Source organism: Liolophura sinensis, unplaced genomic scaffold, assembly GCF_032854445.1.
Source record: "Liolophura sinensis isolate JHLJ2023 unplaced genomic scaffold, CUHK_Ljap_v2 scaffold_14, whole genome shotgun sequence".
NCBI lineage: Eukaryota > Metazoa > Mollusca > Polyplacophora > Chitonida > Chitonidae > Liolophura > Liolophura sinensis.
The window spans coordinates 45013-105960 of record NW_027017953.1 but is presented as its reverse complement, the minus strand read 5'-3'; the positions used below and the strand labels follow the sequence as shown (position 1 = coordinate 105960).

The following is a 60948-nucleotide window of genomic DNA, read 5'->3' as shown; positions in this document are numbered from 1 at the left end:
ACTGTACCTTTCATTCTGTATCTTACATACCTTACGCACTGTACCTGTACCTTTCATACTGTGCCTTCATACTGTACCTTACACACCGTACCTGTACCTTACATACTGTACCCTACATTCTGTACCTTACAAACTATAGCTGTACCTTACATGCTGTGCATTACACACTGTTCCTAACATACCTTACACACTGTACCTGTACCTTACGTACTTTACCTTACACATTGTATCTGTACCTTATATACAGTACTTTACATACCTTACACATTGTACCTTACATTCTGTACCTTACATACCTTACACAGTGTACCTGTACCTTACCTACCGTACCTTTTACACTATACCTGTACCTTACATACTGTACCTTACCCACTGTGCCTTACATACCTTACACACTGTACATACTGTACCTTATGCTCATAAAACGATGTGCATTACATGGAACGGTATTTAGAACGGCCAGGCTATACGTACAAACCATGTACAGCATGTGGTACGATATCTAGAGCCGTCTGGCCATGCACACAAAACCATGCACAATATGTAGTACTATACCTAGAACGGTATGGCTATGCACACAAAAGCATGTACAGTATGTAGTACGGTATGTAGAGCGGTCTGACCATGCACACAAAACCGTGTACAGTATGAAATACAGTATCTAGTACGGTCTGCACATGCGTGCAAAACCATGCAGAGTATGTAGTGCGGTATTTAGAACAGTCTGGCCATGCGTACAAAACCGTGTACAGTATGTAGTATGGCACCTAGAACGGCCTTCCATGCGTACAGAACCATGTACAGTATGTTTTACGGTATCTAGAACTGCCAGCCCATGGACACAAAACCATGTACAGTATGTGGTGCAGTATCTAGAACGGTCTGGTCATGCGTACAAAACCATGTACAGTATGTGGTGCAGTATCTAGAACGGTCTGGTCATGCGTACAAAACCATGTACACTATGTGGTACGGTATCTAGAACGGTCTGGCCATGCACACACAACCATGTTCAGTATGTATTACAATACCTACAACTGCCTGGCCATGCACACAAAACCATGTACAGTATGTGGTGCAGTATCTAGAACGGTCTGGTCATGCGTACAAAACCATGTACACTATGTGGTACGGTATCTAGAACGGTCTGGCCATGCACACACAACCATGTTCAGTATGTGGCCATGCGTACAAAACCATGTACATGTAATGCGGTGTCTAGAGCGCACAGAAAATATGCACAAAACCATGTATATAGTATAATAAGGTCTCTAGAACTATATGTAGTACGGGACCTAATATGCCATTGAATATAGTGCAAGTAAAAATGAATACTAAATGAGAATGATATGTTTGGTCCTAAACTATATCTTCGCAGATGGGCCTATTGCAATAAGTGAAAAACCAGTTATGTGTCTCCAAAGGTAACCAAAAGCTCCTTGATTTGGTAACAGTGGCCATGTACGATTTCTTATTGACGAACAGCGTTAATTGGTAAAGTAATTTAAATTTTTCTTGATTTCTTTCACAAAGGATGAGCACAGAATCACCCGAATTCCCCGAGAGCATGCTCCAAGTAGGGGAGGTAATTAAGCCAAGCCTGTCGGAATCTACTGCAAGGGAAATAACTCATCGTGTTTATGGCCTTGATGTTATCACCATGAAAGAACTTAACAGCTATGATGACCGGAATTACTTCATCACCGTCAAACAAGAACATTCCAATCCACACATGGACACCCCTTCACCTGATGGTTACGTATTGAAAATCCTCAACTCCATGGACTCCAAAAACCTTGACTATGTCGGTAAGTTAGTTACTTATAAGATGGCAATTATCTCCAAGAAACAGATGGTGTATCCTGTTTTGACAGTTGCAGTTAATAAAAATTTGAATATTTCCTGAAAACACTGTAATTTCACTTCCCCAAACTATTTGACAATGCGCGTGTTCGTTTGATGTAGATAGTTTATTCTGAATGCTACATTCCATATTTTGGAAGCATTCCATATACGTCTGAGCACTGGAAGACACAGTGGACACATTTTGTGTGAAAGATCTCGCAACATTTCTCACAACAGTAAACGTGGTTGTACGCCTGGGGCATCGTCTGTCACAAGCTGATATTTAAATCTGCTGGCACATTCTCTCTAACTCATAAAAACCTTTAGGGGACAAGTAAAACGAAGATCATGCAACTCATATTACAGATAATTCGGTAATGAGGTAATGAAAGGGGGAGGGAGGGGGTTAGGGGTCTTTTGCGGCCTTTTCCAAAAAATCACAATATGTCAGGTAAGCCAACTGGTAGGTGAATCTGTACAGAAAGCACATCGTCGGAAGTACGCACAGCTTTGTACCCTAACTCTAACGTCGAATGTACAGTGTCCTCCTGACTTAAAACTTCAATCACAAATCAAACTATTACTATCTCTACCTTTGTTCTGTGCTCAGGAAACATTCATTTAGCCCATTAAATAAGATGTCCTACCGGTAAATAAAATGTCCTACCGGTAAATAAAATGTCCTACCGGTAAATAAAATGTCCAACCGGTAAATAAAATCTCCTACCGGTAAATAAAATGTCTCACCGGTAAATAAGATCTCCAACCGGTAAATAAAATGTCTCACCGGTAAATAAAATGTCCAACCGGTAAATAAGACCTCCAACCGGTAAATAAAATGTCCGACCGGTAAATAAAATCTCCTACCGGTAAATAAAATGTCCGACCGGTAAATAAGATCTCCAACGGGTAAATAAAATGTCTCACCGGTAAATAAAATGTCCAACCGGTAAATAAGACCTCCAACCGGTAAATAAAATGTCCGACCGGTAAATAAGACCTCCAACGGGTAAATAAAATGTCCGACCGGTAAATAAGATCTCCGACCCGCTCCACGCATGGACATGTCGCCAACAAGTGACCTATTTTCGACCCCTCGATAACACGTATTTGGTTACACATGCCAAAACTAATCTGTACTAATGTGTTTACTTAAAAAGTTTTAAAGCTGACAAAACTTCGAAACTGAACGAAAGCAAGAATTCGATTGCCCGGACTACCAGATCCGACTTACGTGCAGGTGGTGTGACTTCACGTCTATTTGACGACAAGCCAGTACAGGGAGTGACTATCAGATCTGACTCAAGTACGGCTGGTGTGACTTCACGTCTATTTGACAACAAGCCAGTACAGGGAGTGACTACCAGATCTGACTCAAGTACGGCTGGTGTGACTTCACATCTATTTGACGACAGGCCAAGACAGGGAGTGACTGGCAGATTTGACTTAAGTGACACTGGTGTTACTTCAGATCTATTTGATTTTTTTTTTTTTTTTTTGATTGGTGTTTTACGCCGTACTCAAGAATATTTCACTTATACGACGGCGGCCAGCATTATGGTGGGTGGAAACCGGGCAGAGCCCGGGGGAAACCCACGACCATCCGCAGGTTGCTGGCAGACCTTCTCACGTACGGCCGGAGAGGAAGCCAGCATGAGCTGGACTTGAACTCACAGCGACCGCATTGGTGAGAGACTCCTGGGTCATTACGCTGCGCTAGCGCTTTAACCGACTGAGCCACGGAGGCCCCCAGATCTATTTGACGACAAGCCAATACAAGGAGAGAACTTACGGCTCTGGTTGGAATGAAGTTGAGTAATACAACAGCATATTCACTGTTTTGTTATTTAGTACTAACGATCTAACAGCCTGGCGACAGTTCATTCAAGTATCAGCCATGCAACTGTTGATAAAAAAAAATTGTTAAAGAGAATTTGTTTTGTAAAATTAAAAACATTCAGAAAGCAATATCGTATTACATGCCTGTCTTTTTTAACTATTATTTATTTTCTTGCAATGTGTAATGTAAATCGGAAGTGTCAGACGGAGTTTTGAGAAAACCGGGCAGACCCCAGAGGGAACAGGACGGAGCCCAGATAAAGCATGACAAAGCCCAGAGAAAAGTGAACAGAGCCTAGAGAAAACCGGACAGAACCCGGGGGAAACGTGACAGACTCGGACAAAACCCAGCAGAGCTCACAGAGAGCAGGACGTAGCCTAGAGGAAACCGGACACAATCTAGAAAAAAACTTGACAGAACAGTGAAAAAAACATGGCAGAGCCCAGAAAAATCGGACAAACCCAAAGGAAATCGGACAGAGCCCAGAGAAACACGAGAAAGTCCATAGAAAATTACTTGCTAGCTTGTTCATGATATATTGCAAGTGTAGCGTTAAACCTCCACTTATTCACTGCGTCCGGCCGTACGTGGAAAGGTCTTGCAGCAACCTGCTGATGGTCGTGGGTTTCGCCGGGGGTCTGCCCAGTTTTCTCCCACCATAATGCTGGCCACCGTCGTATAAGTAAAATATTCTTAAGTACGGCGTAAAACACCAATCAAATGAATAAATAAATAAATGACTCACCGCGTATCAGTACTGTGGCGCATTAGTGTCATTCGAAATTTTAAGCATTTTCTATTGATTTACAATGTCTCAAAGGACATTCTAATGAAAGTTATCATTATGAGCAAAGGATTTGAGCTATATGGAAAGGCAAATTTTAGGCTAAGGCACAAAGATTTTACACTTGATACAACTTGATAAATCCAACTATAAATAAGAAAGAAAAGCGTTTTTCCGAAGAGAAAAAGTTTACCTCGTGGAGAAAACCTTTCCATCGCGATGAAAACCTTTCTACTACGGAGAAAAAGGTTTACATCGCGGTGAAAACCTTTACTTCACGGAGAAAACCTCAGTAGTGCGGAGAAAAGGCTAACTCTGCGGAGAAAAGGTGTACTCCGCAAAGAAAAGGGTTGTACCGCGGAGAAAACCTTTTCACCTGGGAGAAAAGTTTTTCGATGTTTTACGAAGTTTATGGCCGTATCTTTTTTGTATCTTTTGCTTTTGTGTCTCATTTTTGTGCACAAGTTCTTACGAACTCTTTAACGTTTGTCACTAATTTACAATGATTCATAAGTTTTAGTATTCAAAACTTGATATAAAAAGACTATACTATAATTATACCCGGTAGCCTTTCACCAATGTGGTTGCTGTGAATTCAAGTCCAGCTCATGCTGGCTATGTGGGAAGACATTCAACAACATGCGGATCGTCGAGGGTTGTCTCCGGGTTCCCCCTGGTTTCCGCACCATAATGCTAACCGCCGTCGTATAAGTTAAATATTCTTGAGTTCGGTGTACAGCACAAATCAAATACATAAATAGAAGTATACATAACGAACTAACGCAGACTCAGAAACTAAATACATGTAGACAAAATAGATAACTACATGCATAAGCTTTGAAAAACAATGAAACGTTTTATTGCAGTGCAAAGGTTGTCTCGACGGTGTAAACCTTTTCTCCACTATTGAACGGTTTTTTCCACGGTGTAAGCCTTTTCTCCGCGAAGAACACCTTTCCACCGATGGGAAAAATTTCCGCCTTTTTTCATAACTGAATTTATGTTGTGTAATATAGTTTGGTTTCACAAATTATTTAAATTCTTTGCAAGTTATGATAAATGTTTACTACATGAAATCCTTTCACTCATTGTATAAATCAGTATAAAACGTTAAAAATTACGAATGGCACAAACCTTCTACCATATATCAGTCATGTAAGGCGAAATCACGGTTTAAAGAGGGATTTGCAGGATAGGTTTGTTTTCATGTGCCAGTCTTATCATTTTGAATGGAAATCATGTTTAGAAGCGAAATGTCACATGACATGAATTATATCCGGTATTTAGCCTTTTAGTCACTCTCGGCACGATGGCTGAAATATAGAAAATGTATCCAAGCAATATGACCATCCAAGTTATGGTCATATAAATTATATCCCTATAGACTGGCGATTTGGGGTAACAATCACCGCTCTTGGACGACTTCCCACTTGACAGCCTTATGTAGATGCTGTCAGTGACAACAATAATGTCATACCTGGTCATTCATCACTGCATGTTTTTATTACTATGGTGCTAGAGGCATGGTGTTAGTGGCATTTTTCTTAATCCACTTAAGCATTAACAGGAACAGAAAGAATAAAACCTTAACTGAGATAAATCGACAAGTGTGACCATTTGCCAGTTGTCACACTGTCGTCGCTGCTCTCGTTTTACTCTCTATGATGAAGTATTGTATAAATACGTAAACATCTCATAACATGTAAGATATATTCTCTGTTGCTGGTTTTGTAGCTTAAATTCTCTAACCCTAACGACTGCACTGTATCTCATGGTATCTCTTGGTATCTCGGTCTTTACCTGACGTAAATATCTCAGTTAATACAAGAACATTCATTTATACGACAGCCACAGTTGACTGTTAAATAGTCAGATTCACTGCTGTATATTTGAGATATAATGGTTTTAATGTGCTTAAGCAAACTTGTTAAAAATCCAGCGGGATATTTGGGAATTGTCTCCCAGCATTTTCGTGGCCTCCGTGGTTCAGCTGGTTAGATCTAGCGCAGCGTAATGACCAAGAAGTCTCTCACCAATGCAGTTAAACTGTTGAGTGAGAGGATGTTAAACTGTTGAGTGAGCGGATGTTAAACTGTTGAGTGAGCGGATGTTAAACTGTTGAGTGAGAGGATGTTAAACTGTTGAGTGAGCGGATGTTAAACTGTTGAGTGAGCGAATGTTAAACTGTTGAGTGAGAGGATGTTAAACTGTTGAGTGAGCGGATGTTAAACTGTTGAGTGAGCGGATGTTAAACTGTTGAGTGAGAGGATGTTAAACTGTTGAGTGAGAGGGTGTTACACTGTTGAGTGAGTGGATGTTAAACTGTTGAGTGAGCGGATGTTAAACTGTTAATTGAAAGGATGTTAAACTGTTGAGTGAGCGGACATTAAACTGTTAATTGAAAGGAGGTTAAACTGTTGAGTGAGTGCATATTAAACTGTTGGGTGAGCAGATGTTTAACTGTTAAATGAACGGATGTTAAGCTGTTGATTGAACGGATGTTAATGTGTTGATTGAACGCTTTCAGGCTGAGTCGATGTGACTGATGCTTTCAGCTATTGCACAAATTTATGCTTTATTTTTTATTATTAAAAGAGGCCTTTGGATAATAAGATATCCTGCTGTGCCTTTTTTGTGACTGTATGTATATGTCTACTTACCCTTACATAATCTGCAAAACATTGTACCAATGATATTTTACATTGTGCTTGTCATTTATTCTTTTACCAACTGTATAGATAGTGTGTAGCTGAAATATTGCTAACGTGGCGTCAGACCATAATTATTCATTTATGCTCCATCTTCATGGCATGACAGAAAATTACCGATATGGCGTCAAGCAAGAATTATACATTATACTCCCCTCTAGGAAATGGGGGCTTCATTCTGGTATCACCCTGTCTGTTCGTCTGACTGTTGACAAGATTTTATCTCCTCCCAAACTAATGCGCCGATTTCGACGAAACTTACCATACATCTTGCTTATCAACTATACATCTTGAATGCTGAAGTTGAATGGCAATCAGATTACAATTCAAACTGTGAGTACCCGTAGTTTAATCAGTGCACATCACGAACGGCCCATGAAACAATCTGTATCAAACCATTACTAAATAACATGACGTTTTGTCATTTGTTTTCAGGTTTTCTTAGTTTTCTTTCTTTCCGGAAATGTTGGGGAAGAGAAGGGTGTATTTCAGACTTTTGTTTCTAGTTCACTCCCCATCTTTATGGCATGGCAGAAATACTACCGATGTAGCATCAAGCCAGAATATATCATTCATACTGAAATGTTGCAGAAGCCATGCAGTCACTCATCCTACATGCCTGGGAAAACGATATACAAACCACCCGTCCTGTCCTGTCTGTGTCTGGAAAACTGATGCATGTAGAGGAGATTCCAGTGGAGGGCTCCGGAAAGGAAGGTATTGTATGGTCTGACATTACTTATTTGTGGTGTGAGTATACTTACATAGTGTGAAAGGCCATGTCAGATGTGAGTATACTTACATGGTGCGAAAGGCCATGTCAGATGTGAATATACTTACATAGTGTGAAAGGCCATGTCAGATGTGAGTATACTTACATGGTGTGGAAGGCCATGTCAGATGTGAGTATACTTACATAGTGTGAAAGGCCATGTCAGATGTGAGTATACTTACATGGTGTCAAAGGCCATGTCAGACGTGAATATACTTACATGGTGTAAAAGGCCATGTCAGATGTGAGTATACTTACATGGTGTGAAAGGCCATGTCAGATGTGAGTATACTTACATAGTGTGAAAGGCCATGTCAGACGTGAATACACTAACATAGTGTAAAAGGCCATGTCAGACGTGAATATACTTACATAGTGTGAAAGGCCATGCCAGACGTGAATATACTTACATAGTGTGAAAGGCCATGCCAGACGTGAATATACTTACATAGTGTGAAAGGCCATGTCAGATGTGAGTATACTTACATAGTGTGAAAGGCCATGTCAGATGTGAGTATACTTACATGGTGTGAAAGGCCATGTAAGACGTGAATATACTTACATGGTGTAAAAGGCCATGTCAGATGTGAGTATACTTACATGGTGGGAAAGGCCATGTCAGATGTGAGTATACTTACATAGTGTGAAAGGCCATGTCAGACGTGAATATACTAACATAGTGTAAAAGGCCATGTCAGACGTGAATATACTTACATGGTGTGAAAGGCCATGCCAGACGTGAATATACTTACATAGTGTGAAAGGCCATGCCAGACGTGAATATACTTACATAGTGTGAAAGGCCATGTCAGATGTGAGTATACTTACATGGTGTCAAAGGCCATGTCAGACGTAAATATACTTACATGGTGTGAAAGGCCATGTCAGACGTGAATATACTTACATAGTGTGAAAGGCCATGTCAGACGTGAATATACTTACATAGTGTGAAAGGCCATGTCAGATGTGAATATACTTACATAGTGTGAAAGGCCATGTCAGATGTGAGTATACTTACATTTTGTGAAAGGCCATGCCAGACGAGAATATACTTACATAGTGTGAAAGGTCATGTCAGATGTGAACATACTTACATAGTGTCAAAGGCCATGTCAGATGTGAGCATACATACATAGTGTGAAAGGCCATGTCAGACGTGAATATACTTACATGGTGTGAAAGGCCATGTCAGATGTGAGTATACTTACATAGTGTAAAAGGCCATGTCAGATGTGAGCATACTTACATAGTGTAAAAGGCCATGTCAGATGTGAATACACTAACATAGTGTGAAAGGCCATGTCAGATGTGAGCATACTTACATAGTGTAAAAGGCCATGTCAGATGTGAGTATACTTACATGGTGTGAAAGGCCATGTCAGATGTTAGTATACTTACATAGTGTAAAAGGCCATGTCAGATGTTAGCATACTTACATAGTGTGAAAGGCCATGTCAGATGTGAATACACTAACATAGTGTAAAAGGCCATGTCAGATGTGAGCATACTTACATGGTGTAAAAGGCCATGTCAGATGTGAGTATACTTACATAGTGTAAAAGGCCACGGCATGTGTCAGCATACTATCGCCGTGTCGAAGTCATGTCAGGTGTCAGCATACTTTCTCAGTGTCAAAGTCATGCCACTTGTCAGCACACTATATCTGTGTCGAAGTCATGTCAGGTGTCAGCATACTTTCTCTGTGGCGAAGTCATGTCAGGTGTCAGCATATTTTCTCTGTGTCGAGGTCATATCAGGTGTCAGCATACTTTCTCCGTGTCGAAGTCATGTCAGGTGACAACATACTTTCTCTGTGTGGAAGTCATATCAGGTGTCAGCATACTTTCTCTGTGTCAAAGTCATGTCAGATGTCAGCATACTTTCTCTGTGTCGAAGTCATGTCAGTTGTCAGCACACTCTCTCTGTGTAGAAGTCATGTCAGGTGACAGCATACTTTCTCTGTGTAGAAGTCATGTCAGGTGACCGCATACTTTCTCTGTGTCAAAGTCATGTCAGGTATCAGCATACTTTCTCTGTGTCGAAGTCACGTCAGGTGACAGCATACTTTCTCTGTGTCAAAGTCATGTCAGGTGACAGCATACTTTCTCTGTGTCAAAGTCATGTCAGGTGTCAGCATACCTTCTCTGTGTCAAAGTCATGTGAGGTGTCAGCATACTTTCTGTGTGTAGAAGTCATGTCAGGTGACCACATACTTTCTCTGTGTCAAAGTCATGTCAGGTGTCAGCATACTTTCTCTGTGTCGAAGTCATGTTAGATGTCAGCATACTTTCTCTGTGTAGAAGTCATGTCAGGTGTCAGCATACTTTCTCTGTGTAAAAGTCATGTCAGGCGATCGCATACTTTCTCTGTGTAGAAGTCATGTCAGGTGTCAGCATACTTTCTCTGTTTCGAAGTCATGTCAGGTGTCAGCATACTTTTTCTGTGTCAAAGTCATGTCAGGTGACAGCATACTTTCTCTGTGTAGAAGTCATGTCAGGTGACAGCATACTTTCTCTGTGTCGAAGTCATGTCAGTTGTCAGCATACTTTCTCTGTGTAGAAGTCATGTCAGGTGTCAGCATACTTTCTCTGTGTAGAAGTCATGTCAGTTGTCAGCATACTTTCTCTGTGTCAAAGTCATGTCAGTTGTCAGCATACTTTCTCTGTGTCGAAGTCATGTCAGGTGTCGGCACACTATCTCTGAGTAGAAGTCTTGTCAGTTGTCAGCATGCTTTCTCTGTGTAGAAGTCATGTCAAGTGTCAGCATACTTTCTCTGTGTCAAAGTCATGTCAGTTGTCAGCATACTTTCTCTGTGTCAAAGTCATGTCAGGTATCAGCATACTTTCTCTGTGTCAAAGTCATGTCAGTTGTCAGCATACTTTCTCTGTGTAGAAGTCATGTTAGGTGACAGCATACTTTCTCTGTGTAGAAGCCATGTCAGGTGACCGCATACTTTCTCTGTGTAGAAGTCATGTCAGGTGTCAGCATACTTTCTCTGTGTCAAAGTCATGTCAGGTGTCAGCACACTATCTCTGTGTCAAAGTCATGTCAGGTGTCAGCATACTTTCTCTGTGTCGAAGTCATGTCAGGTATCAGCATACTTTCTCTGTGTCAAAGTCATGTCAGGTGACATCATACTTTCTCTGTGTCAAAGTCATGTCAGGTGACATCATACTTTCTCTGTGTCGAAGTCATGTCAGGTGTCAGCATACTTTTTCTGTGTAGAAGTCATGTCAGGTGACAACATACTTTCTCTGTGTGTAGAAGCCATGTCAGGTGACAGCATACTTTCTCTGTGTCAAAGTCATGTCAGGTGTCAGCATACTTTCTCTGTGTCGAAGTCATGTCAGTTGTCAGCATACTTTCTGTATGTAGAAGTCATGTCAGGTGTCAGCATACTTTCTCTGTGTAGAAGTCATGTCAGGTGTCAGCATACTTTCTCTGTGTCAAAGTCATGTCAGGTGTCAGCATACTTTCTCTGTGTCGAAGTCATGTCAGGTGTCAGCATACTTTTTCTGTGTCAAAGTCATGTCAGGTGACAGCATACTTTCTCTGTGTAGAAGTCATGTCAGGTGACAACATACTTTCTCTGTGTAGAAGTCATGTCAGTTGTCAGCATACTTTCTGTATGTAGAAGTCATGTCAGGTGTCAGCATACTTTCTCTGTGTAGAAGTCATGTCAGGTGACAGCATACTTTCTCTGTGTCAAAGTCATGTCAGGTGTCAGCATACTTTTTCTGTGTCAAAGTCATGTCAGGTGTCAGCATACTTTCTCTGTGTCGAAGTCATGTCAGGTGTCAGCACACTATCTCTGTGTCAAAGTCATGTCAGGTGTCAGCATACTTTCTCTGTGTACAAGTCATGTCAGGTGTCAGCACACTATCTCTGTGTCGAAGTCATGTCAGGTGTCAGCATACTTTCTATGTGTCGAAGTCATGTCAGTTGTCAGCATACTTTCTCTGTGTAGAAGTCATGTCAGGTGTCAGCATACTTTCTCTGTGTAGAAGTCATGTCAGGTGTCAGCATACTTTCTCTGTGTCGAAGTCATGTCAGTTGTCAGCATACTTTCTCTGTGTAGAAGTCATGTCAGGTGACAGCATACTTTCTCTGTGTAGAAGTCATGTCAGGTGACAGCATACTTTTTCTGTGTAGAAGTCATGTCAGGTGACCGCATACTTTGTGTAGAAGTCATGTCAGGTGTCAGCATACTTTCTCTGTGCCGAAGTCATGTCAGTTGTCAGCATACTTTCTCTGTGTAGAAGTCATGTCAGGTGTCAGCATACTTTCTTTGTGTAGAAGTCATGTCAGGTGACAGCATACTTTCTCTGTATCAAAGTCATGTCAGGTGTCAGCATACTTTTTCTGTGTCAAAGCCATGTCAGGTGTCAGCATACTTTCTCTGTGTACAAGTCATGTCAGGTGTCAGCACAGTATTTCTGTGTCGAAGTCATGTCAGGTGTCAGCATACTTTCTCTGTGTAGAAGTCATGTCAGGTGTCAGCATACTTTCTATGTGTCGAAGTCATGTCAGGTGTCAGCACACTATCTCTGTGTCAAAGTCATGTCAGGTGTCAGCATACTTTCTCTGTGTACAAGTCATGTCAGGTGTCAGCACACTATCTCTGTGTCGAAGTCATGTCAGGTGTCAGCATACTTTCTCCGTGTCGAAGTCATATCAGTTGTCAGCATACTTTCTCTGTGTAGAAGTCATGTCAGGTGTCAGCATACTTTCTCTGTGTAGAAGTCATGTCAGGTGTCAGCATACTTTCTCTGTGTCGAAGTCATGTCAGTTGTCAGCATACTTTCTCTGTGTAAAAGTCATGTCAGGTGTCAGCATACTTTCTCTGTGTAGAAGTCATGTCAGGTGACAGCATACTTTTTCTGTGTAGAAGTCATGTCAGGTGACCGCATACTTTGTGTAGAAGTCATGTCAGGTGTCAGCATACTTTCTCTGTGCCGAAGTCATGTCAGTTGTCAGCATACTTTCTCTGTGTAGAAGTCATGTCAGGTGACAGCATACTTTCTCTGTGTAGAAGTCATGTCCGGTGACAGCATACTTTCTGTATGTAGAAGTCATGTCATGTGTTAGCACACTATCTCTGTGTAGAAGTCATGTCAGATATCAGCATAGTTTCTCTGTGTAGAAGTCATGTCAGGTGTCAGCATACTTTCTCTGTGTAGAAGTCATGTCAGGTGTCAGCATACTTTGTCTGTGTAGAAGTCATGTCAGGTGACAGCATACTTTCTCTGTGTCGAAGTCATGTCAGGTGACCACATACTTTCTCAGTGTAGAAGTCATGTCCGTTGACAGCATACTTTCTGTATGTAGAAGTCATGTCAGGTGTCAGCACACTATCTCTGTGTAGAAGTCATGTCAGGTGACAACATACTTTTTCTGTGTCAAAGTCATGTCAGGTGACAGCATACTTTCTCTGTGTAGAAGTCATGTCAGATATCAGCATACTTTCTCTGTGTAGAAGTCATGTCAGGTGTCAGCATACTTTCTCTGTGTAGAAGTCATGTCAGGTGTCAGCATACTTTCTCTGTGTAGAAGTCATGTCAGGTGACAACATACTTTCTCTGTGTCAAAGTCATGTCAGGTGACCACATAGTTTCTCAGTGTAGAAGTCATGTCCGGTGACAGCATACTTTCTGTATGTAGAAGTCATGTCAGGTGTCAGCACACTATCTCTGTGTGGAAGTCATGTCAGGTGACAACATACTTTTTCTGTGTAGAAGTCATGTCAGGTGACAGCATACTTTCTCTGTGTAGAAGTCATGTCAGGTGACAGCATACTTTCCCTGTGTCAAAGTCATGTCAGATATCAGCATACTTTCTCTGTGTCAAAGTCATGTCAGGTGTGAGCATACTTTCTCTGTGTAGAAGTCATGTCAGGTGTCAGCATACTTTCTCTGTGTAGAAGTCATGTCAGGTGACAGCATACTTTCTCTGTGTCAAAGTCATGTCAGGTGTCAGCATACTTTCTCAGTGTAGAAGTCATGTCAGGTGTCAGCATACTTTCTCTGTGTAGAAGTCATGTCAAGTATCAGCATATATTCTCTGTGTAGAAGTCATGTCAGGTGTCAGCATATATTCTCTGTGTAGAAGTCATGTTAGGTGTCAGCATACTTTCTCTGTGTCAAAGTCATGTTAGGTGTCAGCATACTTTCTGTGTGTAGAAGTCATGTCAAGTATCAGCATACTTTCTCTGTGTCGAAGTCCTGTCAGGTGTTACCACACTTTTCAGTGACGAGAGTCATGTGTCAGAATACATATCATGTGTCAGAATACTTCTACTAGAATGAGAGATTTTCTGGTTACATTAACCTTGCAGTTCTTCTTTAGTTACACTGTCCGCACAGATTTTCTATCGTTACACTGACATTACAGTTTTTCTCTTGCTACACTGGTGTTACATTTCTTCTGTTGTTGCACTGACAATGTTCTGTATTCGAATGCCTGTTTCCACTGATAAATTAACAATGGCTTTACAGATCTCCTATCGTAACGCTGGCCTCCTAGTTCTTCTGAAGTTAGAATGGCTTTACACTTATTCTGTCGTTACACTGACCTCCCAGTTCTTCTGCCCTTAGACATACCGTATAAGGATACATTTACGTGGAATTTCACCACTCTCTATACTACGATTCCTCACACGGATTTAATGGATGGAATTTCACCACTCTCTATACTACGATTCCTCACACGGATTTAATGGATGGAATTTCACCACTCTCTATACTACGATTCCTCACACGGATTTAATGGATGGAATTTCACCACTCTCTATACTACGATTCCTCACACGGATTTAATGGATGGAATTTCACCACTCTCTATACTACGATTCCTCACACGGATTTAATGGATGGAATTTCACCACTCTCTATACTACGATTCCTCACACGGATTTAATGGATGGAATTTCACCACTCTCTATACTACGATTCCTCACACGGATTTAATGGATGGAATTTCACCACTCTCTATACTACGATTCCTCACACGGATTTAATGGATGGAATTTCACCACTCTCTATACTACGATTCCTCACACGGATTTAATGGATGGAATTTCATCACTGATGATTTCAATGTTTTATAAAACCGGTCACCGCTACATTAACGTCATAGGCAACGCAGTCTTCTTCAGTTCCACGACATACAAGGGTTACCATTCAAGGGATGTTTCCATGTTCATTAAGTTGCTGGAATTTCTCATTAATAACATCTATGTGAAATTCGGGGAAACCACATATCAAAAGTGTATAAGTATTCCAATGGGTATTTATTGTGTACTCTGCTTCATAATTGTGTCTGATTCCGCTTAACCTGGGGCTAGGGACCGTGTGTTCATCGTGTTAAATTAGATCGCCACGTTGGATACATGAACAGTAACAAATCAAAAACTGAGATACATATTTTGTTATCGACAACTGATATTCAAGCATGGTACACAATTTGAATATCGATTTGCGCCTTTTCAACATCAATGAAAACTGTTGACTATTTCTCTTTGCATGATTCCGCCCTATATTCCCACTTTATGTACTTTCTTATTTCCGTGGTGGTTTGTATTATACGTCGTTTATGGAAATTGACCTTGCGATTGACCTGGGATTGGTTGACGGCTGGTATACGAATGTCTATTTCGACGCATAGATTCCTTAGTTATACAGGCCTTACATTTTATCTGTCGTTGCAATGGATTTACAATTATTCTGTCGTTATGGTAGTCTCAGTTCTTCTGTTGTAACACTGACCCCACTGGAACCAGACTTTATAATAAACTGTGACGACCACTGTGCGTCACACTAGGGAAAGTTCGTCAGTCTCTGGGTCACCTTTATATGAGTGAAATATTCTAAAACAAAGCGTTAAACACATGACACAGCCCTACGTTTTGTGTGTTAGACCAGAATTGAATAAAGTACTAACAGTTCATTACCCGTTATTACTCAGAAGTTTGACAGTGGGGGGCAAAGACAGTAGGCCTTCAGATCTGAAGGTAAATGGATTTATGACGTGGTGGCGGACGCCTGCGGGCTATTGATCAAATGTTTGATGGTTCCCGGCTTATAGAGTGACATGTATTGATATACCTTTCACAATGAATTGTTAAAGAAAGTAGAACCAGACACGGAAAAACCCAGCGACACGTGATATCCTTGCTAAGGCTCTGAACACCAATTTCTCCCCAATGAAACAAAAGATTAAAGTCGTGGGCAACGACCACACACGTAATTGTTCCGGTCTATACTCACTTAAAGACCTTCAACGCCTTACTTTAGTTTTCACCTACAGAATTCAAAGAAAGTATTCCCTCTGGCATTTTATCATTGTTATTGATTTATCTTCAGATTCCCCAGTAAAGACAAAGAAGCACATCGTGCGTCTGTTTACGTATATTCCCGGGGACATACTGGTCAAGGCTCCTTACACCGCCAGCCTCTGCTACACAGTGGGGAAATACGCCGGTGGACTGGACAGAAAACTAAAGGTATCCATACTCAATAATGGCTTCTCATTCGGCTCACGTCTCCCACGTACATGTAAACATCTGAGTGGCTGATAGACAAAGATAGAATTGGCCGCCAGGTTCTGAAAGTTTCATTTAGATCTCCATCAGGATCAGCCCTCATAGCATGTCCTTTAGTTACATTCAGTGTGTATTGAGAAAAAAAATCAGCTAGGGTAAAAGGTCTCCCCGCCATGCAGGCAGCTGTCGGTGAGCCGAAACTGATCTACAAGATTGATTTCTTCTCTTACTTTGATTGAACATGTAATCAAATTAAAGCAAGACAAAGTTCATGCCCCATGTGTTGGCTGGGAGTCCGGAATCGTAACTAATTTAAGCTGTCGTTCATTAGCCAGCTGGTCTGATTGGGTTTTTATACTTGCCGTGTCATGGTTTAAGAAATGTTTTTCCTGCTGTCAGGCTATACAATAGTTTTACTAAGGAAACAATTTCTATGGAGTGCCCCCTCACAGCTCCTCAGCATTTCACTACCTCCCCCCCACCCCACCCGCACCAATCATTGTAAGTAGCACACAGCCTGTACATCTAACATACATGCAAGCAAAACCATTCTCTCTGTGCAGTAAGAGTTGAAGCATACATAATCACTCGTTTAAGTTTGAATAGAAATGTAATTGATCGCAAACGCGGCTATCATATGTTAATATGAAACGTGTTCAGAAAGGGGTAACATTCGTAGGTAGAGATCTGCCTTAAACGTTGAAATCAGACATCTCTCATTGTGGACACTGGTCCCAGGCGAGATGTTTCTGTGACGTAATGACGTCACTATTGCTTTCACCGGTAATGAAATGAAAAATAAAGTTCTTATTAAAAGGTTGATGGGACATTTGGCGTGCGGCAACCATCAAATTATTTTACCAACGAAAACAACGTTTTATTCCTTTTGTATAAGAGGGCTCGTCCAATTTACGTTTTGGGTTGTAGAATGTCAAGCAATGGTTTTCATGCATAGTTTATTGATTGTTCTTTAACGCCATACTCTTTTCCTTTTATGTACGCATGTAGCTAATATCATGCTGGAATGCTGGAGTGCTTGAGTACACCAGCCAAGTCTGTCAGTAGCTGGTGAAGGCGATTCAGGCACCATTAGCACTCTCATGTTCTGATTTAGACGCCGCTGACTAGATTAAACTTGAGCCTTGGCCGCAAGTGAAAGCCTGCTCGTCAGTTATTTGTCAAATGCCGGTGGTTTAATCTGACCACACCGATTTTCTCCATCTATAAAACCAACCACTGTCGAGTGATTGTGATAGTCGCATTGTTAAACACGGCAATCAACACCAGTCAGTAAATATTAGCATTTGGTGACATGGAAATGTCATCATCGTTCAGTTAAGGGCTGAAAATTTATAATTAATTGTGCTTGTGTGAAGTGTGTGTTATGTTTTATAAATGAATTGGTAGACATGGCCTGGTGATGGTATTGGCTGTGTTTATCATAGTTACTACATAGATCCAAATGACAGCATGCCATCACCATGAGGACAAACAGCACGCCATCACCACGAGGGCAAACAGCACCCCATCACCGTGAGGGCAGACAGTACAATATAGCCGTGAGGACAAACAGCACATCATCACCACGAGGACAAACAGCACCCCATCACGGTGAGGACAAACAGCACCCCATCGCCGCGAAGACAAACAGCACGCCTTTACCGTGAGGACACACAGCACGTCAACACCAAGAGGACAACCAGCACGTCATCACCACAAGGACAAACAGCACCCCATCACTGTGAGGACAAACAGCATGCCATCGCCGTGATGACAAACAGCACGACATCGCCGCGAGGACAAACAGCATGCCATCGCCATAAGGACAAACAACACCCCATCACCGTAAAGGCAAACAGCACGACATCGCCTCGAGGACAAACAGTATTTAATAACCGTGAGGACAAACAGCACGCCATCACCACCAGGATAAACAGCACCCCATCACCACCAGGACAAACAGTCCTGGCCATTGCCACGAGGACAAACAGCATTCCATAACCGTGAGGACAAACAGTACCCCATCACCACGAGGACAAACAGCACCCCATAAGGGTGGAGACAAACAGCACGCCATCTTTGTGATAACAAACAGCACCCCATCACCGTGATGACAAACAGCACCCCATTACCACTAGGACAAACAGCACCCCATCACCACGAGGACAAACAGCACCTCATCACCGTGAGGACAAACTGAAGGCCACTGCCGCGAGGACAAACAGCATTCCATAACCGTGAGGACAAACAGCACTCCATCATCACGAGGACAAACAGCACCCCATAAGGGTGGAGACAAACAGCACGCCATCTTTGTGAGGACAAACAGCACCCCATCACCGTGAAGACAAACGGCACGCCATCGGCGCGAGGACAAGCAGTACTCCGTCACCGTGAAAACAAACAGCACGCTATCGCCGCGAGGAAAAACAGCACTCCATAACCGGAAGGACAAACAGCACCCCATCACCGTGAGGACAAACAGCACCTCACCACCACGAGGACAAACAGCACGCCATCGCCGTGAGGACAAACAGCACGCCATCGCAGCGAGGACAAACAACACCCCATCACCACGAGAGCAAACAGTACGCCATTACCGTGAGGACAAACAGCACGCCATCGCCGTGAGGACAAATAGCACCACATCACCGTTAGGACAAACAGTGCGCCATCACTGTGAGGACAAACAGCACCCCATCACCACGAGGACAAACAGCACCCCATCACCACGAGGGCAAACAGCACGCCATCATCGTGAGGACAAACAGCACCCCATCACCGTGAGGACAAACATCACCCCATCACCCTGAGGACAAACAGCACGCCATAACCGTGAGGACAAACAGCACGCCATCACCACGAGGACAAACAGCACCCCATTACCCTGAGGAAAAATAGCACCCCATCACCCTGAGGACAAACAGCACCCCATCACCCTGAGGACAAACAGCACCCTGTCACGTCGCCTATATCGGCATTATTTCCATGTCGCGTTAGTTAAACAACTATGCAAGATCTATATCTTGGCTTTTGTCTTTTTTGTTGTTAAAAATATATTGCTTTTGTTATACACTTAAGAAAGAGTATAAAGTGAATAGCGCAGCGTAATGACTAAGAAGCCTCTCACCAATGCGGTCGCTGTGAGTTCAAGTCCAGCTGATGCTTACTTCCTCTCCGGCCGCACGTGGGAAAGTGTCAGCAACCTGCAGATGGTCGTGGGTTTCCTCCCACTAATTCCGTCGTATAAGTGAAATATTCTTGAGTACGGCGTATAACACCAATCAAATAAAAAAAAAAGAATATACACTGCATTTGGTATGCAACACATATACACTGCACTTGTTGTGCAGCACATATACATTGCACTTAGTCTGCAACACATACACACTGCATTTGGTCTGCAACACATGTACACACTGCATTTGGTATACAGCACATATACACTGCATTTCGCATGCAACCCATACACACTGCATTGGTCTGCAACACATATACACTGCACATCGTATGCAACAAATACACACAACACTCGGTATCCAACACATATACACTGCATTTGGTATGCAGCACATATACACTGCACTTGGTATGCAACACATATACAAGCACTTGGTGCACAGCACATATACACTGCCTTTGGTATGCAGCACATATACACTGCATTTGGTATGCAGCACATATACATCAGCAATAAACATTCTTGAATAAGGAAAGAAAGCGCTTTGCCTAAGAACAGAACGCAGGTCCCACAAATGAGCGAAGTATCGGGCCACATGGAACATGAAGGTACAGCTGACCGAAGTATCGGGCCACATGGAACGTGAAAGTACAGCTGACCGAAGTATCCGGCCACATGGAACGTGAAGGTACAGCTGACCGAAGTATCGGGCCAGAGGAATCAGAAAGCACCGGGCCAAATGGGGCAGTAAGGCACAGTTGACCAAAGTTCCGCGCCCTTAGGAAACAGTAAGGCACAGCTGACGGAAATACCTGGCCATAGGGAATAGGAAAGCACAGCTGACCGAAATACCTGGCCATAGGGAACAGGAAAGCACAGCTGACCGAAATACCTGGCCATAGGGAACAGGAAAGCACAGCTGACCGAAGTACCAGGTCACAGAGGACAGTAAGGCAGAGCTGACTGAATTACAGGGTCACAGGGAAGGGTAAGGCAGAGCTGACCGAAGTCCTGAGCCATAGGGAATAAGGCGCAGCTGACCAAAGTACCGGACGATATGGAACAGAAGGGCGTAACTGACCGAATACCAGGCCTCAGGGGGGTGTAAGACACAGCTGGCCGAAGTATTAGATGGGAGGGAAAGCAGAGGTGACCGAAATTCAAGGTCAGAGGGAACAGTAAGGCATAGCGGAACGAAGTATCGAGCCACAGGGGACAGTAAGGCACAGGTGACCAAAGTTCCGGGTCACAGGGGACAGCAGGGCACAGCTGACTGAAGTAACGGGCCTCAGGAGAGAATAAGGCACAGGTGACAGAAGTACCAGGCCCCAGGGAACAGAAATACACAGCTGGCCGAAGTACCGGGCGACAACGGACAATAAGACACTGCTGAGCGAAGTACCGGGCCTTACAGAACAGGAATGTACAGCCAACCAAAATACCGGGCCATAGTGAACAGTAAGGCACAGCTGACCGAACTACCGCGCCTCAAGAAACAGGAAGGCACAAGTGACTGAAGTACTAGGCCATAGGGACACAGCTGACCGAATTACCGGGCCTCAGGGAACGAAAAGTCACAAGCTGAAGTATTGGGCCACAGGGGATAGTAACGCACAGCTGGCCAAAGTACCGGGCCTCACGAAACAGGAAAGTACAGCCGACCAACGTACCGGGCCTCACGGAACAGGAAGGTTCAGCTGACCGATGTAGCGGGCCTCACGAAACAGGAGGGCACAGTTGACTGAATTACCGGGCTTCACGAATCAGGAAGGCACAGCTGGCCGAAGTAGAAGAGCAAAAGGGACAACGAGGCACAGCGGAGTGAAGTGCAGGCCCTCACGTAAAAATAAGACAGTTGAACTACCGGGCCTCACGGAACAGTAAAGCACAGCTGACTTAAGTGTCAGTTCCTCACGGAACAGGAAGGTACAGCTGACTGACTTACCGGGCCTCACGGAACAGGAATGCACAGTTGACCTAGGTACCGGGCCTCACGGGACAGTAAGGTACAGCTGACTTAAGTACCGGACTTCACGGAACAGGAAGGTACAGCTGACGAAGTACCAGGCCACAGGGAACAGGGATGTGACATGGACATCACAGCCCATACAAAGAACGGAAACAAACCCGCATTTAAGGAAAAGACCTCTAAAAACAGAAGTAGGCATTATTTAATAGGCCACTTAAAACTAGGTCTTTAAAGATTTTTTAGATTTTTGTGAAGAGGCGTTCAAACATTTAAATTCTAAGGCGGACTTAATTAACCGTACTAGGGTTTCCATCTTTAATCACGACACTGAATGTTGGAATAGATCTTTTTATCCATGAGTAAATTGTTATTGAAATACGGTTCTCAAAAATTCATTCTTTCTGGTAAACTTCACGAAGAGTGATGTGATGTCGGGGTTCCTAGATACCGTCAGTGTGGCTCATGAAAGCCAACATAGAATTCAAATATTTGAATATCTATTACGACTCTCCACAAAATCTGAAAAAAATAATGAAAGTATTTTTCCGCATAGATTTCAGTTGTCTTTATGATGAACCTTTCCTCTTAGTTTAGCTTTCTTCTACTTTAACACAAGTTTTGTACACATACGAAAGCATACAATTTATTTATTTATTTGATTGGTGTTTTACGCCGTACTCAAGAATATTTCACTTATATGACGGCGGTCAGTATTATGGTGGGTGGAAACCGGGCACAGCCCGGGGGAAACCCACGACTCTCCGCAGGTTGCTGGCAGACCTTCCCACGTGCGGCCGGAGAGGAAGCCAGCATGAGCTGGACTTGAACTCACAGCGCCCACATTGGTGAGAGACTGCTTGTTCATCACGCTGCCCTAGCGCGCTAACCAACTGAACCACGAAGGCCCCGGTACGAAAGCATACAATGAATTGACAGCTGAAGACAGCTGTGGAGCACGTGGAAGCATAAACGTGATGTGCAACATGCCTGAAGTTTGTATGAACCTCACCAAGTGACATGGCACACAACGTGATTGGCAGTCAATGAATCGGTGGATTTATCAGGCCACGAATCGGCACCACGTCATGACTAAAATATCGTCTAGATGTTCTCCCGAATTATATATGTCAGAATGTTGTTATCTTAAATTGTGTTCCAACCTACAAAGGTTACGCGGCACAAGATTTTAAAATCTTATAGCTTTTAACACGTTGTATAACTTAACTCGTGAAAAATATTGACATGGATACACTGAATAATTCTGCCACGTGTTTGAACTGCACGATGGAATGGAGATCAAACATGGAATAATTCTGCCATGTGTCAAAACTGCACACTAAAACGGGGATCACACGTGGAATATTCTGGCCTGGGTCAGAACTGCACGATGAGTTGGAGATCAAGCATGGAATAATTCTGCCGTGTGTCAGAACTGCAGACTAGGATGGGGATCATACATGGAATAATTCTGCCGTATGTCAGAACTGTAGACTAGGATGGGGATTTCACGTGGAATACTTCTGCACGTGTCAGAACTGCAGACTAGGATGGGGATCACATATGGAGTAATTCTGCTGTGTGTCAAAACTGCAGACTAGGATGGGGATCACACATGGAATACTTCTGTCGTGTGTCAGAACTGCACACTATGGTGGAACGATTAGGGTTTGAACGATTGTTTGACACTGAATTCCCAAAGCAAACATTTAACTGTTTCCAAATGTAGACATGCCAATTGTCTTACATGTCCATCACTTGATACACCCACCACTTTTATTTCTTCACTTCTTTATTTTCTATTCTCTTCATCCCTACGTTAACTTAAGTTGTATTGCCTCCAACTGTATTTACTTGGTAACATGCAAGAAGTGTGGTCAGCTGTATGTTGGGAAGACCACCCGGAAACTATATCTACGGTGAACGGTCACTGTAAGTCCGTGCGCGAGAAACAATTGCTAATAGGCAGGCATTTCTCTGCCTCCGACCGTGACTGGGACCATTTCAGCTTAAAATAACAGAATCGGTTTATCCGTCAGCAAATGAGACAGATGTCGAATTTGAACGTAAAATCCGTGACCGTGAACTTTTCTGGATGCTAGAGATTTGTTCAGTCTTCCCGTATGGGTTGAATGATAACGTTATGGGAATCGGCAATGTAACATCCAGCCAATCGCATGACTCCATCATAACAAATTTATTCAAATACCATAAATGTAGACCTCACAGTCATTGTAGGAGGAAGTTCAACAGAAACATGATTCACAAACACGTTACAGTTAGCTATTTAGGAGGATTGTCGTATGACACCAATAGCATGCATGCTCTACGCACAGTATTATATGCACTGCCATTGAACTTGCTAAAACAGGTTGTTCAAGGCGTATCCAATAACATGCACAATCTTAATGTTCCACCTCACCGTGTACGTCTGTGTCAAGACATATCGTATTTTCGATTGTACCGCCCTATAACTACAACTGAAACTCAACACGATCGGCTCTTTCTGAAGATAAAGTATTTAGACAGAGGCCTTGACTTAATTAACCTACCACGCATCTTTAAAGAACCTGATGTTCGTAGTGCTGTGCCTAATTATTTTAATATCCAAGAGCCCCCATGCATATCCTATGAGTATGCAAAGACTATCGCTTCCAAAATTTTCAATTATTCCCAGGCCATCAAGGACTTCGATTTGGCGACGTACACTTCTGGCGGATATAACTGTGATTGTGAATCCTCAGTTTTTACCTACGACAACTGTAAACATGTCCTGACTGGTGACCTTAATATTATTAAGAATCATGATCTAAGGAATCTCTTTTTGAGAGGTCCTAAGTATAGAGAAAAGAGAAATGTCAACACTAGATCTAACACAAAAAATATCATCTCGGCGCTTTAGGAATATGTTATAAATGGTCAAAACGGAAGAAAGTTCTTCGGTACTTAACCATTGGCTTGAGATTGTCAAAAAGAAGGTTAGTTTAGCTATACACCATATAGACATTGATGCTCTTCCTTAAGTTAAACAATTTCTGCAGGATCCCACTGTGCAAGAAACACAAAACAAGGTTCCTAATAATGTCATCTTTATTTGAATTATCATTATCAAATTTTTGTTCAAGAGCTATATGCATCTATAACAACGTCCACGTATTCTGCTACTACAAGTACTCTGGAGGAACCATTTAATAAACACAAAACCTTTCTTAAAGAAAGGTGCATAAATATACCTACCCGCCACACAGAAAAACAACTCTACTGGATTCCGAAAATACATAGTTCGCCATACAAAGCTTAATTTATTGCGGGTTCAAGAAGCTGTACCACCAAACTCTTGTCAACCCTACTTACAAGAAGTAAGTATTGGAATAAGTATTGTTGTGCCATAACAAAAAATTCAGGTGTCAACTGCATGTGGATTTTTAACAACTCCAAACGTCTTACAGAAGAACTTAATGCTCATATGCATATACCGTACAAAGACGTATCCACATGGAATTTCTCTACTCTCTATACTACATTTCCTCACAAAGATCTTATTGAAAGAATATCGTCGTTAATTGTCTCGGTATTGACTAAAACACCGTTACATTAACGTCAAAAGCAATAAGGCTTTCTTTAGTTCTACTCTTTATAAAGGTTACCACTCATGGGATATTACATTATTTATTGAATTAGTTAAATTTCTCATTAATAACATCTATGTGAAATTCTTGAAATTACTTAAAAGTAATATCTTTAAAGCTCGATCCTTTTCATTTACCAAGAGGTATATTGATGATCTACTGGCATTAAATAACCCCCATATTGCTGAAGCGGTGAAGGAAATGTATCCGCCTTCATTGGATTTAAAGTAGACAACAGATAGATGATTACGTCTTATCTGGATCTATATCTGTACAAAGACGAACAGGACATCCTTTCACGCCGCCTTTACGACAAAAGGGATAATTTCAATTTTGATATTGTAAATTATCCTTAATTGGATAGCAATATACCAAAGGGTCCTGCATATGGCGTATACATATCTCGCCTTGTAGCATTTGTCAGATCTTGCGTAAATTGTGATGACTTTAATCTGCGTCACAAGTTGTTAGTTCAAAAACTAGTTTGTCAAGGATACTCCATCAAGCACCTTCATTCTAAGTTTCTCAAATTTTACAATGAGTATAACACTCTGGTTGGCAGGTATTGACAGAGCGTTCAGAATGCGATCTGCATTGTGATCAACCACATAGACGTTGCTGTTATCCTCATGTACATATCTATCGCGTACATGGTATTTAACAACATAGATGGCACTGGTTGCCCAGTGTAACCGTCTATCTTGTAGACAGCTTTTATACAGACCAGCATGTCATGTGTAACATCATAGATGGCGCCTCTTGTAGTATGAGATCTTTACATATTAACGGGAAAGACGTAATCGTCCGTAACTTTTGAATCACAGTCTGTTCGGTTAAGGTCTGTAACGCTCGTCATTTTCGAACTGTATCTAATAACGCTTAACCTGGGACTAGGGGCCGTACAGGCAGCCATGCTCATTACATCTGCATGATGCCTTTATGAACAGTTGCATTCAAAGCGCGATTGAGATACCTTGTTTAACTGTTATTTGACCTGGAACTGAGTCATGGACTACGAATTTGAACTTTGATATGGAATTCATGTCTGGAATATTCACTGTTCGAACGGCACAACTGAAAACTGATGACCGCTTCTCTATTGTGTGTTACCGGCTTTATTTCCTATTTGTATAATTTTTTACATAACTTTGTCTGTGGGAGCTAGTGTTAAACGTTGCTTTGGAAATGGATCTTGCGATTATCTTAGAACGCCCTTTACGGACCACGAATTGTATAGGAATGTCGGACATGAAGCTTATATTCATACAAAGAATTATTCTGCCTCGTGTCAGAACTGCACACTAGGATGGGGATCATGCATAGAATATTTCTGTCGTGTGTCAGAACAGCGGACTATTGTGGGGATCACACATAGAATACTTCTGCCGTGTGTCAGAACTGCAGATTAGGATGGGGATCACACATGGAATAATTCTGTCACGTGTCAGAACCCAACACTGGGATGGGGATCACACATAGAATACTTCTGTCGTGTGTCAGAACTCTACACTGGGATGGGGATCACACATGGAATAATTCTGTTACGTGTTAGAACTCTGCACTGGGATGGGATCACACATAGAATACTTCTGTCGTGTGTCAGAACTCTACACTGGGATGGGGATCACACATGGAATAATTCTGCCACTTGTCAGAACTGTACAATGAGATGGGGATCACACATGGAATACTTCTGCCGTGTGTCAGAACTGCTCACTAGGTTGGGGATCACACATGGAATACTTCTGCCGCGTGTCAGAACTTCAGACTAGGCTGGGGATTACACATGGAATAATTCTGCCACGTGTCAGAACTCTACAATGGGATGGGGATCACACATGGAATACTTCTGCCGCGTGTCTGTACTCTACACTGGGATGGGGATCACACATGGAATACTTCTGCCGCGTGTCAGAACTCTACAATGGGATGGGGATCACACATGGAATACTTCTGCCGCGTGTCAGAACTCTACACTGGGATGGGGATCACACATGGAATAACTCTGTTGTGTGTCAGAACTGTGCACTAGGCTGGGGATCACACATGGAATAATTCTGCCGCGTGTCAGAACTTCAGACTAGGCTGGGGATCAAACATGGAAAAATCCTGCTGTGTGTCAGAATTGTACACTAGGATGGGGATTACACATGGAATAATTCTGTCCTGGGTCAAAACTTCAGACTAGGATGGGGATCGAACATGAAATAAGACAATGCTCATCGCTTTATCTATATATGACCCAGTTTTGACCAAATTTCTCCCCAACAACTGCCTTGAATCTTCACAGGCTGATTAGTTAATAGGTTGTGTTTGGATATTGACATGATATTTATGACTTATGACTCCATAGTGATAATAAGTATCCACTCCTCCGTCTAGTTATTACTATGTCTATCTTCGCTGGGATAATATAATTTTTAATGGATAACACGAAGGTGGATTCCACGTGTCAGCCCATGGGGCTGAGTGTTTCATTTGTCCAATAGGCCATACTTTTACTAAAAAGCTACTATTCTTCACTATTCCTTTCGCGCAGGGCTAGTTAGGATATCTTTCACTGACCATACATAAATATAACTTGAGATTGTACAGTAACATTTATAGTATGATAATATGCTATACATGTCTTTTGTAGAAATTTGTGCTTTCCAGTTCTCAAAAATCTATACAAACTGACTCAATTAGTGGACGGATCGGCAACAATACAAAGGTGAAACCATGTAAATAGCTATTAGACAATAACAAGGTGCCAGCGATAAATACAGATGCATTAATTAGTAGATCATTCTGTGGGCGTCCTGTTGAGAACAACGACGTCGTTCTTCCCCAAAACGTCATTCGTCAGAAAGAGAAGTTGTAGAAGCGACAGATTATTTTCCTCTGCTTGGTCTCGAGGCATAAAACATGTGCATGCGTTAGGCTTCATTACTCCTCAGTGCCTTATCTCTGCGGTTCCCCTGGTTTCACTCGCGAAAAAAATCAAGAAATATATATTGGCACTGGTGTTAGGAACTGAGTCCCCAATTGAACTCTATCGGTTTTGTGTGTTATTTTGTTGTGCAGATTGTAGGTATTCTGTAGAGAACAGTTTGTAGACTGATGATGTAATGATAGAAAACAGGCATCTCCAATTATGAATGCAAGTAAAACAAGTCATGCACTACAAGATATTAACTTATGTGTCGTACCGGATCAACGGCTTGTTTCTAAACTCTCAATTTCAGATTAAAATTGTAATTAATATTGCCTAGTCTGCTTTAAAGCTGCATATTCAAAGTTTCTCCGTATGGACATGCACGTATCTTAAGTAAGATCGGTAAAACACGAGACGCCAGAGTGATATAAGGTAATATGACAGAGAAAACACATGATTTCTTTGGCTATGTCGACAAGTTTGCCGAGTGTTTTGTACATGATATGTGTTAAACATGTTTTCGTGTTGATTTAAGGATCAATTCTATACACGGTGAAATGTGCACATGGCAAATTACTGCATGCTTTATTCCCACCCAGTACAGCAGATTACTAAATATAACACCGGGTTTTTATTCCATTTGCCTTTATCATAGGAAGAGACCATTCAAAGTTAAAGTCAGCATTATTTGTTTTTTTTTTTTGCCATATCGATAAATGCATAGCCTTTGTAACAGTGAGCTTCACATCCGTTATTGCATCAACATAAATGGAGGATATTACCTAAAAATGGGTGTTTTGTCTACCTTATTACACATACGGCAAACGTGCTCACGAATGCTATTTGTAGATGAACAAATGGACAGAAAAGTGAATGGTGCGTAATTGAAGTCCGTATATTTCCAAAAAGACATTGAACACAAACCACCAAACAACTGAGAAAGTATGTCGGAAATTAGAACAAAATCATGTTAAGCAGCTTCAAATGCATAAGGGATTCTAAAGTGTCTTCTCTCCAAAAAATAATCTGTTAAATTTAACAGATACTCTGTTGCCTGAGTGATGCTAGAATGTATTCTGTATTCTGTATTCTGCATCATACTATTCTGTGAATATAACACCAAGTGTAACATGAAGATTGTATTAAATTATCAGGATATTCTGTTGAATATGACACATTGTTACTTTCCAGAATACATTCTAGCATTCGCGTCACCCGAGATACGCGCCAGTACTACACATTCTTAAAAACGGTGAGAATCAGTGGAACGCCGTAGTTAACCTTTCCACTGAGATTTAATAAATCAATATGTGATCTTTGAAGTAAGGGCATAACGATTTTGGGGACGACGTAAACGGACAATGTGTGCTCTGAACTCGTGGAGCATACCTGATTGACCACCGAATACTTCTGTGTGCTATGAAGGACGAGAGCTGAACTCAATAACCACCGAATACTGCTGTGTGCTCTGGAGGGCCAGCGCTGAACTGAGTAACCACCGAATACTTCTGTGTGTTATGAAGGACGAGAGCTGAACTCAATAACCACTGAATACTGCTGTGTTGCTCTGGAGGGCCAGCGCTGAACTGAGTAACCACCGAATACTTGCTGTGTGCTCTGGAGGACCAGCGCTGAACTGAGTAACCAACGAATACTGCTGTGTGCTCTGGAGGACCAGCGCTGAACTCAGTACCACCGAATACTGCTGTGTGCCTCTGGAGGGCCAGCGCTGAACTCAGTAACCACCGAATACTGCTGGTGTGCTCTGGAGGGCTAGCGCTGAACTCAGTAACCACCGAATACTTCTGTGTGCTATGAGGACGAGAGCTGAACTCAATAACCACTGAATACTGCTGTGTGCTCTGAAGGACAAGTGCTGAACTGAGTAACCACCGAATGCTGCTGTGTGCTCTGGAGGACCAGCGCTGAACTGAGTAACCACCGAATACTGCTGTGTGCTCTGGAGGACCAGCGCTGAACTGAGTAACCACCGAATACTGCTGTGTGCTCTGGAAGACCAGTGCTGAACTCAGTAACCAACGAATACTGCTGTGTGCTCTGGAGGACGAGCGCTGAACTCAGTAACCACCGAATACTGCTGTGTGCTCTGAAGACGAGCGCTGAACTAAGTAACCACCGAATACTGCTGTGTGCTCTGGAGGGACGAGCGCTGAACTCAGTAACCACCGAATACTGCTGTGTGCTCTGGAGACGAGCGCTGAGCTGAGTAACCACCGAATACTGCTGTGTGCTCTGAAGGACGAGCGCTGAACTCAATAACCACCGAACACCATTGTACTCTCAGTTAAACTGCTTGCCGGTTAGTGCCATGCAAGTTAGCCATCCTACTTCCAGAGATAACACTCGTTGCCAGAGTGAGACAGTCTTGTGTTTGTGATTGCCTTACCAAGGAACAGATAGCAGATGAACTGAGACCTTACTACAAGAACAGATATCAGAAGAACTGATACCTTAATACCAGAAAAGATACCAGAAGAAATGATATCTTGCCTCCAGAACAACAGATAGCAGAAGAACTGATACCTTACCACCAGAAAAGATACTAGATGAACTGATTTTTTTTACTGTCAGAACAGATACCAGATACCTTACCACCAAAATCGAAGCAAAGTAACGTGTGAGGAAGGGTATTTGCTTTTGGGAGTTAGCTTTGTAATTCGTTCCCAGTTACAAAACAGAATACTGGACATGATACATGAATCGCATCCTGGGATCGTCACAATGGCGTCATTTGCCAGAATATGTCTTTGGGTGCCAACATTTACGACAACACAGAGTAACAGTTGAGGGACTGTGTACCATGTGAGGACAACCAGAAAACAATGTCTGCCCTATGGTTCGCCTAGATAACATTTGAAGAGAACATAGGGGCAATGCTGGACCTTTCTGAAGCCAACTGTTTCTGATTGTTGTTCGTGCAAGATTAAAGCGGCCGCAGTAATACCGCTAATAACAACAACAGTCATTCAACATTAAATGCCTAAAGGAATTTATTTTCAGCATATGGAATTCCAGAACTGATGTTCTCTAACAACGGACCTCAGTTCACATCCCTGGTGTTTGACGATTGGCGAATAACATACCAATAACATACATGTAGTAAGCTGAAGCTGTAAAGGACTTCAGGTTGAACATGATTCGCTTGACAACATTTTCTGATTGTTATCAGAAAACAGTTTGGACTTCCCAGGTTTTGTGGTCGTAAATCACTGGAAAAGCCAATGCCATCCATTGTCCACCCAAATCATGATAGAAAACCTCCAAAACCACTTCTTTCAACGATATGACTTTCCTTGTGACACTACAGAACCGTTTATGTTATGTACGCAAACATTATTACATGTATTTCTGTTCTCAGAACTTACATGGACAGAACTGAAACACAAGGACTGACGTCTAAGTGATTTCCTATATGTACCTGCAAAGTACAATATAAAATGAAGGGTCTTCGCACAGTTTGTTACACCTAACGCGTAAAATCCCGTGGCTATCGCGACATTTTCGTGGGACGTGGGTTATTGCTATATATCTATCATCAGTAACCTTATGGAAGTTATGCACCACTGGCTTAACCCAGGGGCAAATCCGCTTCAGTTTGGTTGTTAGCGGTGTCGTGTCACAGATTTTATTTTTTTAAACGACAGAGCTGGCAGCCATTTCTTTGTTGTTGTTGCTGGACATACTCACAGGATAAGCTGACCTTGAATGTCTGAAGAACTGTGTAATTCTTACAGTGCCACAAGATTCTGTCTTGGCCAAATGTAAAAACGCTTCCGCTTCTACAGGCTGAAGTCTTCTAGCATGATCTTAGTAATTTTCATTCACGTTTTAGTAACCATAGCCTTTAGTTGTAGAGAACACTTGATGAACTGAACGACAATCTGTGTGTGTTCTGTCGCCTCCAATAGACTGATAACGGCAAGACTGCAATCTGTGTCTGTTATGGCGTCTCTGTTAGAGTAGGAAGATGTTAATCTGCATTTTCTCCGGCGTCTCTGTTAGGGTCGTAACGGCAAGGTTACATTCTGTGTTTGTTCTGTCATCTTCGTCAGACTGATAACGGCAGGATTACATTTTGTGTTCTGGCGTCTGCGTTGGAATGACAACGACAAGAAGACATTCTGTGTCTGTTGTGGTGTCCGTGTTAGTGTGGTAACAAGACTACATTCTGTATCTGTTCCGGCGTCTCCGTTAGTGTGGTAACGCTAAGACAACAATCGGTGTCTGTTTTGGCGTCTCCGTTAGAGTGATAACGTTGTGTTTGTTCTGGCTCCTCCGTCAGTGTGGTAACACTAAGACGACAACCTATGCCTGTTCTGGCATCTCCGTTAGGGTGATAACGCTAAGAAGACAATCTGTGATTTTTCTGGCGCCTCCGTCAATGTGGTAACGCTAAGAAGACAACCTGTGTTTGTTCTGGCGCCTCCGTCAGTGTGGTAACACTAAGACGACAATATGTGCCTGTTCTGGTGTCTCCATTAGAGTGGTAATGCTAAGGCGACAATTTGTGCCTTTCCTGGCGTGTCCGTTAGAGTGTTGACAGAAAGGCTACATTCTGTTCCTATTCTGGCGTCTCTGTTAGAGCGGTAACGCTAAGACGACATTCTTTGTCTGTTCTGGCGTTACATTCTCAAACTGCTTGTTACCCCTGGCCTTTTGCCATGCTGAAAATACAAACGTCGTGAAAATCTCAATATCAAAACGTCCGTTATGAGTTTTTCCTTCATATCTCACATCTCGTATTAAAATAGAACAGAATAACAGACAATGGCATTATGTTTACAGATCACTATGTTATAAGATTAAACTTCCTCTCCGACCGTAAGGGAGAAGGTCTGCCAGTAACTTGCGGATGGTCGTAGGTTTCCTCCGGGCCCTGCCCGGTTTCCTCCCACCATAATGCTGGCCGCCGTCGTATAAGTGAAATATTTTTGAGTACGGCGTAAAACACGAATCAAATAAATAAATAAATATAAAATTAAAGTATAACGCTTCCAATACAATTGTAATGAAAGCCGATATTTTGTTTCATTGCTTCTGGTGTTGTTTATTTCGACTTTGTAATCAAATATGCTTCCTGGATGAGTTTTTAAAAGTATGTTTTCATAGATATTACTTTTAAGTCAAAGAAATAAGAAATTGGGTGTAGACAATTCGAGGCATTAAACAATCTTCATAGTTGCCGCAGTATAAAGAACATTAAATTACATGCAGACGGCAATGTGACGTGACAGTCTTCTGTAAACCCCTCTCAAAACCCTGGACGTGGATAATTGTTTCAAGAATAACAAGAACTAGACAATAAGACGCCGTCAAGCAACACGGCAATTCAAACCGCATCCGTAACTGTTTATATGTCAGACCGTTGAGTGAATGAGTAAGTGCTCGGGGTTGTCGGTCATATCACAATGAAGGAATCCTTAGAGCGCATATAATGTGCTTCTTTGTTGCAAAAAGGATTTCCACCGCTTTTTCAGTGCTGCTTCAGTGAGACGACTTGCCGAAGACAAGTAAACCGCTCCGCTTGAGCCATTTTATTGATACGGGTCAACCAATCGTTGCACTATTTCTTTAATGTTGAACGCCAAGCGAGGAAGTTACAACTTCTTCCTTTTTTAAAAGGTGTTAGGTGTGAGTCCTGAATCTGTTTCCCCCGAAGCGGACGCTCTAGCGACTGTGCTATCGAGGCCAGGCTGTCGGGCCTTTGTAGCCATTTGATGGTACCGCAGTCTCTTTTTAGACATTTGAGCTTTTCTATTTTTGGAGGGTGCTAGAGGGCATAATGCTTTTATCTATAGGCTTATCTTCCAGTGACATTACTAAATGTATCCCATAGGATTTAAGTAATCTCTTTACGCGCTCCAGGATGTCTTTACTCCAGATTTGCTTTGGAATTATCGCTTGAAAGAGATCTTGTTACTCCGATTTAACATTGTCTTTATATGCCATTTTAATTTGAATCAGAGTGGTACCTTTTCGCCTGTCAAACTCAGCTGTGAGAGGTTGTAAGTGATATTAAGTAGATTGTTGCCTTGGACGCGCTATTCCCTGAGCTGTTGGAATGAGAACGATTCACGATTCAGTCCTGTCTGAATGGAGTCCACAGCCATTATTCTTATAACCGTCTGTCACGCCATCTTCAAAACAGAAGCCGCAGTGGTTTGTGTGACTTTAGTGCAAAATTCATACATCGAGTGATACGCCTCCTAAGTTATCTTTATCCAATAAAATTCTCCCAGATTAGAGCAACAGCGCTTGGCAATGCAGGCAACAACATGTGGAATAATCTAATGAAAAGAAGGAAATCGCTGATATCTATAAAAACGCTGTCAAAGTATTAAAATATATAATATAGTAAACTAATACCTCATTAAAACTGTCCTTGTTTTGTAGTTGGAATGTTGAATATAGGGCAAAAATGAGGGCGAAATCTTATCAGCATGGTTGTTCTCGCAAACGGGCCTAGCAAAAGTTATCCTTTGTCACGTGCCGTGGCGGACTACTCTGTCGGCGTCGTTAACTGTCCGCTGACGATCGGTCAATTTATTTTCAGATCTTTTGCTTTTGATATATTATGGTGGTAAGTCTGTATTGTTCTGGTTTCAATGCCGTTTCAGACATTTTACAACAGTTTTTACGAGAATCATGGAAACATTTGGAGCATGAAAAACCTGCCTAAACTGAGCGAGTTCGTGTATGCTGTGGAAGATAGCAGCGATCGCCAGCTCGTAAATGATGTCCTTCAGAAATTCAACGAAGAAGTTATCCCATACTACGAAGAATTTCAAAAAGGTGCAGTTCTTTCTGTTTTATACATCTGAGATGGTGTTTACATAAGAACCAAAAGAAGGCGACGAGAAAGATTTCCGTACTTACATGACCCGTGGTCTTTATGTACGTCTACACTTAGCAACTGCTGCGGAGATTAAGATGGGTAATTGGTAGCTTATGACTTATGTTTATTATGTCTTGATTAGGTACATTGTATACCGTGGTGTAGAGTGAAACATTGCGCTAGAAATTCTACTGAAACTGCCATATACTATAAGTGGCTCATATGCATATTAGTGGCTGACAGAAAGAATTCTCACATGCATCTATACCTGTGCCATAACCATGCCAGGGATATTACGCGAAGTGCCTATTACCTTTTTTCACCTGTGTGTTTACACACAGGTGAAATTTATAGATTCTTCCGCTCTCACCATTTCGGGGCGTCAGTGACAGTATGTGCTTAGGATCAACGGTGCTTGCGCTCATGGAAGGCCACTTCCCCGCCAACAGTATGGCGTTCATATCTGTACGTCACACGTGGTAAGGTTTGTCGGAGTCTTGTGAATGGCTATTCGTCCATAAAATTAACCGCCATCGTATTAGCAAACAATCAAATAAATAAATTAGCGGTCATCACTGATAAATGAACCATGATTTCAATGAATCATAAATGCCATGATTGGACACAAAATAAAAGACAAACGCATATTTTATGTTTTCTCACTCAGGTATGATACATGGAGATTTGAACGAGCAGAACATCTTGGTTCGTCGGACAGAAAGCCCAGCAGACGACATGTATGATGTGTGTGGTATCATAGACTTCGGGGACGCTACCTTCTCCTATTACCTGTTTGAAATCGCCATCGTGATTTGCTATATCATGATCGACAGTACAGTGCTGGAACCACTGATCGCCGGGGGCCACGCCCTTGCTGGTTACGTCTCTGAAATGGCTCTGACAGAACGGGAACTGGCCGCGTTGAGGGTGTGTGTGGCAGGACGACTGTGCCAATCTCTCGTCATGGGAGCCTACACCTACAGTCTGAACCCGACCAACAACTACGTGGTGACCACTGCTGTAAGAGGATGGCCGTGTCTGAGGGCGCTATGGTCCACGTCCCCAGAAATTCTTCATCAGCGATGGCACAGTATTATCTCAACTTATAATAATTAAATGCACAACGTCAGGGGTTATCAACACTAGCTCTATGAACTTAGTTAAATACCGTCTACACCTTTTATTTATCATTACACATGTATATCCATTTCACTTTATGCTTCTGATGAAACCCCATCATGGAATGGTATTCTGTCAAAATTGTACTCTGACCAAAAGAACATGATAAAAATGATTATAAGCGGTTCAGGTTAAATGTAAACGTGCATATGATTTAAGCAGATTAAAGCTCCCATGTAAACCTGTGTTTTCGGTGTATACATTGATTCCATTGGCACGTTTGGGATGATTAAGCCTCGCTAACACGATATTTTTGTTGAGCTGACCGTGTAATTCGCCTAGTGGAATGAACATCGAAAGATTAATTGCCATTGTCCTAAACTCTGTCAAAAAAGAAACGCAACCCCCGTATTTTAGAGATTTTAATATTTAGTTTTAGGACGGCACAACTTTTTTCTTATTGAAGACAGAAATTCGGCAGAATCATAATCAAGATGGTCATGTTTGAAACTGTCTTTTCAAAAGTCATCTCACAGACACCAGTTGCTCACCAGGGGGCGTCTTCCTCAGTATCTCGTATGACCACCACGAGCTGCAATCACTGCACGGCATCTCCTTGGACAAGAACGGATAAGACGCCGGATTCTCTCCTGGGGAATGGCCCTCCACTCCTTTTGTAACGCAACCGTGAGCTGTTGAAGCGTCTGTGGCGGTGGTTGGCGTTGACGCACGTGTCGATCCAGAGTATCCCACAGGTGTTCAATAGGGTTGAGGTCTGGTGATTTAGAGGGCCACGGCAAAACATTGACGTTGGAATCCTGCAGAAAGTTCATTGTTGCACGTGCAGTATGACGCCTGGCGTTGTCCTGTTGAAAAAGCTGTGTCTGTCGGTCAATAATCGGAGAAGGTGAGGCTGTAACACGTGGTTGATGTAACGTTGGGCTGTCAGGTTCCCTGGAACGATCACCCAGTCTGATTTCTGGTTGTACGAGATGGCTCCCCAAACCATAACACTGCCTCCGCCAAATCTGTCAACCTGCGGGACGCACGCTGTTTTCCGTCGTGACGTGTCAAAAGAAAACGGGATTCATCAGAAAACCAGATGCGCCTCCAGTTTTGTAAAGTCCATATCCTTACGTTTTTGCACCACCTGAGTCGTAGGCGTCGACGTAAGGGGCGTAGTACAGGTCCAACAACTGGTCTACAGACACTAAACCCGCTTCTTTCAGACGGTTCCTAATCGTTTGAGCCGACACTCTCCTCAAACCTGGTATTTGTGGGGCAGTCACGGTTGGTAGGCATGCCGATTACGCAGGTGAAGTACCCGGATATACCGATCTTGAAGCGGGGTCGTGATTCTTGGCCTTCCACTTCTCGGGCGATCGTTGGTCGAATTAAAGTTGTTGTAACGGTTTTGTGAACATTTAGGTGTCGTGCAATAGTACCAAAACTTTCTCCGGCTTGAAGACGACCAATGGCGATATTTCGGTCGGCAGCACTCAGTCGCGGCATTTTACCGACTGCCTTTCATCGACGAATGAATGAATAAAATACGAAAGCACATGGGTTTTTATACACCCCCACACTACAACTGCCATTGACATGATTTGCAGGTGAATGGTTCTGTGTGCGACGTCAACAGGGTCAGTCCATGTGTTGTGACGTCATAAGCAATAAAATACACTTAGGAGAGAAAAGGCAGTTGTTTGGATGGTAATCTTCATTAAAAACGTGTATAATTTCATTACATTTGGCTAAAATTTAGTTTGGAAGCAATAACTTTATTCGAACGAATTTTTGATATCCGAGGACAAGGGTTGCGTTTCTTTTTTGACAGAGTTTATTTTCATTCCATCAAATTCGATGAGTCAATGTGACAAATCAACAGGCGCTAAATTCGTTAATTTTTTCGTCATCTTTTTCTTACGTTTCTCGATCCCCGGCAATAGTCCAAAGCCACAAAACTGAAGTGTTATATTTACTTTTACCCAAGGGAGCTTAGTCACAATTACCTTTACCTCAGGGAGGTCAGCCACGTTTAACTTTACCTTAGGGAACTTAGTCACATTTACCAGAAGGAGCTTAGTCACATTTGCCTTACCTCAGGGAGCTCAGTCACATTTATTTTTACTCCAGGGAGCAGAGACACATTTACCTTATCTTAGGGAGCTTAGTCACATTTGCATTTACCACAGGGAACTTAGTCAAATGTTCTTTACCTCAATGGGCTTATAGTCTATTTCTTTTATGGAGTCACCTATATTCAATTGTTTGTAAAATCAGTCATATTCCCTACAAAAATTTGTTTTTAGCCAGTGACACGTAACAATGCAAGCTCTACACACTGACATGTTGAACCTCCATATTATTACAGGGAAATGCAGTTAGAATACTTTTTCTAATTCATAATGCAGGGGTTCAAGTCCAGCTCATGCTGGCTTCCTCTCCGGCCATATGTGGGAAGGTCTGTCACAAACCTGCGGATGGTCGTGGGTTTACCCCGGGTTCCATCCACAATAATGCTGGCCGCCGTCATATAAGTGAAATATTCTTGAGTACAGCGCAAAACACCAATCAAATAGATAAATAAATAATTCATAATGTTAATCTCTATAAGCTATGTATCGAAACCAATAACTCATTGCCTCGGGTGACGTCACCATTATTCAAAAGCAAGTTGCATGCTGGATAATGGCTGCATCAGGTGGTGAGAACAAACTCCACGCAGTAACACAGCTTACACTACTCTCTCTGCCAATAGACAACATGGCTTACCAACAGGTTTTGAGAAAAAGCTCCACGCAGTAACACAGCCTACACTACTGTCTCTGCCAATAGACTACATGGCTGCACCAACAGCTGGCGATAACAAACTCCACGCAGTAACACAGCCAACACCACTGTGCCTCTGCCAATAACCTTAATTTCCTAACATCCATCCCTTAAATCTATACCGTTGTGAAATCATGTACTACAAGAGATAAAATAAAATTTATTTATTATGTTATATCATACGAAGACGTTTAAACAAATTCAAATATGGTAGTGTCAGTTACAGGATTTACAGTTCAGTCGACAGCAGTTCTGGTATCTGGTGTCGTCCTCCGTGAAAACATATTGAACTCCCAATATCATGCCACTTGTTTTTGAATAATTTGACGTCACCCGAACAATTGTGCCTGACTACAAAACAGGCTTCCCTGCACTGGCCACGTGTTTACCTTGGCGGGAGAAAGACGACACAGATCATTGTCAAGGGTGGGGAGACTCATCGAGGGGTGCGAAATGAAAAATATTTAACTGTAAAAACTATATACAAAATAAATAAATTAAGAAAGAATTAAGTTTCTGATTTATTTCTTGGAGCATTTGAAGGCAAATGAAGGATAGCATTCATGTAGTGTGCACTTCTATCATAATGACGTCATAACCCAATGGTACCATTCATGAAGTGTGCACTTCTATCATACTGACTTCATAACCCAATGGCACCATCCATGTGGTGTGCATTTCTACCATACTGACTTCTTAACCCAATGTCACCATTCACGTAGTGTGCACTTCTATCATACTGACTTCATAACCGAATGTCACCATTCATGTAGTGTGTACTTCTACCATACTGGCTTCATAACCCAATGGTACAATTCATGTAGTGTGCACTTCTATCATACTGACTTCATAGCCCAATGGCACCATTCATGTAGTGTGCGCTTCTATCATACTGACCTCATGACCCAAAGGCACCATTCATGTAGTGTGCGCTTCTATCATACTGACTTCATAACCCAATGTCACCATTCATGTAGTGTGTACTTCTACCATACTGGCTTCATAACCCAATGGTACCATTTATGTAGTGTGCACTTCTATCATACTGACTTCATAGCCCAATGGCACCATTCATGTAGTGTGCGCTTCTATCATACAGACTTCATGACCCAAAGGCACCATTCATGTAGTGTGCGCTTCTATCATAATGACTTCATAACCCAATGGTACCATTCATGTAGTGTGGGCTTCTATCATAATGACTTCATAACCCAATGGTACCATTCATGTAGTGTGCTCTTCTATCATACTGACTTCATAACCAAATGGTACCATTCATGTAGTGTGTACTTCTATCATAATGACTTCATAACCCAAAGGCACCATTCATGTAGTGTTCTCTTCTACCTTACTGACTTCATAACCCAATGGCACCATTCATGTAGTGTGCGCTTCTATCATAATGACTTCATAACCCAATGGTACCATTCATGTAGTGTGGGCTTCTATCATAATGACTTCATAACCCAATGGTACTATTCATGTAGTGTGCACTTCTATCATACTGACTTCATAACCCAAAGGCACCATTCATGTAGTGTTCTCTTCTACCATACTGACTTCATAACCCAATGTCACTATTCATGTAGTGTGCACTTCTATCATACTGACTTCATAGCCCAATGGTACCATTTATGTAGTGTGCACTTCTATCATACTGACTTCATAACCCCAATGGTACCATTTATGTAGTGTGTACTTCTATCATACTGACTTCATAACCAAAGGCACCATTCATGTAGTGTGCACTTCTATCTTACTGACTTCATAACCCAGTGTCACCATTCATGTAGTGTGCACTTCTATCATAATGATTTCATAGCCCAATGGCACCATTCATGTAGTGTGCACTTCTATCATAATGATTTCATAACCCAGTGTCACCATTCATGTAGTGTGCACTTCTATCATAATGACGTCATAACCCAAAGGCACCATTCATGTAGTGTTCTCTTCTACCATACTGACTTCATAACCCAATGGCACCATTCATGTAGTGTGCGCTTCTATCATACTGACTTCCCAATGGTACTATTCATGTAGTGTGGGCTTCTATCATAATGACTTCATAACCCAATGGTACCATATATGTAGTGTTCTCTTCTACATACTGACTCATAACCCAATGTCACTATTCATGTAGTGTGCACTTCTATCATACTGGACTTCATTACCCAATGGTACCATTTATGTAGTGTCTTGCACTTCTATCATACTGACTTCATTACCCAATGGTACCATTTATGTAGTGTGCACTTCTATCCATACTGACTTCATAGCCCAATGGTACCATTCATGTAGTGTGCACTTCTATCATACTGACTTCACAACCCAATGGTACCATTGATGTAGTGTGTACTTCTTATCATACATGACTTCATAACCCAAAGGCACCATTCATGTAGTGTGCACTTCTATCATAATGACTTCATAGCCCAAAGGCACCATTCATGTAGTGTGCACTTCTATCTTACTGACTTCATAACCCAGTGTCACCATTCATGTAGTGTGCACTTCTATCATAATGACCTTCATAGCCCAATGGCACCATTCATGTAGTGTGCACTTCTATCATACCTGACTTCATAACCCAATGATACCATTCTTGTAGTGTGTACTTCTATCATACTGACTTCATAACCCAAAGGCACCATTCATTTAGTGTTCTCTTCTACCTTACTGACTTCATAACCCAATGGCACCATTCATGTAGTATGCACTTCTTTCATAATGACGTTCATAGCCCAGTGGTACCATTCATGTAGTGTGCACTTCTATCATACTGACTTCATAACCCAATGGCACCATACTACACATGTACTTCTGCCGCCGTTGTATAATGAAATTTTCTTGAGCACGGCGTAAAACACCAGTCAAATAAATAAGTAATAAATCAAAACCCACTCTCATCATACTATGTTGAAATAATTTATCAATCTCTTCGGCGTACGACGGTGTACGTCGGTAGGGTTATGTTAAAATTGTCTCGAAAGGCAAACATACAATTTGATACCAAGTAAATTTATAACAAAGTTCGAACGGTTCGCCCTAACCGAAAAGATGAAAGGCCTGGTTTCCGGATTTCCACCAGAACTCGATTAGAAATTGTAGAGGGAAAGTGGGATTATACATATCGAAGGACCTCTCATCAGTCACACACAAACCACGTACATTTCATATGGCACCTGCCGCCCAGGGGTACAGGTGAGGTTTTGGAAGGTATCCCTCAATCCCCGAGACAACATACTTATATACACAATAATTATTTTAAACATATGCTCGAAGATACGAGCAAAGCATCAATGTACAACGGATTCCAGTGAATACGTTACCTACGCTCCTAAAAGAAAAAAAATGTAAAGGATTTATTGGAAGGTCCCTTGCATAAGTCAGTTTTTTTATGCTCTTTGATATGGCGAGAAAACCTTTAGATTTTTTGTAACAAGGGATCTTGGAAAAACACACTTCAGTGTGACCTTTATTTTTTCATTTGTCCCATTTTGTAATCCAAGGTAAGTTCAGTGAAGGGCACTTGTGAGTGAGGGGGAGAGAGGAAACTGGTCTGGACTGTTCATAGCGAGAGTGGCTTAGTGGTAATTGGTCTGATCTGTTCACAGCGAGAGTGGCCAGGATTGCCTTTACTATAGTCTATTTCTTTTAGCCAGTCGCCTATATTCAGTTGTCTGTAAAATCAGCCAAACTCGCTGTCAAAATTGCCTTTCTTTGGTGACACGTAACAACACAATCTCTACACACTGATACGTCTGTATTATTGCAGGAAAATGAAGCTGGAATACTTTTATAATTCATAACTCTATAAGCCTGGTTTCAACTCCAAGAACTCATTGCCTCATGGGACGTCATAATTTTTTCAGAAACAAGTGGCATGTGATTCCACACCAGAACACCCAGCGTTACAATGGATCATTGTCGGCAGGTCTGGTGAATTTATCAGAAGTACGCCTTGTATGATGACCATAACGCCATCATTATGACACCACTGCTTTACTTCATTAGCAGTATCATTCTCATGGACCAAAGGTGTATGAGCACATGTGGGCGTGACATATCCCAATAACAAGTCCAGTTACAGCTGAGCTGGTTACTTTGGTGGGAATGTGTACAGTACTGGGGTAAAGAAAATAACACCCATGATCGATCGCTGACAATTACACAAAGAAATATATAGAAAGATCTTGTCTGCACTCTAAACACTTCTCAGGATTGACGTACCTAAAAGAAAAGTCCTTCTGTTTTAACCAGAAGTGGGCGTCCGTGGCCGAGGCGGTTAGCACACAGTGACAAATGAGCCTCTCACCAATGCGGATGCTGTGAGTTCAAGTCGAGACCGTAGTGGCTTTCTCTTTAGCAGCAACCTGCGGATGGTCGTGAGTCTGCCCTTTGCTCTGCCAGGTTTCCTCCCACCTTAACGAAGATGGTGATCGTATAAGTGAAATATTCTTGAGTATGGCGTGAAACACCAACCCAATCAAATCAAAATTTACCAGATGTAATCAAATTAACCTTGGCGCAAATATATAATGAAACATCGGATTTCCTGAATATATACTTTTGCCGTGTTCAAAATTTCGAATAGTCTATTGCTTTATTCTTCCTGGTTGGATCATTATCCTTTCAAAATTTGCTTTTGTTCGGTTTTCTGCAAATCACAGGACGATCTGTCCATATTTACTTACAAAAGAATTCTATTCATTGTAAAACTTAAGAAACATGGAGTGGGGGCGTTTGATAGAATAACCTTGACACACTAGTTTTTGCAGTAATAACTTGTGACGTTGATTGAAATCGTCACATAACACCCAGGATCTAACAAATGCTACCCAGCGAGATATGTATACGCCAGATGCAGGACTCTTCGGTAGATTGCTGTCCAAGTAAAGATAATTTACCATGTCAAAGTTGAAACTATCCCTCTGGTCCTAAAGTCTGCGAGAGAGGAAAGTTGTTCTTTGTACAAATATAGGTCCAGATAAGATTTCCTATATATGGATTTTTCAAAGCAGAGCCAGCAGATCATCAATATACCATTTAGCGAATGGAAAATGGCGAGGATTAGTCCTTAATGGTTTCTGCATATAGTCATATTCATTTGAGAACAGGTATAGGTAGGCCAAAATGGGGTAACAATTTGTACCCTTCGGAATACCTATACACTGTTGATATGTGGCTCCCCGAATTTCACATGGATGTTATTAATGAGAAATCAAGCAAATCAATGAACATGGAAACATCCCATAAATGGTAACCCTTGCGTGTAGATGAACTGAGGAACGCTTTGTTGCCTTTGACCTTAATGTAGCGGTGACCAGTTTTATTAAACCTCGATACAATTACTGATGAAATTCTGTCTAATAAATCCGCGTGAGAAATCGTAGTATAGAGAGTAGAGAAATGCCACGTGAATATATCCTTATACCGTATGTGTGTTAGAGCGTCTAGTTTTTCAGTGAGACGTTTAGAGTTTTTAAGTATCCACATATAGTTGACGCCTGAATTTATTGCAATTGCACAACAGTACTTCCGAAATGACTGTAGCGCTTCCTTAAGAGAGCAGATACGAGTTTGGTGGTACAGCTTCGACCCGCAATAAAGCGAGCTTTGTATGGGGATTTATACATTTTTAGAATCCAGTAAATTTGTGGTGTATCTGTGTGACGGAAAGGTACGGATATACTCGTCTGTTTGAGAAAGAACTGATGCTTTTTAAATAGTTCCTCCAGAGTATTGGTCGTGATGGAATATTTTGATGTTGCGGCAGTTGTTGTGATATTAGCTTCCTCCACCAGAACATGATAGTAATAGTTCTTGCGGACAAATATAATATTATTGGGGGCCTTGTGCGCAGGAACAATAACGTATGTCCTCTGAAGGTCATCAAATACCTTTCCCGCGGTAGGATCATTCAGAACTTGCTTGGCTGTCGCATGAATATTAGTATTAAGATGGCGGTCTGCATACACAACGTTTGTCTTAACTATCTCAAGCCAAGTGTCAAGGACTGAAGTTTCTACTTTCTTCAGCTTAGACAATTTATTTTGAAAATTTTCAAGCGCTAAAATGGCCATATTCTTATTAGCTCTCATAAATTTATTTATCTTTCTCAGCTCTTTTTCGGACGTCTCACCTTCGTAAATCATCATTGTTTAAAATATCAAGGTTACTGGTCATGACATGTTGACATGGATTGTAAATGAAGTTTGGCCATTCATAGTTACAACTGTATCTACCAGATGTATAATCGGACTTTTCAAAATCTTTAACTGCAATTAAACGTAATTAAATATCTTGGATGGAATTGCTTTTGTATATTGGTAGGAAATTCATGGGACCTGTTGTAAGTTGAAATAATGTGGCACATCATTGCAAACTTCTGCATCATTTGGTTGGTAGATTAAATCAAGACCCTATCTAAATACTTTAAGTTTTGGAAAAGTCTATTTTTAGCAGTACGAACTGTTCTGACAGGATGGTAAAGTAGAAAACAGGATATAATTTGACACTGATCACCCTGATTACATCGGGTTGTACAGAAAGTGTAGAAGTGGATGTTACATTTTAATTAATACTTTACGAGGAAATGCATGTAATACTGTGTCTAGAGGGTGCACGCTATTAGTGGTTTTAGACAAACCTACCAGATAGCTGACAGCTATGTTGCTATTCTTCGACACCTTATTAAACTTACTTGCGTTGATTTCTTTGATGGCTCTTGAACAGTTGTATTATATTTCAATACTTTGGTAGACTAGATGTTACGTTGCCAATCCCCATAACGTTGTCATTTAAGACATAAGGAAAACTGTACCAAACTCAAGCATCCAAAATAGTTCCTGATAACGGATTTCCGTTCCACATCAGTAGTATAGGGAATAGGGGTTCTGGCGCACCCTCCCCTTGGGGCCCTCCCCATAACAAATAGAGGCCCCCACCCATCTTTTCCTGTTTCCCCCATAACCCCCCCCCCCCTTAGGCGCCTTCCCAGCCAAGGCATACACGCTTATGTACAAGTCTAGCCTACACACACACACTTTGATATGAGGCGACCTAGTTGGTATTTAGCAGATAAGGCGTATAGTCTATATATAGGTCGGCTGTGTTGCACAACAGGGTGATTCAGCTGATTTTCTCCCCAGGATAGGGCTTAAACTACGGGTTTTTATGAAAAATAAATGTGACAGTCTTTTGTTTGATAAGGTCCAGTATTTTTAGGAGGATTGGAGATATTTTGTTTATGCGGAAAAGTCCTTCCAATATAGCCCATGTTTCGCGAGTCGTGGGATATAGCTCAGTCGGCTGACAGAGGTGGGAAAGGCGCTGTTTGTAAGGGGTGTATTCATATACTACATATATAAGGGGATGTTTGCTAGCTCCAATCCGGATTTGGTCTCCTGTATATGTAGTATATGAATACATTACCTGCATACGGCGCCGGGCTCTACGCACTTCTAAGGAATCTCTGTAACTTTCGACAGTTTCGGAGGCAGAGAGGCCTTACCAAGGGGTGTTGTAGATGGCCCAAAGGTAGTGGGATGTGTCAGGGCCAATTAACCCCCCTAACGGTGGGTCGCTAGCGCAAAAAATCCGGAGCCCGCCGTTAGGGTGGTGGTTAATTGGTAACAGGTTGAGCTATAAACCAGGCCTTTTGCTTTTTGGACCATGGGTTCGAGCCCCACACTGGGCAGATTTTTTTTTTACCCCCGGGCACCAGGCTAGCCAGACACCCGTCCAACTGGACGGGCATTCCAGCCAAAAGGGGTATATTGGACAGGCAAAATTTTGAATCAACATTTTCTTGGGGGGGGGGGGGTAAAAAACAAAATAAATATATTCAAGATCGTTCCATCGAAACATACGTGAGGTTGTGTTGTTGTTGTTGTCTGCATTAGCGCTCGTAATCAGTGAGAGTGACGGCGATGAAGAAATTGTAGACGACCCACGAGAAAGGAGTCCCATTAAGTGCGCGGCAGGCAAGTTTAGTCCCAGCCCACAGACCAGTACACTGTTTCAAAGTGTATTAACATTATATGTATGTATACTAGATTGTGAATATTTTTCTAACATGTAAGTTTTCAAAGTGTATTCATATATGTATTCAGATGACAGAAATGATGTTTGACATGCACTACTGTGTCACTGTGCCAAAAGTTAATTTCTCGACATAGATATGTGACTGATAGTACATGTATTTGAATTGTTTCTTGTTTTGTTTTGTTTTTTGTATTTTACAAAGTTTATTTCTACCTACTGTGACTTAGCTGCTCAAATCGTATGGTGATTGGTGACACTACTCTTTTTAGTGAGTAACAGTCACAGATTCAGTGGTGATAATTTTGCTTGTTCTCAGTCTCAGTTGTAAGAGCTATGTATACCGTATTTTGGTTTGGTTCCGTTGCATTTTAATGTGAAGTAGTGTAACTGTGAGCGACATGCATCTGCTGTGCCAAATTACCATGCATTTTGATTGTTTTCCTTTTATATGTATTTTTGTGTATTTTATTGTTCACAGTTTATTTCTACCTCCTGATTCACAGCATTCACACTTGAACTGTCAGAACTGCTGTGCCAAATTGCCATTGTTTTCCTTCCATCTGTATTGAATTGTATATTTTACAGTTCAATTTGTTTTTCTACCTCCTGTTTCACACTTGGTTGTCCAAAGCATAACAGATTGTAACCTTACATAGTTTAATATAAAATTTATGTACGCTTTTTAGTGATTCGCACTCAGTGTCAGTCATTGGTGGGAAAAGTGTGATATACTATCCAAAAAAAGAAACGCATAGGTGTTTTGTTTTTTTTTTAAATGAAATAAATACATTTTGTCTTCATTTCATGAGCAAAATGTGTTTTAATATTGTTAATAGTCACAGTTAGCACACATTTTATTCCTCAAAACATTTCTTGGTTGAAAATGTTGAGTTTGGAGGCCGTTTTTGGAAGAAGTAAAAAATACAGCACCACACTGCATCACGTGCAGTCTTACACGCCGAACTTACGCATGGAAAGCATGCAGTGTGTGACTATAAAACCGCAACTTCGGGCCGGAAATCGGCGTCTTTCAAGTGGTGTTTTCAAGCTGATTCAACATGCCACGTCTTGACACTGTCACAAGAAATATTGCCATTGGACGACTTCAAGCTGGAGAGTCCCAATCGTCCATTTCTAGGCGTCTACACGTCAGCCAGAGCACGATTTCACGGCTTGCTGCCCGCTACAACAATACTGGGAAAACAAATGACCGTCGGCGTTCAGGTCGACCACGTGTCACTACAGCACCCAAGATCGCTACATAAGGGTCCTCCATTTGCGTGACCGTTGTACTACAGCTGAAAGCACAGCAGCCAGCATACCGGGACTGAGGAGGATATCAGGTCAGACAGTGCGGAACAGGCTGAGGGAACATGGACTGAGAGCCAGGAGGCCCTATGTTGGGATCGTGCTGCGTCCTCACCATCGCGCCAATCGCCTCCGATGGTGTATGCCTCTAACTGCGTACATCAAGTGGACAGATTTGGTGGAGGGAGTGTGATGATGTGGGCAGCAATATCGTATACTGGTCGTACAAATCTTGTCCACGTTCAGGGAAATCTTACGGCCGTACGCTACCGAGACACCATCCTGCAGCCACACCTCTTACCTGTCATTGACGTTCAGCGGGAGTTGTTCCAGCAGGACAACGCCAGACCGCACACGGCACGTGTCACAAGGGACTTCCTCGCCGAAAACAATGTAAATGTGCTACCCTGGCCGTCCCGTTCCCCGGATCTTAACCCAACTGAGCATCTGTGGGATGAACTTGATCGACGTCTACGCCAACGTCAACCTCAACCCCAAACGCTTCAAGAGCAAGTTGCATGTTTGCAGGAGGAGTGGCAGAACATTCCCCATGCCTCTATCCAGCGTCTCATCCAGTCCATCACAAGGCGTGTCAGAACTGTTATTCGTGCCCGTGGTGGTCACAACAGATACTGACATTCCACTCAAGTGGGAGACTCATTGTGAGTGTCTTACCTCAAGTTGATGGCCTTGTTGTCTAGATATGGACCCTTCCTTAATCTGTGTTAAAAAATATTTGCAGAATAACAATTCTTATTTAGTTATGCATAATTGAAAACACTGCATCACCTCCGCAAAAAACCGGGTTATGCGTTTCTTTTTTTGGATAGTATATATTGGGTGCCCCTAAAAACTGTCAATTTCTTGGGGTCCAATAGTAATACATTATTTCCAGTGATATAATAGCAATTAAAGCTATTAAAAGGTCTTGATTTTCAAAGATACAGTGGCGATAAAATGTCTCCGGCGGCAGACCCCCTGCTTATTTACGGGGGCCTCAAACGGCGGCCCCAAAACCCCCTGCCTTTTGGACGCCCTATTGTCAGATCCTGGCTAATGCCCTGCCCCCGGGGCTCTCGAGACATAGCATGGGGGTTGCCCTGGGCACCTCCCCAGAACATCATTCGGAAAGAGCGTTTTTAAGCTCATGCCGAGCTAGTTTTCGGCCTCGATCTATAAGCTGTTCTTTCGTGCTTTCATCGATCTCTACGGCGTTGAATGCCTTACGAGACTTAGCGCGTATCTCCTGCTTCAGATCAGAGTAGTTCTTGAGCTCCTGAACGACTTGCTTGAACTCTACGTCCGAAATAACACCATCAGATAATGCCGTAGATACCTGCGCACGGATGCTGTTAAGTTTGGCCTCAGCCAACAGCTGTATATCGTTATGTTTCTTGGCCTTTGCGTGAAGTCGGCGGCTAACGGATTATCAGGCGACATTTAAGACACCGCAAGCTAGGGCCGCAGCTTCCATGGCCAAGACAGCAGGGGTTGCAATTATCGTTGTGAGTAGCCCCACGCCTGCAACCCCTAGGCCTAAACCGGCCATGAGCATGGCTGAATCAAGGGCCTCGGTGGCCAAGACACCACGCTGGTACTTTTTGTACAAGGCCCGGCGGAGATCTCGCTCAGATTCAAGCTGCCTCTGTACTTCGCTGATATACTGCAGGCGATGGGCGAGCGCCACGCTCTCCGGCGGCGCGGTCGGGGCCAAGGGATTTTCAACCATAATCGTCAGCGTGGTCGGGGCCAAGGGGTGGTCATCCGTAATTGTCGGCGCCGCACCGTCCGGCGGCAAGGAGTCTTCATCCATGATCGTCGGGTACAGTCGCCCCATATTGTCCGTCCTACGAATCAATAACGTCGGTTAGCTCTAAATTGTCATCGGGGCTACTAACACGAAAGCGGCGAAGGCCTATGCCGCACTCTAAATTGATTGCATTGAGATTTAAAACGCCCCCTGCGACGACTCGTATATCCTCGAGAGAGCTCCGGATGACTGGGTCGCCCTGGGCCGGTAATTTGATCATAAGTCTGAAATCCTTTGTATCGTGCTCCGCAGGCCACCTTATTTTCACCCCGGTAATCAAAGTGCAACGGCGACTGCCCGCGCCAAGTATGAGGTCGAAGATGAGTATAGATCCAGGGTTTAGTAGTAGTGCGGCCTTAAAATCGGTTTGCGCGGTAAGACGCACGGGCTCTCCCAGCCTCGACATTAGTACGAAGCGGCCTCTTCTGTCCCGATCTAGATAACAGCTGCTGGCTGGTACGTACGACACGAAATAGTTTCCGGAGTTGAAAACTTTTTTCACATCGGCCCTAGTGAGCTGGACCGATATCGGGGTCACTTTCACATATATCAACCAATCGGGGTCGCGAGCTCTGGTAAGAAGAAAGCGGTCTTAGAGGCGAATTAATGAGAGTTTTTGTTCTTCAATCACCTCAGACGGCGACCTGCGCTCTTGCTCTGCAGAGGATGAGACATCTTCAAGGGAAGCAAACGTGGTAGGTTCTGCTTGCCCCCCCCCCCCCCCCCGTATCTTTTTGCGGTTGTACTTGCCACTTTGAAACTGGAAGGCGTAGATTTTACCTTCGTGGCCTTGAAGTTCGAACTCCGACACATCTGCCAAGTCGCTTAAAGACAGGCACACAGACCTGGGTCCGGCTGCGTCCAACATACTCATTGTATTTCTAAGGTAGCACTGAGGTACCCTACATTCATATACTTGCCGTCTTTATCTAAAAGTACCACGGTCAAGTGCGTTATATAGTCGGCGCGCAAGGTTTTGTACTGTGGGTTGGAAAATGAAACCGTCTTCCCGCAGTTTATCCCTTCACCAGTCACGGCGATGGCCTGAAGTAGTGTGGAACCGACACTGAAACCTGAGGTTATTCTCACGTTTTCTGAGGTGCTCAGTTCATCTAAATGCACGAAGGCTTCTTTTTGCGGGACCAAGTTAGATGGCTTATCACCTTCCACAGTCCCCTCTCTAGGCATATTCCCGTTGGAGAACCCTAAATTTGGGGCAAGCTCTAGGAGCGTTATGATGGCATTTCTGGGGAGGGTAAGGACTAGACGGCCCGTAGCTTCATTCATTTCCAGAGAAACCCCATGCGGGCGGAATATACCCTTGTCCAGCATACAGACATTGTAGTAGCCCGTCGGCACTTCAACATGTTTGCCATCAAGCAAGAAGCCCACTCCGGTTGGGATATTCACCCAGTTCGGGTAGAATGTTATCTCGCGAAGGGCGGTTTTAAGGCGGCCGTCGAGGTTGTTAAGGGCATGAGGCAGCGTGTGCTGTGCCCCATTTAGAATGTCAGTCAATGTGATGAACATCTTAGCCACGATGAACAGTGAGGCTTACAGGTTCAAAAGAGAGGCCGATAGGACCTTCGTTCCGAGCAGGATGTCGTTCTCTAGAAAGCCTACAGCGCTCCACGTCGACTACATCGAGCAGGACGCCGAGGAGGCTTGGGCGTCGTTCGTTGTCGACAAATCCACGCAGGATTCACGCAGCCGGGCGTAGAGCGCCTGAACGATTGCATATGGCATAGGCCTATATATGGCCCCCAGCGACATGCTTCTGCAGATCGGCCATGCGGCGAACTACAACAACAAAACCCACAGAAGAGCAGAAGCTAGGCGCCAATGAGGGCGTGAACGTTAAAGTGCCGCCCACTTTACACAAGCGCGCACCTGACCACGGGATCGTTGAGCCACAAAAAAGCGTCCCACCACCCACCGCGCGCGTTCAGCATGTTGCTGCCGCCGGAGGCAAACAAGAACCCCTATTGCCAAAGCAAAAGAATCACGATGCGGAGAAGACAGCCATCGTCGTCGCTGGGGTTGGTATCGGCTTACTGCTGCTGTGGACTATGCGTTAAATACTTGCGAACAGCCACCTACTGCGACGACTAGAGCCCAGATATTATTGGCCAGTCGCCCAGCCGCTTTCCCGAGAAGGTTCAGTAGCCAGGACACAATACTGCCAATAATACCCGGGATCGCAGCGGGAGCCTTCCCAGCCAGCTTGCCAAGGGCGCGCGCCAGGGACTGGAGATGCTTTTTCACCCATTCTTTACGACCACGCCCGTTGGATGGAGGTGGCGTTGGCTGGATGCCCCCGCCAGACCCGTCAGTCGGCGCCAACTTTATCGCTAGCCCCAGTGTCGAGATCGCCATCCCAATTGCCGTGAGAATGGAGACCACGGTTATTCCCTGCTCCCGGAACAGGGTGCGGACGCGCTCGGCCAGAGTGGTATCCTTGTGTAGGATGCAATCGATCGTCTGCTTGATGCGGTGTATTTGCGTGTGCAGGGCTTCGGCCGTTAAAGAGGCTGCGTCGAGCCGGGCCACCCTCTCGTCGTCGAGATTCCTTATCCGGTATGCGATCCGACGCCGGGACAATTCATCAGGGGCCTCTTCCAACTTCTGTTTTTGTTTTGCGATGTCCTTATCGAGACTTGACAGCTTGGCGAGGTTATTCGCGTGTTCGCCTTCCGAGGTCTGCAGTGCCTTGTCAAGCCCTAGAAGTTCTCGCATGGGAAGAGGAGGGTCGTTTATTGTTGAAAGAGCCCGCCCGATCTCACTATCCGTCAAGTTTGTTTCCATTGTGTGGACAGCATCAGCGGCCTTTTTCGCTGGTTGGCTTAAATCCTTCAGCTCCATGGTATCTGCCTCCCAGGCCGCGGCACCGAGTTCTGACTGCTGCCGGATGCAACGATGTCTGTTCTCTTCTTTTCCAGTCTATAAAGCCCAGCCCCCCTCCCCCCCTAACAACATTAACCCCTCCTTTATTGGTGACTGTTGAGAGGGCTAGCGGTGCACCTGTTCGTTTGTTGATAATGTCCAGATTGGGGTGGGCCAAGAGTCGCAGACGCCCTTGGACAACCTCAAACGTCGTGTAATCGCGAAAGAAAGGGGTAAGGCTGGGATCCGCCTTCGCCATGGCATCGTAATAATCATTCACGGCGGCCTGCGTCAGCTCTCGTTGAAGGTTTCTGGCGGCCGCAACCCGGCTTTGTTGCTCGGGAACATCATCACCTGCAGGGAGAGGGGTCTGCTCGTCGTCGATGTTGTTGTCCTCTTGGGCGTCGTCGAACGCCGGATTATCAAAGTCGAAGTTTGCCATAATCCTCGTACTGAACATTGCAAGTTATGCCTTCAATACAACAATGGATGCATACGGACGCAGGCTAATCCCTTTCAGAACACTCCGTAAGCCTCGGGTGGTACAAGGTGTACGGCAGTCCTTGGTCGTCACCAACAATCCGAGTACAATCGACCAGAATCAACAACTCTTGGTCCGCTTCCCCAACCTCGGTGCAAATGACGTCATTGTGCCCGGTACCGTGCGCTTGGCCTTCTCGATCACGATCAGTTCATCCGATCCGAACGCCACAGTGGTCGGTAATCTCGGACGCGCAGTAATCAAGAAAACCACGATCAGAATCAGCGGGAATGAGGTAATGTCCATCGACGACTCTGATGTGTTTCATTGCTACGGCGACTTATGGCTGACCAAAAACGAACGGCGGAATGCGGCCTACCAAGGCATCGGCAGCGAAAACATGCTTAAACTTCGAGTCGGAGCGGGGGACGCAAGTGACGACGATACTGGAGAAAATGCCATCGCTAGCGCCTTTGGCAGCCGGTTCCATATCTCGTTAGACTTTGAGCTTCTAGATAGTCACATGCCATTCTACCAGAGTGCCTTGGCCGACGGACTGGAGTACGAACTGACGTTCAACGATTTCGACCGGGTCATCCAGGCAACAGACGATGCCGACGCGAATTACACCATCGACAACATCATCCTGGAGTTCGATATGGGCACCGAAGAGGAGCTCGCTAGACAGATCCGCACCCAGTTTGCCGGGGGCGTCTCCATTCTGTATGATCACGTTCTCCGCCACCGAAAGTTTGTGAAGGACAAGTCTGATACTCTCTGGAACATAAACCTGAACACGCCCGCGAGAGCAATGAAGGGCACCCTCATGCTGTTCGAGACTAAAGGAACCCCGTGGAAGAGGAGGTCGGAGTCCTTCTACAACCCGGGCGTACCAACAATGGGGCGAGGTTCAGAGGTTCTTTGCCAGCTCACCCCTACGGAAGCGGGACACTGAGGTGGCCAGGGTCGTTAAAGACTTAGGCCTGGCAGACGTCTCCCTGGAAGAGTTCTTGACGCACAAGCACGCCTTCTGGCTTGACCTTCGGCCAAGCGACGATGACGAGCTACATGGCAGTGGGAGGCGCGTGATGAACGCCAGCGAACGTATATCTCTATGTGATCATGGACGCAAAACTGCACATCCAGAATGGTAGATTCGTTAGCGCGCTTTATTGATGACGCCCACTGCGCGATTATCTGTGGGCAGACGAACTGCGGTAAAACAGTCTTCGTGCTGGACCTGCTTGAGGGCCCTTTCCGCAGTTTCTTTCATCACATTGTGATCCTGTGCCCCACTCTTAAGCATAACGAGGAGTACCGGCGGCGATGGATACTGTCTGACCCTGAGGTCTATTGTTTTGGCCCCGTCGAGCGGCTCAACGACTGTCTAAGAGCTTTCTACAGATTGTTCGAGGGGGAGCCCACCCTATACATCATCGATGATTGTAGCGCGTTGAAGGCGATGAAGAAGAAACAAAAAATGCTGTCATTCATGGCTTTCTCGGGCCGGGAAACAAAGCAAAGCGTCTGGGTCCTCACTCAGAAATACAACGCCGTCCTCAAAGACTTTCGCGAGCAGACAAGGTGGGTGGCTTTATTCCACTGCAAAGATCGGCACTCGTTCAACGAATGCCTGGAGGAGAACCACATCATCGAGGCCGAGAGCGAAAAGGCAGAGGTTTGACAGAAGCTCAAGAACAATCCGCATTCTAAGCCCCTGCTAATGACTGATACGCCCGCCACATCTAAGATATATTAGAAGTAGGCGCTCCTACGTATGAAGCACAGATACCGACGAGCCCATAGACGAGATTCTGGGCGCAGAGGAGGAGCCCGGCCGAAGCCAACAGCCCGGCCCCAGCCAACACCCCGGCCGAAGCCAACAGCCCGACCCCAGCCAACAAGATGATGCACGACAGCTCAGGGATAGGCTGGCGGCACTTGCAGTGGGTAGGCAGGCCAAGCGATATCTGGGAAAAGACGTAACAGCCGCTGAGATCGACGCCATGAGCGACGAAGACGTTGAAAGGCTGCACTCCCGGTACGAGGCTAAGCTCGGTGTGCGGATGGTTAACGATCTCAGAGGTATGTTCTTGAGATCATATGTAAGGGCGGCCAGCTGGCTCCTACCAATCCCACCCGAGAATCGACCAATGCTCATGGCACAGCTCGCCACCGACCCATTTGTTGAACAGGCGCTTAGCAGTGCTACCTGCTGGCTATACTACTGCTATGGTAAATACTTGGCACCATTAACCATGGCGCTGACCACTGCTGAGCACTGCTCATTTGAACACCACTGCTGTCCTAAAAATGAGCCGTATGATCCGGAGGAATATGAGCACAACGAATCCGGAAGGTCCGAAGGAAGCGGAGGGGGTGACAGCGGATTCTACGAATGACGGCCCTGCGAAGAATCCCCAAAAAGTCGCTGCGGGTCGAGCGGGTGCTGCAGCGAGAAAGGCCAAGGCTGAAAAGCTCAAGGACGAGCTTCGCGAGGCAAAGGCTGCTTTGCTTGGCGCAGCTGATTCCACCAAGAAACAGCCGAAGGAACCGGATTCTACGAAGGAGGGGGAGGCCACAGATTTTGCGAAGGAACCGGATTTTACGAAGGCACACCAAATCACCCACTGGAAGGCGCCCCTGGCGTTATTAGGTGCTGGCAGCCTTGCAGTGCTAGTGTTGCTACGCGTGTGGCGCAGCCGCTATACAGCACATGCACGAGGTGCAGATATTACGCCGCATGCACGAGGTGCAGATATCACGCCGCAAGAAAAGAATCTCCATTTGAATACACGTCGCGACCCCTTCTATATAGAGCAGCATGTCTACTCCACCCAGTGAGGGAAAAGTGCTAGTCAACGCGGCCTACCACGCCCCTGTGGTCTCTCTCCTGGCTACTGGGTACGCTCGTCTCGGCCAGATGTTCCTGAAAGGATCCCTCCCGAAGCTGGACTTACCACCCCGTGACGTCGGCGTGGTCATTGCAGATGTAGGCCTGGCCATGTTTTCGAAGGAACTGCTAATTAAACAAGGGCTCCTTCCTCCCAATATAATCCAGTAGTAATGGCCTCCATCGCAATGAAGATGGGCGGCGCCCTCGTAAAGGCTTTGGCCTTCAGCGGGAGCAGCTATATGTTTTCGATGCTGAGGAGTTCCGGTGTCGACCAAAAGTGGAGGCGCCATGACCGCGCTGTAGAGCAGCTCCAAGCCGTCCAGGAAAAATGGGCCCGAAAGCGCACTGAGCACTTGGACTGGATCAACAATGAACTCCGCCGCCAGGGCCACGCTGTCCAAACGTTCTCGGATGTCGACGCTGCAATCCGCGAGTATTCTAGGGTCACGGGCAAAACTCTTACATGCGATGCACGCGAGGCGCTGCTGGGCTCAGAGCCACAGCTCTCCGATTTCTATGATGCCTAGTGAAGATCAAAAACACCGCGAGATGACCTTCGTCCTCCTGGGAATGTGTGTGGTTGAGGGTGTGAGTTACGGAATCGCAAAACTCACCAAGTAATCCGAACTGACTGTGCCGGACTCGCCATCGAGCTCCTTGCCGTATGGCAGGCACGATCTTAGTAGTGAGGTGGTTCTGCGTGCGCAAATACGCCGCGATGATTAACATCTTTTTCGTCGCAAATCTGTTAGAGGGCTGCTAGAATACCTTGATGACAAGGCAAGTAAGGTGTTTGCTCGCCTGGCAAATATCTACTACAGCCCTCGTGGGTACTGGAAGGGTCTCGTGGCCATCCAGAAACTTACCACTGCGGCTAAAGTCTCCAAAGATGTGGTCCGGGCTTGGCTGAAAAAGCAGGCTATCTGGCAGATATACCTGCCTCGTCCCCGAAAAATATCGAGGCCTATGTTCGATGTTTCCACGCCGAATGACCTCCACCAAGCCGATCTTCTATTTCTATTACATGATCGGCGAGGCCGGAAGCTGTATAAGTACGCGCTGACAGTTGTTGATGTCGCTTCTCGCAACAAGGGGGCGGAACCTCTGGCTACTAAAGATTCCAAAGAAGTCGCTGATACTCTCTCTCGCATTTACAAGCGGGGACCTCTTGGATGGCCGAAGCTTCTCTAAGTTGACCCTGGGCGCGAGTTTATGGGTGCGGTGAGCCAACTGCTGGCCAAACACGATGTCACAGTCCGCCAAGGCCGCGAGGATATCCACCGAGACCAAGGCATAGTGGAGCGTTTCAACCGTACTCTGGCTGAGCGGCTCTTTGGACATCAGTACGCCCAGGAGATGTGCCTCCCTCCCGAACACCGGTCTACTGAATGGGTGGCTCGGCTGCCCTCTGTTGTGGCCGCTCTGAATAACGAGACAACGAGACTGATCGGTAAAAAGCCGAAAGACGCCATCAAGGCAAAAGAGGTTCCCCATAAGCCTTTCTCGACGGTTCCAGGTCGTCCCGTTGGACTTAATGAGCGGAAGATCCCCGAGGGTGTTGGCGTTCGTTATCTCTATCAGCCTGGAGAGCTGGAGGGCTGTCGCCGTCGCGCGACTGATCCTGTGTGGTCTCTAGAGATATATCGGCTTGGGCGCTCTGTCACAAATTCTAATGAACCCGTGCTGTAGTATCTAGACGATACGTCGGATGGCCCGCGACGGAAATTCGTTCGTGAGGAGTTGTTTATAGTGCCTCCCGATACTCAGCTTCCCCCGGATGGGGTTCTACGGCGCTAGTAGTTCCTCGAAGAGGATGTCCATTCCAGCCCATCCTGCGGGTGCCGTCAAGGAGGCGCATCTCTATGGCCATAAGCCAAGGTGTGGACACCATCTTCGGCGATCCAACGCTTACTATCGAAGGGGGACAGTGAGACCTTATTCAGGTGCTGCCCATTGATATGGTGGCGCTCTGATCTCAGCACGTCCATACCGTGACGGAAGATCTTCTTCTCGAAGAGGGCCTTTTTGTACTGCTTATGGCGGATGCCCTTTTCCACAACTCCCTTTTTCACGCCCTTGGTCTTCTTAATGTTAGCTCCACCAGCCTCCAGAATGGAGTACATCTTGGGGCGCAGACCAATGTATTCGGCGATCGGCCGCCCCGCGCACTCGTCCTTCATTTTCCCCAAGACCTTTATATTTGCTACGTGCAGGGGGTGTTCTTGTGAGTAATCTGAGGTGTCGTACAGGTTTGCATTCTCAGCCATATCCCTACAAATATCCTCAGTCTGAATCTCGAGTACCAGACTATCCGTGTCAGTGTAGAGGAGCTGGCAGCGCTCTCCATACTGGGCCTTCGTGTGGTTGTAGTAGAAGTCGTACATCAGGTGCTTGGAGAGATCTAGAATGCTCATGCCTACATAGATAGGTAGGTTTAGGACTAGACGGGTCATGTGCATCTGAATCGCTGCGAGGTCATCATCAAATATGTTTGCCCGTGCGAAGCTCGGGCTGGCTATCAAGCGGCGGAGCTTGTCGTCTTCTCCAGAGCGTACCAGCTTGACGTCCACACGCTTCCGAAGGTTCTCCATGGTTTTTCCGAAGACCGAGTTGTTCATTAGCTTGTACAGGTCCTTCTCGAATTTACTCGCGGCCGTTTTTCGGAGCTCGGTGTTCATCCTGATATAGGGTTCCATCCAAGGGCTCTGGGCGAATCTCAGGGCCCGGTGAACCTTTGTCAGGCGCATTCCCAGAGATAGATACAGCTGTAGGTTCCGGTAGTGCAGGACGTACCGTTCCTTGTTGCCGAGGTTGGGGACCAGGTTTTCGACCTCGGTAGGCGCTTTCTTGCCGAGAAGGCCGTGCTGATAGTCTGACATCCACTCCTTCTGGACCACCAGACGCTCCGGGGCTAATGGGTAGCTGTTATGTGCGTTATGTAGGCCGGCCGGATACTCGAGGTCGACCTCGAGGATGTAACCGGAAGGACTGTCGTGGGGGTGGGTAGCAATCATTTCACCTAGACGCCGCGCGTCATCTACCCACCGGAAGCCGCCCGTTGGAAGGAACTGACTCATAGCACAGCCATATAGATTATTGGCGTCTAGGTATTGGATGTAGCTGTTTGGACTTTCGGGGTTGTATCCCTCCACCTGCGGATTATTGGCTTTGGCGTATCGCTTACTTACCATGGAGATACCTCCTCGAAACCCCTTCTCAATGAAGTGATGTTGGTCGTAGTCGGTCAACAGCTCTACCCCGGTCTTCTTGAACAGCGCATCCCACGAGAGACCTGGGCTCGTAAAGTAGTGAGTAGGGTCCAATCCATACTGCCGTAAATAAGTCTTCTGGAAGGCTTCAAACACATCGGCCAACAGGAGCACGTCTGTGCGGCAGTAAAGGTCTGTGTAGTCTCCCAGATTGGTGCAGTCAAATACCTTCCATACCTGTTGAGCGTGGATGTAGTCCTCATCGCTAATGCCTCCGACTTTGAGCTTACTGTAGAAAGCCTCTTTGGGTGGGAGGCTGGACTCGTCGAAGCGTTCCCAGGAGTTCATATGCTCATAGGGTAGACACCCTTGCGCATGAATAAATTACGTTTTTCTTCGGCAGACTCATATCGAGATGTGATGTGGAAAGCCTCAGGTTTGTTGGCCTCTACCGGATTGTCAAGGGAAGTCGGTAAGAATTGAACGCTGTCGATGAAGCGGAGCTGCCCCAGCGAAAAGGAGATGTACTTTTCCGTGTTGTTGGGGATGCAGGAGATGCGGCCCTCCACCTTACTTATGGCTTGCATCAGGAGGTGCCCGTCGTAGCCCCGTAGGTTGTGGAAGACTACTGGTATGGCTGTCTTGGGACCCAACCGCAACTTTAGGTTGCATGCGTTATGGGCCGCACCTCTGTACTTGCCGGTGATATGGCAGTGATCGCGCACAGAATCGGCGCCTAGAGGCTTCTCACACACGTGGCAGGTTGCGGCGTTGCTGTGGGCCTGCCAGTCCTGGGGAGTCATCCTCATAGCTATAGGGTTAGCTAGAACAGTTTGGATTTCCCGCTCCTCCTGCCGGAGAGCTCTGAGAAAGTGTTCCGTCGCGTCAGAGCCTCTGTATTCCACGGGGGGTTTTGTGCGGCCGTCGCAACGCACCACAACATAGCAGTAACTGCAGGGCTCGTGGTGCTGAGTCTTTTGAGTGCTGCTCTCTGTAGGTGACGGCGGCGGGCCTTCAACCTTTTTGGTCAGAGCTTCAAAGTCGGCATATATAATGAAAGGAGCCGGTAGCTGTTTGTGGTGGTTCTGAAAGGTGAACTTGTTTTCCCCCTCCTGGGGCATCTCCACTCTCACCGCCGTCTGGCCAATTCCACAGCATTCCGGCTTATGGGCCTCGAGCAGATCCTCCCTTGTGTAACCGTGTAGGCACCCCTCACAGAAGTGTTTGCGATTTTGTGTCTTACTTTCTTGGAACAGGAGACGGTCGAGATCTTTTATCCACGTATAATGGAATTTGCCTGCCTTCCCAATCAGCAGCAGATTGA

At 44.2% G+C, this 60948-nt stretch overlaps 1 protein-coding gene across 1 annotated transcript; it reads left to right on the top strand.

The window, feature by feature from the left end:
* The first annotated feature begins 1660 nt into the window (after positions 1 to 1660).
* Positions 1661 to 36612, top strand: LOC135481263 (hydroxylysine kinase-like). The gene is made up of 5 exons (XM_064761111.1): positions 1661 to 1808; positions 7769 to 7894; positions 16310 to 16449; positions 34820 to 34994; positions 35705 to 36612. Exons 1-5 carry the CDS (start codon positions 1661 to 1663, stop codon positions 36151 to 36153), a joined length of 1038 nt encoding a protein of 345 aa, XP_064617181.1. The 3' UTR covers positions 36154 to 36612.
* The last annotated feature ends 24336 nt before the right edge of the window (positions 36613 to 60948 follow it).

Coding starts and splice junctions, on each gene's coding strand:
- LOC135481263 (XM_064761111.1), top strand. CDS start 1,661: ATGAAAGAACTTAACAGCTATGATGACCGGAATTACTTCATCACCGTC. Junction 16,450..34,819: donor GACTGGACAGAAAACTAAAG/GTATCCATACTC, acceptor ATGCCGTTTCAG/ACATTTTACAACAGTTTTTA. Junction 34,995..35,704: donor CTACGAAGAATTTCAAAAAG/GTGCAGTTCTTT, acceptor TTTCTCACTCAG/GTATGATACATGGAGATTTG.